The sequence below is a fragment of the Vicia villosa genome, unplaced genomic scaffold (assembly GCF_029867415.1).
Source record: "Vicia villosa cultivar HV-30 ecotype Madison, WI unplaced genomic scaffold, Vvil1.0 ctg.004672F_1_1, whole genome shotgun sequence".
Classification (NCBI taxonomy): Eukaryota; Viridiplantae; Streptophyta; class Magnoliopsida; order Fabales; family Fabaceae; genus Vicia; species Vicia villosa.
Genome location: NW_026706488.1, coordinates 3,810 through 75,898, shown reverse-complemented (window position 1 = coordinate 75,898; position 72,089 = coordinate 3,810). Strand labels below are relative to the sequence as shown.

Sequence of the window (72,089 nt, the reverse complement as noted above, 5' to 3'; positions counted from 1 at the left end):
TTGAGCAGTTAAAGTTTCTAGCTAGTTCTCTTGTAATACAAAGGGACTGAACTACTCTTGATTTATGGAAGCAACCAGGATAACTGTGTGCGTCACCCTTTACTTCTGCCTTGCTTCTGAACCTTTAAGTTCCACTGCTAACATCTTTAAGATCAGATTCAGAACTTATTAAGATTCTGAATTTAGTTTTCACAAAAGTTAAAATAATTAGCTATACATAATTCACCCCTTCAGGTAGTGAACTATGTCAGTATCACTGGGAGCATTACTAACAATCATTCTACCACCAACATAAGCAAATTGCTACTCAGAAACAGAAAAGCCGATAATGAAACCAACGAGCATATCATAAAACAGAAATTAGTAGCACTAAAAATAAGGACATCGCAGAGCAAAATTAATCCAAGATCTCATGGTGAGAATTTTCTAACAGCTGGTGACTGATGAAACATTTGCATTGAAAAAATCGCTCTCAGCTAGGAATACACCTAACCTTAGCTCCAAGCAATTTCACAGTAGATTAATTAAGTATAAAAATCAAACGAAAGAAACGTATGAAAACAAACTGTATAAACTAAAACAAGTATTAAATAAGAAAATCACTGCTTCATTTTGATTTCAACTTTAAATTTAGGGTTTACTGAATACACATCAATTTCATTCAGCATTACAAGAGTTCTACATAAACCTAATCATTGTCATAAACAAAACGAAAATCACATTTTTTTCAAATTACACAGTACAAAAGAAGAAGGTAAAGAACACTTCTTCTTCTTCTTGTTTAACCTCCGAAACCATATAAAGTTCTTCCCTGTCTCTTGAGAGCGTAAACAACATCCATAGCAGTCACCGTCTTCCTCCTTGCGTGTTCTGTATATGTAACAGCGTCACGAATCACATTCTCCAAAAAGATCTTCAATACTCCTCTCGTTTCTTCATAGATTAAACCGCTGATTCTCTTCACACCTCCTCTTCTCGCCAATCTCCGAATCGCCGGCTTTGTGATACCTTGGATGTTATCTCTCAACACCTTCCTGTGCCTCTTTGCACCTCCCTTTCCAAGTCCCTTGCCACCCTTACCACGACCTGACATTTTCGATTGAAAATTTGTGATTGACTATTATTTAGGGTTTGATTTGAATTTGAGATGATAATTTGGAATGTGATTGCGCTATTTATCTATCTGTTGCAGATGGAGGAGGAAGAGGCTTATGAGATTCAATTTGATCTCTGTCGTTGAATTCGGGGTAATCGACGGCTTATATTGGTGATCCGTGTATAGCTGGGTAAGAAGTTAAGGACCGTAGATAGAATAATATTAACGGTGAGATTTGGATTTTTAGTGCTTTTGCGGATCAGCGCTTGGTTTGACACTTTGATTGAACTTTGAGATTGTTTTTTTAATAGAGTTAAAGTAATATCCAAATCTTTATAGTATTTTTATAATGTTTTTTATTCGGTTAAACTTTGCTCATATTATTCTTTTGATAATATTATGTAACAAATTTAAGATATACAGTATATAGTTAAATTAGTGGAATATAGCCAACAAATCAAAGAATCCATTGTTGTTGGAAAGACCACCACCACCATCATTCATTGTAACATTTATAAAGGGCGGGAAGGTAAGAAGTTTGTAAGTTTGTGGAAATACTTAAGCAAATGCATAATAACTCATAACTTATTGAAGTCATTCAACAAGTATCAAACTATTCAAAGTTTATGAAAGTTATCATGACTAAAAGGAGAATGTTAAGAGAATTTTAAATGCGACATTGGCTCAAAATTATAGTTAGATGGTGCAGGGGAGGATACCTCCTAGATTGAAAATCACGATACCAATCATGGTACTTGGACAGTGGTTGCTCGCGACACGTGACGGGCGAAAGGCGTATGTTCCAAGATTTGGAACTCAAATCTGGAGGAGTAGTTGGTTTCAGAGGCAATCAGAAAGGAAAAATCATTGGCTCTGGAACCGTAGGTAATGGTGAGCTCCCTTTTATTAATAATGTTCTTTTAGTCGAGGGTATGATGCATAACCTGTTGTTAATTAGCCAACTTAGTGACAATAGTTATGACGTCATTTTCAATCAAACATATTGTAAAGTTGTTAGCCAGAATGATGGCTCAGTCTTGTTCAATGGTAAAAGGAAGAACAACATTTACAAAATAAGGTTATCTTATTTGAAAAATCATAATGTAAAAGGTCTTTTGTCCGTTAACGAATAGTAGTGGGTCTGACATAGACGTCTGGGTCATGTTAGTATGAAAAAGATATTTCAACTAAATAAACTTGGATTAGTTAGAGACTTGCCCATCTTGAAGTTTTCTTCAGACGCTCTTTGTGAAGCATGTCAGAAAGGCAAGTTTACAAAAATCTCCTTTAAAGCTAAAAAGATTGTTTATACCTCTAGGCCATTAGAACTTCTTCACATTGATCTGTTTGGACCGGTGAAAACTGCTTCTATCAATGGAAAGAAATATGGACTAGTCATCGTGGATGATTACAGTAGATGGACATGGGTAAAATTCTTAAAACACAAGGACGAGCCGCATTCTGTATTTGCCACCTTCTGTTCTCAAGTGCAAAACGAAAAGAGTTGCAAAATAGTTAGAGTCAGAAGTGATCATGGTGGAGAATTTGAGAATAAAGACTTTGAGAGTCTGTTTGATGCGAATGGGATATCACATGATTTCTCTTGCCCCAGAACTCCACAACATAATGGTGTTGTAGAGAGGAAGAATATAACATTGCAAGAGATGGCTCGCACCATGATCCAAGAGACTGACGTGGCTAAGCACTTTTGGGAAGAAGTAGTGAATACATCGTGTTATGTTCATAATAGGACTTCTATAAGACCTATTATGGGTAAGACTCCATATGAATTATGGACAAATAAAAAAAAAATCAACATTTCTTATTTGCATCCATTTGGATGTATATGTTTTATGTTGAATACTAAAGAGAATCTGAGTAAATTCGATTCCAAATCACATAAATGTTTGTTGTTAGGATACACTGAACGCTCAAAAGACTACAGAATCTATAACACAGAAACACGAATTGTGGAAGAATCAATTCATATCAGATTTGATGATAAGCTTGACTCTAAAAAGTCAAAGCTAGTTGAAAAGTTTGCAGATTTTGAGATAACTCTTTCAAAACCAGGGGAGAAGGAACCATAAGTTCAAGAATCAGAAGCTCCAGTTGTTGAAGCTGCTATAGTTCCTTCTGATCCCCCACAACAGAAGAAAAGAAAAATTAAAGCTTCTCATCCTGAAGAATTGATTTTGAGAAACAAAGATGCCTCTATTAAAACCATATCAGCGTTCAAACCTACCGAAGAACTCTTGTGGGTCTAGTGTCTCTGATTGAGCCTACATCCATTGAAGAAGCTCTTTTAGACAAGGACTAGATTCTAGAAATGGAAGAAGAACTGAACCAATTCTCAAAGAATGATGTATGGGATCTTGTTCAGAAACCTACTAAAGGAGTCCACGTCATTGGAACCAGATGGGTGTTCAGAAACAAGCTCAATGAGAAAGGTGAGGTCGTTAGAAACAAGGCATGACTGGTAGCACACGGTTATAGTCAACAAGAAGGAATATACTATACATAAACCTTTACTCCAATCGCCAGGTTAGAAGCAATTCGTTTACTAATTTCTTTTTTTGTCAATCATAACATCATCCTTTATCAGATGGGTGTTAAGAGTGCATTTCTGAATGGTTATATATCTGAAGAAGTGTATGTCAAACAACCTCCTGGATTTGAAAGCTCTTGAAATCATATGTTGTTTATAAACTCAAGAAATCTCTCTATGGTCTAAAGCAAGCTCCCAGAGCTTGGTATGATAGACTGAGTAGTTTTCTTTTAGAAAACAAATTCACCAGAGGAAAGGTTGACACTACTCTTTTCTATAAAACATTCAAAAATGATATTCTGATTGTTCAATTCTACGTTGATGATATTATTTTTGGTTATGCTAATCCCTTTCTTTGTGGGGAATTTTCTAAGATGATGCAGGCTGAGTTTGAAATAAGTATGATGGGAGAGCTGAAGTTCTTTCTGGGAATTCAGATTGATCAAAAACCAGGAGCTACTTACATTTATCTTAGTAAGTACACCAAATAACTTCTGAAGAAATTCAACATGTTGGATAGTAAGTTATCAAAGAATCTGATGCATCCAACATGCATTTTAGAGAAAGAAAATGTAAGTGCAAAGGTATGTTAGAAGCTATATTGTGGTATGATAGGCTATCTTCTATATCTAACTGCTTATAGACTTGATATTTTATTTAGTGTTCATATGTGTGCTAGATTCCAATCTGATCCTAGAGAATCTCATTTAATTGTTGTTAAGAGAATTCTTAGGTATCTGAAAGGAATTACTAATCTTGGCTTAATGTATGAGAAAACATTAGAGTATACTCTTTCTGGTTTCTGTGATGCATATTACGCTGGAGATAGACTAGAAAGAAAGAGTACCTCTGAAAACCGTCAGTTTCTTAGAAAGAATCTGATTTCATGGTCAAGCAATAGGCAATCTACAACTGCGCTTTCAACAGCAGAAGCTGAACACATCCCAGCATCTCTATGCAGTACTCAGATGCTCTGAATGAAGAATCAGCTGGAAGATTATCAGATATATGAGAGTAACATTCCTATTTTTTGTGATAACACTGCTTCTATTTGTTTAAGTAAAAATCCTATTTTACATTATAGGGCTAGACATATTGAAATAAAACATCATTTCATCTGAGACTGTGTTCAGAAAGGGGTTTTTTCTTTAGAATTTGTAGATACAGACCATCAACGGGCTGGTATGTTTACTAAACCCTTAGCTGAAGATAAATTTCTATTTGTTCTGAAGCATCTGAAAATGGATTATTGTCCGGAGTAAGGTTTCATCAGAATAAGATGTGTTTAGTTATAGTATGAAGAAATGAGATTCTAATTTAAACAAAAAGCATATTATTTCTTTTTATTCAAAATCTCAGTCATCAAAAGATGTTTCAGTCAGAAACATATCTGATTAGATGGAAAATGTTTGCTTTTCTAGATTCTGAGAACATCAAAATGTGTCACTTAGGCATGATTAATACGTGTAACCTTTGGTTATGCTCAATCATTAACTCTACTTAGTGTCACTCAAGAAGTTTGTTTATTTATTCGAGTTGACTTAAATCAAATTTATTACTTATCATTTATTCCCCCTAATGATTATGTTTGTTCTCTCTCTCTCTCTCTCTCTCTCTCTCTCTCTCTCTCTCTCTCTCTCTCTTTTCTAAAAACACGTTATACACTACATACACGACCTCACTTTTCACTACCCACGTTTTTGTTAGAAACCCTAAACCCCTTTTCTCTCAACTGTTCTTGGTGTTCTTCATTCTCCTCAACATCTTCATCAACGTTCTTCATCTTATACAACAACAAGAAGCAGTCAAGTTTTCTAAAGTGTTTGAGCGTAGTTTGGCTTCTTCTGGGTTTGCAACTGCACCTGTTCCTCCTTCTTCATCTACTATTCAACCTAGTTCTTCAACTTCTCCAACCATTGATGAAAATCATGTTACAAGGAGACCTCCACAGGTTCACTATATCACTCAACCATCATAATTGAAAGTTCTATGTGAGAATCTTGTTGATTTCGTCAATCTTGCTGATAATGAATATGACTTAAGTGGAGAGATAAATGCTCAAGGATGGAAGAATTACTTTGAAAGACTTTATGGCCCAATCTATGAAGCCTTTGTTAAAGATTTCTGGAAACAAGCGGATTGTGATGTTCTTCACGTTGTTTCACACGTTTTGGGATACAAGATTATTATCACTGAAAAGTCCATCTCAGATCTTCTAAGAATGGAACTTATGCAAGGGAAGCGAGTTTATGGAACAACAACAAGAACAACAACAAAAACAATAATAATGAAGAACAATGACAACTATAACAACAATAATGGAGAATAACAAGAACAACAATAATGAAGAACAACAAGAACAATAAGAATAACAAAAACAATACTAACATCGATGACACGATTCCATTAGGAACCAAACAACCTACAATGTAAACATCATTACATCAAATTATGAATATGAAGGAATGGAAGGAATATCGAATAAGGGAGAAAGAAAGTTGAAAAGACAATGAGATGTAATCATTCAGTAGCTCAAGGCAGCTAGTCAACCATAAGATCTTTCCAACTTCCAAGAGAAGAAAATATGGAGATTTTAAAAAAGCAATAATTAGAAGGAAACTTGACATGCATGAAATCTTTTGGCTTTTAGACTTCCAAAGATCAGAGAAGAGGAAGAATCAGAAGAACCAATATAAAAGCGGAAAACCTCTTTGAACCAAGACATAAAAAGAACTTCATCCAAAGAAAACAGAGAATAGGAAGAGTCAAAATGAGTACTTATGTTGAAACTTCATCCAAAGAAATTAGTGAAAATGATGAACCAAAATGCAAAATGAGTACTTCATCCAATACTGAGAGAATAGAAGGTGTTGTGGCTGTAGAGGTTCAAGCTGTTAAAAGAGACCCTGCTACCAAACCTTTAAGACCTATGAGAGCTCTCAGAAAGAAGAAATCAAGAAGAATAAGGGTGAAAAGGCCAGTAATCATCAATTCTGATGATGATGAAGCAAATTGTACTTGGTCAAACTTTCTTTCAGCCAAAGGATTTAGATATGATTAATAAAAAATTACCTTTTTGAAAGTTTATTTAATGAAAGTTTTATTCTATGGTTCTTATCTGTCCGCTTAAGGTTACAACTAATTTAGGGCTTTTATTATATGGTTTTAAGGAATTCAAGAACTCATTTCTCATACACATTAATCTATCAGCTTTCATCATATGGTTATATGCTACTAAATCGGAATAAAACTAAATCACATTTGTAACAAAACAAAAATAAAGGAAATGTGAATGACACACTAATGCTTCATACGCAAAAGCTAAAACATAGAAACTATAACTTACAATAAATTATCTCATTGTATTTCGTAAATTCTTGATGCATAGTCTTTAAGGCAGTTTGTACGTTGTTCTGGACTGGCCCAATTATCCTAATTGGTCCAATCCCACCTCTAGCCCAATAAGCATTGGCCCAAACGCATAAAAAGCATCCTTGGCCTGATCTGGGCACGTTCAAGATGTAACCGAGCATGCTGAGACACCGTGCCCGGCAACGGTTAGTTCTCCCACTTTCTGGGCCGATATCCATGCTTAGGCCCATAAAAAAGGAGATCCACTCCAAGGAGCGCCCCTATAAATAGCCCTCTAGTCCTAGAGGGCAAGGTAATTCATTTCTCTCACCCCAAATCTTATACTTTCGATTGTACCTCCTTGTTCATTCACTTACTTTGGCATCAGAGTGCCTTACAGGTACAACCCCCTTTTTTTCTATCAACCATCGCCGAAGATTAAGCCTACCGTTGTTGGCCACCTGTTCGACCGGAAAGAACATACGTTAACCAAGATTTCTTCTTATAAAAAGAGGTGTTTGCATAGCCATCCAAAACACCAAACCCAAAACCTAAAACAACCCAAAGTTATTGTCACAAAATTTAAATAAGAAATGAGCATAACGAAGAGGCCCAACTACGATCCCTAAAATAAAGCTTCTCAACAACAACAAGAACAACAATAATGAAGAACAACAACAAGAACAACAAGAACAATAGTAATTGAGAACAACAATAAGAACAACAGTAATGGAGAACAACAACAATAACAGCAGTAATGAAGAACAACAACAACAGCAGTAATGAAGAACAACAACAACAAGAACAATAATAATGAACAATAACAACAATAAGAACAACAAGAACGAAAGTAATGGAGAACAACAACAAAAACAACAAGAATAATAATAACATACCACTGAGAAGAGTTTTTAGATTAATGGTGAGAGAATTCTTTCGTTAGCTAGAGAAGTAGTGTTCTTTCGTTAGCTGGAGAAGTAGTGTTCTTTCGTCAGGGCTCAGAAATTGAATTAGGTAGACACTGGGGGAATAAAAAATATATAGAGAATTTATCGCGATTAATCTAAAACACTGAGGTAACATAGCCAAAATAAAATCTATAAAAAACAAAGGCTCCTTTTTAGTTGCAAAAAGAATAAAAAATTAGTGAGTTTTTATCTCGGTTTTACAAAAAACCGAGGTAACATACCCGTCGTAAAATCTAAAAAAAAAAAAGGTGCCTTTTGGTTCCATATAAAACATTAAGAAAATTTCTTTGCCAACCTCCCAACTCTCTAGCCCACCTCTGGTGAAAAACCCAAACTACCCCTGACTTCGGAAGTTCATTTCCGAAATGCAAGAAAAAGGTGTTATCGGAGATGCATCTCCGAAAGCGCCTTTTTTTTTGAAAAAATTGTCTTATTTCGGAAGTTCATTTCCGAAAACACCATTTCGGAAATGAACTTCCGAAATAATGCGCGTTCTGCAGATTTAACAAAACACTCCCCCTCCCCCATTCATTTACCCTAACTCAAATCAAAACACAACCCCTCTTCAAATTTTCTGCCAAAATCAAGTGTAAGATCAAAGAGCATTCCCAAGTCTTCTTCCAAACTCATCATCAAACACTAATTGGTAAGTTCTACATTGTTTTTTCAAGTTTTAGATCTATTTGAATAAACTCTAATAGGGTGTTTAGAAACTGAAAAAATCACATTAAGATAGGTTAGTACTGATATTAGGATGTTTAGTAGGCATAAAAGTAGTTTTGGTTTAGGTTTTTTGGGTCTGCCATTGAAGGTTGCAGAAAAGCTCTGCGCAGGGGTGTTTTGGAAGTTCATTTCCGAAAACACCTCCATCCCAGTTTCGGAAATGAACTTCCGAACTGTATCAGAAGTGCATTTTTTTTTTTGTTTTTCATTTGTCTCGCATATTAATCGATTTCGATTGTTTACAGGAACATGTCAGGCAACCAGCCAGCACGCATCAGACAGGGCAGGGAGTCCCAGACTGCGTCGGCTAGACGCGAGCGGGCGGCGGCGCAGCTGGCGTCGACCCAGGGACGGGGCCGGGGACGCCGTGTGCGCGTTCCACAGGACTTGGTGGAGAGTTCATCTGCTTCAGGCTCTAGGAGTAGGCTGGCTCGGGTATCTTCTTCCCGCCAACGAGAGGAGGAGGATGAGGATGAGGAGGAGGTGATACCGGATGTTGACCCTCCAGTCGGGGAGGAGGAGGAGCAGGAGGTGGATAGCTATCCGGGAGGGCCTTTTGACACTTCCCTGCTGATTCACTACCAGGATCACGTCGCTCGGCGGATCTGGGAGGGAGAGGTATTTTTTTTAACTTAGCCGTTTATTTGTCACCATTTTTTATAATTTTACCGTTTATTTCTCGCTTATTTGTTTTTTTTTTGTAACAGGAGAGAGAGCCATTGAAAATGGTGAACCACTCCAGGAAGATTTTCGGTCTGTTTAAACCATCAGCTCAGTGGTTTAACGACCATGTGCGAGGTTCAGGGCTTAGCGGGCTCTGCATGACCGGGTACACCACCATCAGCACCGGCATGCAGGGGGCATTTGTGGAGCGCTGGCACAAGGAGACGTCTTCTTTCCACTTGCCGGTGGGGGAGTTGACGATCACCTTGCATGACGTCCAGTGTCTTCTCCACCTGCTCATCAGGGGGTGGCTGTTGGACCACTCCAGGATCTAGAGGGTCGAGGCCATTAATGGATGATGCACTATTTGGGCATGCCGCACGAGGTTGCTCACCTGGAGTGCGTCTCGACTTCTGGGTGTCATGTCCGGTTCAACACACTGAGCCTCTATTTTGAGTTCCACCTGGACGCGGCGGCCGAGGCCGAGCAGGAGGGTAACGACCTATTCAGGGAGTACCACCGCGGCTGCGCTCTCCGGTGCTGGTACATGCATGTGGTAGGCGCTGCATGCTTTGTGGACAAGAGTGTCAGGTACGTCGACATGGCCTACCTCCGCTATTTCATGGACCTGGATACCGTTCACCAGTGGAACTGGGGGTCAGCTACTCTGGCATATCTCTACCAGAAGCTGAATGAGGCCTCCAACTAGAGGACGAGGCAGTTGGTCGGATCCTGCACACTGCTTACGGTACGTTTTATTTTAATACATTATCGTATTTATTTATTTATATATGTTTCGTATTTAATTTTAATACATTATCTTGTTTCTGTTTCAGAGCTGGATCATCTCCTACTTCTCCCGCATCCACGGCTACCACCTCGATCCTGCGTACGTGGACGCCTTGCCCAGGGCCGCCAGATACGATCTCTAGAGGGGGAACGATGCGGTGGGACCATACCGTGGATACCTGGACCGCACTCTGCACGACGACGTCACCTGGAGGCCGTTCATCGACTACGCTCAGATTGTCCCCTTTGACGGCATTGCACTTTATTCTGGCTGGTTGGCTTGCGGGACTGGCATCATGGTTCGATATCTCCCTGAGCGGTGCATGCGTCAGTTCGGATTCGTGCAGCGGATACCCAGGTCACCCTTTGAGGCTGCTCCCGACAATGTGACCCGAGTGCAGCTCACTGCCATATGGGAGCATTGTGAGGATCATGTGGTACCGCTGGAGTACCGTCTCACTCGGGTCACCCAGGACTGGCACAGTGAGGAGGGATACGTCACATGGTTCTACCGGGTGTCACATCCTCTTCTGAGACCCGACATTCCCGGCGCTCCTAGGCCAGCACACGAGGAGATCCTGGAGAACCAGCAGGCCGAGGATGATCACGCCATTGATCTCATGCCGATCTGCCAGTGGATATCGATGCTTGGGCGGGACGCGTTGGATCGAGGTATCGTGGAGCGGGGCGGTCCAGAGGCAGTCGCCGTGATGGAGATGATCGTCACTGATGCGGACCGTGCGGCGACATACAGGCGGCAGAGGAGGTCTCAGGGCGAGAGGTTTAGGCACACCCAGTAGTGGTTGGGTTTATATATTTTTTGTTATCGGATTGTATCTTTAGCACACTATTTTTATTTTTTTCGGTTTGTATATATTATTTTCATCGGATTAGTATTTTTTTTTGTTTATTTATCATATTAGTATTTTCAGTTTATCTATTGCTTATTTTATTTGGCGTTTACGTTTAATTAAAATGCGAGACTGTTTTAGATAAAACATAAAAAAAAAACACAGTTTCTGCATAATTCGGAAATGAACTTCCGAAACCCCCCAAAATCTGAACAAAGGTGTTTTCGGAAGTTCATCTCCGAAGACACCTCCCATGAGGTGTTTTCGGAAGTTCATCTCCGAAGACACCCCCCATGAGGTGTTTTCGGAGATGCACTTCCGAATTAAGGAAATTTTTTTTAAAAAAAAAGCGCTTCGGAAGTTCATTTCCGAAGCAGGGGTATTTTGGGATTTTCGCTGGGGGTGACCCCCATAGAGAGGTGGGTAAAGAAAAAATCAACATTAAATAGCAGGAGCTGAGAATCGAACCTCAAACCCTGGGCATATATATATATATATATATAGAGAGAGAGAGAGAGAAGGGTTATATTTACTCCAAGAGTAAGTGTTGAACACTTACTTCAAATCTTAACCATTGATTTTCATTAATCTAACGATTTTAATTGATTATTTAATCTAATTATTTTTGGAAATATTTTTCTATATAAAACTTTAATTAAAACCGTTGGATTAATGATAATCAATGGTTATGATTTGGAGTAAGTGTTGAACAATTACTCTTGGAGTAAATATAACTCTCCTCATATATATATATATATATATATATATATATATATATATATATATATATGTCGATTTTATTTAAATCTGAGGTAACAAATTTATTATTATTATTTTTAATTAAAACAAGGCGCCCTGGTCACATGTACACGCATTTTTTTATTGTACGTGGTGAAAGCTTCGTCATAAAAAGCGTTATTTGTTGTAGTGACCTTTTCGCATCGCCTTAGCTAAACATAGTAATAGTAAAATGATGATACTTGTAAATTGGTCTTTGAGGGATAAATAATCTTTTATACTAAGCATGATATAGTCGTGCACTTGCGGGCCTATCAATAACCTTTGATCCACAATGTCACATCATCGTAGTGCTCATGAAGATTCACTCCATCGTAGTTTCTACAATCCTCCCCATTTTTTGTTCTGCAACGGAACACGTGTAAACATACAAACGAACTTTGAATGGTATGAACCTAAAAAACTTATAACAAACCCATAACCGAAGTTGCATTACCTCAGCCTCCTAAGGGTTTATGTTTTGATTGCTTTTTCTTTTAGCTTTTGGTTTTGTTTATATTGTTATTAAGTTTTTTCACATGATTGTGCACCTTAGAATTTAGTTCTTGATCCTTTTCTACGCATGTATATTATAGTCAGATCAATATGCTTATAGTCAATTTGTTGAGTTTTTGAATCAAGAACTACATTTGTGAATGGTTCAAGTCATGACAAGGTTGGAATTTCAAAAACACTTTACATTTTTCAAAAATTTAGATTCTGGAAGTGTGGTTCGAATCGCACACTTCTATGACACAAATTTGTATTACTAAATGTCTATAACTTGTTCACTTGCTGTCATGTTTCGAATCACAATATCCATAACTCGAATAACAGAGGTTTGTTTCGAATTACATATTGCATGTCTCAAATCACACACTTTCATGACTCAAATCACATGACTCGTATCTTAAAAAAGCATGACTCAAATCACAAAATTGGTTTTCTTATTTCTTGGATATTTATTTGAATAGCATGATCTCTTGACTCGACTCATACTCTCTGCTTATATCCTGAATCAAATAACACTTTTCTCTCGTTTTTGTGCTAGTTCTTTAACACATATAGATTATTTTCCCCAAAACCCATTCACAATCTTAGAAAACATACACATTCATCTTTGATTTAGAATTCACAACACATTTGTTCTCTTAACTTTAAAAAAAGTTTTGAATCTTGTTTTGAGTTTTGCAAACAAAATCTTTCAAATTCTACTTATTGCTTTGTCCATTTTCATTCATATCTAACTATCATCTTCAAGATGTGAGATATGTGAGGAGGATTGTTATTGTTATTAACGTTTCCTTTGAAGATTTCTTGAGGATTTTAGGGGTTTGCAAATTGTGTGTATGGTTGTGGTCGAGGTTGATAAATTTAGCAGAAAAAAATATTCTTCTCTCTATAATTACTTTGGCAGATATGTATGGAAGCCTACAGGCACAATGAAAGTTCTTCTCAATCTTCAGACAAATAAAGGCTTAAGATACCAGTAGGAATGAATAAAGATCATTGCAAAATGGAGACTTGAAGCAACATTCTTTGAGTTGGAATATTTAAGTCGATTTTAAGTAAAGATTTCACATGGTTTCAATGTGAAATATCGTGTACGTGTCAACGAGGATTCAGATATAAGATTTTATATTTTTTCAGTATTACTGAGATTGTGATTTTATTGAACATCTCTGTAATATTTGTCAAAATCATAGTGGAAGAACAACAAAATATCAATGGGAAACCATCGAAGAGTGGAATAAGCATATAAAGGGCGAATAACTAAATCATTATACATCCGACGTATTATCTTCCTATTTCTATATTTTAATTTTGATTAGAATTGCATGATTAGGTTTATTGCTTTCTTAGAATCACACATGGTTAGGTTTATTGACTTAATAGCAATTTCATTCTTAAATGCAAGTTTGTTAGATTGGAACTTTGAATTATTCTTGTTGTTGATTAAACCTTGAAACTGTAATTATAGAATATTATTGTATTGAAGTTGTATGTTTACACAAATCGTGTAAATGGTTTGTAATTCAGTATATAAATCGATTGTATTTGGTTATTTAATCTATCTTTCATTCAATTTTGTATACCAATTGAGTACTTTATATATTATGTCCAAAAGCATATATCGTACGCACTTTACTTCTGCAGCGCAAACCATTTTAAAACTACGATTCTTTTGAAAATAAACAGATTTTTAATAAGTCAATTTTTAAGGAGGTGTATTCACCCCCCTCTTCTAGACCGCTGCATTATCAACCCCCTCTTCTAGACCGCTGCATTATCACATTCTCGTCCAACAATAATGAGATAAACGATTAAAATGAACCAACCGAATTTTATAAAAAAAGACCAAAGTCAAAAATTAAAACAAAGGACAAAAATGAATTTACCCCCCCTCCCCAACCTTCTTAGAAACCCACGCTAAATTCTTAAAACGCCCCTATATTTCGGAAGTGCATCTTTGAATTCATCTTTTTTTCTTAAAAAAGGTGATTTCGGAGATGCACTTCCGAAAATACCTTATTTTTTTAAAAAAAAGGTGTTTTCGGAAATGCATCGCCGAAATCATCTTCTTTTATTTTAAAAAAAAGGTGTTTTTGGAAATGCATCTCCAAAATCACCTTTTTTTTTTCAGAAAAAAGGTGAATTCGGAGATGCACTTCCGAAATATTGTTTGATGCATAAGATGAAAAACAAACAAACAAGGCTTCGATTTATCATAAATAATCGAAATTACAAAGATAGATCGACATGATATTAAAGTTACATATTGTTAAACACGGGTAGTTGAGGATGGGTCAACATTCTGATAATGTCGGCTCCCGATCTTTGAAGTTTCGCATCCAACTCGACCGGATCCTTCGAAGAAAATCGATCGAAAGTTGTCCACAAAACCTCTAAATTTTCGTCGTTCTTGACTTCAAATGGGGTGAACTGAACGTCTCCCTCGTCGTCAAGCGAAGGCGAGCGATACTCAAGCTTGACGACCTTCTGATTTTCCGGGTATTGAAAGAGAGAGTTAAGCGACGATATCAATTCCATGAATGGCGTTTCACGCGAGAACCTAAATTGGAACGGTATCGGGTAACCACTGCTGAAGTATACAAAAACAAGGTGGGGGTAGGTTTGTGTCATTGTTGTTTGTGACTTGATGTTGATGAAAATGTATAGGTGCATTATTTATAGACTTCTTGGAGTAATAATGACCCAACAAACCTTATCTTGCTATCAGTGGATGTTTCGGAAATGCATTTTCGAAATAATCCCTGAAGCATTACATTTTCAGAAGTGCATTTCCGAATTAAGCAGAAACAAAACTGAAAAAATGCATTTTGTTGTGTGTAGTCTGTTTTGTCAAATTCCACAAATGGAACAAAATGACAACAACAACAACAAGTAAATGAGAATGACATAAACATTGACAACATTAAATATATGTATATTATATATGTATTGAATCAATTTGATTTTACATTCTAGACTACAATACATACAAAAAATGACACACATCTGGTCATTACAAACAAAAAAGACCCGGTCTAATCTAAAATGCCCCGAACGATCTGTTGGCGCTTAAATCTAAAACTGATAAGTTCTTCGACCTCTCTCTATTTTCCTCCCACTCTTGCTTCATCATTTGTTCGAACTCCGCCATTCTTTCAAAAAAAGGATCCGGCAAAGCGTCCGTCTCTTTTGTATGATGTGCCATCCACTGACAAGAGGTAGCCGGAATAGGACACTCTGGTTTCAAAAAAACTTGCACAAAGTGGCGCGATCTTAGATACCTGATACAAATGATGCGGCCGGACGCATCCAAAGGTGGGTGACTATGAAGAGGAAAAAATGTCTTCGAAAATCTAAATCTCATCAAATCGACACACACCCGGTCGTACGCACCCTGCTATAAGATGGTCCATCTCGGGGAATGACATCCACTTTGAAACTGGCGCGTGAGCGGTTAGTGATGGAACAAGGGAATCATGAACTTTATCAAAGTTTTCTTGTTTCTCATAAAGTCGGCCGTAGATGTTCCTATGCGAATTCGACTCTGAAATAAGTGTCCGTCGAATAAGAGTGTGATTTTCTTCTCCTCTTCCGAGCAAACCGGCAATAACTCGATTCCCACAATCACCGTTTGTGCCTACATCAACCATACCATCAATATATTTGTGCATAAATAGCGGCATCTCATCAATGTAGATCATCAGAGGTTTTTTAATCAGAGGTGTGCGAGGCGGCTTCGAAATACGTGTTCCTTTGTTAATACTACATTTGGACTTTGGTGTGGGTGAATCCGGGATCAATGCATCAACATGTTCAAAATAAGAAGGGATATCGTTTAGTTGATGTGTCATCTTGGGTAGTTTTCGGCTTTTTAGGCGCACCTTTGGTTTTAACCTGCTGAGATGGAGGTTTCAAATCAGCGGTCTTCAGAAATGCAATTTTTCGCAATTGTTCTTCTATGTGCAATTTCATGGTGTCATCCGCTTTAGAAAACTTATCCATTATCTCTTCCAACTCATTGGAGATGGTATTTTTGGATTCATCCTCTTTCGCCGATTCGAAATAAAACGAAGCTTTTTCCAATGATCAATTACTTCATCCATGCGTATCGGGGAATTCAACTTCATCTTTTTAGAAAGTATACAAGCACATGGAAGCCCGTAGGTTGTTCTAATTGTGCACCCACATTTTGAACTATCTGGATCCGTTGTCTGCGAGTATAGATTTCCCCCCCTTAAATCGCTGTTCTGCAACCGTCTTGCTCCGACCAAATGTTGTTTTAATTTCATTATGTTGATTTTGAAGCATTTGATTCACGGTGTTCCACCCCCTACACAAATCCCCCTTGCTATCACCCAACCGTTGCTTCAATGCTGCATGTGCTGATTCAACTCGGTTAGTTGCAGTGCAACCAAGATGTCTAACTCGGTCCGTCCAAGCACAAACAACTTTTTCTTTTACTTTTTCAAGGATAGTACTTTCGACATAATTACAAAAAGTGTTCAATCCGACACACAATGTCCGGAATCGTACCAATTTCTCGGTATACAATTCTTTGGAACGTGCATATAAAATCTCCCTCCATGCGGCAATTATCTTGTCCACCACAACATCGACTTTGATGATGTTTCCGTTGTCATCATTTCTTTCTTTCGTGCCAACCGCGAGTTTGAGCTTAGTTCTCACATTGCATGTTATGTGATACCGACAAAGTAATGCGGTTGATGTCGGGAAGACGGTACCGACCGCATTCAGAGCATTATCTCGGTCGATAACGATGACACTAGGCATATTCTTTTGATCAACCAACAAAGTCTTACATATTCCCAAAGGCCATGTAAAGTTATTTTCTTTCTCACTTTCCAAAAAAGCAAATCCAACCGAATATGTCTTGTCCGTGGAGGTCACACCAACAATTTCTAGAAGCGGAAGCCTATACTTGTTGGTCTGGTACGTCGAATCAATTATAAGAACGGTTGGAAATGTGTTGAACAAGTTGATACTTTCGGGATGAGTCCAAAATATGTCACGCACCGTAACTTTGTCCTCACAAATTCTGAAGCTTGAAACGTATTGGTTATCACCCAAAAGTTTCAAAAGGTGTTGCATTTTCGACCTCGGCCCCATTTTCATGACTTTAAGATTGTACCGTTCATTGTATACTTGCTTGATATTTGAAACACTATCTGGTTTTTTCGCTTCAAATCCGCAGGTATGTTTCTCGGCGCAACTTTGATTGTCGATAATTCCAAAATAACATCCTTCTCTTCGCGAGACAACCGACACACACTTGGATGCCCGTGTAAATTAGTTTCTAATGCATGATTATGAACTCCACATATGACGCTAAAATGCCACAATCCATCAATGCTACGAGTTACGCGCAACTTAAACGAACACATACACTTTCTCGATCCCGTGTCATCGTGTTTTAACACCCGGTTTGTTCGTACATACTTCCCACCCCTCTCGCAATTCAACACAACAAAAGCTTTCCTTCTACTACTTCCATTGTCAGACCTTAATATCACAGTGTCAAATCCAATTTTACTAGCTTCATTTTAGACCTAATCTAGCAAATGTTCACGACAAGCGAAAGTCATATCATTTGTAAATTATGGTCGAACATCGACCGCAACGGTAATGGTTTTAACATTGTTAACCAGCTCATTAGGCTTAGCATCTACGTTGACCTCATCCTGGACTACTAACTCATTGGTAACAGTGTTGTCTGGATGCACCATACCTGACATATGCAAAATACATCAATGTTGTTAAAACATTTTTTTAAAATTCTGCATCAGAGCTTATTTCGGAAGTGCACTTTCGAAAATTGTAAGGTGGTATATTTTGGAAGTACATTTCCGAGCTGACGCAATTTTCTTCACCAACAAATAAACAACAATGTAGTTGAATAAGAGATGAAATGAATATTAGTTACCTCAAATTGTAGCTTTCTATGTCCTCTTTAGTATGATCAACCTCTTGAAACTTGATTTGGAGACGAAAAATGGATCGAAAATGATTGAGGTTTTGGAGAAGGTTTGAGTTTTTGTTTGGAGGAAAATGAATGAAATAATGAAGGAGGGAAAGGGTATATGAAGGGTGTTTTCGGAGATGCATCTCCGAAAAAATACGTGACAGTTTAAATTCAATGTTTAAATTGAAAAAATAAGTGCTTTCGGAGATGCACTTCCGTGAACACCAAAAAATAAGTGTTTTCGAAAATACACATCCGAACTCTGAGGAAATAGAAAAAAAATGACTTCGAAGATACATCTACGAAGTCAGGAGTATTATGGGGTTTTAAAGAGGGATTATGTGGATAAAGAAATTGTAAAAAAAAATATTTAAGCACCAAGAAAACTAATCTCACGTGTAAGAACTCTCATTTTATTTCAGGTTAAAACGTCGTCGTTTGTTGGGGCATTTTTTCTTCTTACTCTTTGCTTCCCCTCCGCTTTCATCGTCCTGCTTCAGTCCGAACCAGAATTTGGGGTTTAGGGTTTTTCTCCCTCTTCTCTGTAATCCCAATTCTTCAATTTCCTCAGTCCTCTCTCTGTCTCTACACCGTAGTTGCAATGATGTACAATGACCCTCATAACCCTCAGCACCAGCACCCGTATCAACAACAACAACAGCAACAACAGCATTTTCACCATCCGCAGCCAGGCATGGAATTCCACCGTGGACCTCCTCCGCCGATGCCTCAGCAGCCTCCACCTATGATGCGGCAACCTTCCGCTTCTTCCACTAACATCGCCCCGGAGTTTCACCATCCCGGACCTGGAGGCCCCCCTGGTCCTCCTCCTCATTACGATGGTTCGATTTTTCTTCTTGTTATTTTTTATTATTACCAAGCGAATGAAATTGAATCGAATTGAATTGAATCAGTGTCTAATTTTGTGATTTTTTTCTGATGACATTACCCTAGTTGATGACCGGAGTGAGTAGTTAAATTTATTATGGACTTGATTTGTGGACAAAGAGTTTTCAATAGAATGGTTTTCAGTTAATTGGTAGTAAGGCGGATGTAGTATATGAGATGAAAGTTCAGTAAGATTTTGATTCGTCAACATTTTAGAGCCGAGCTTTATTTTGGGTAATGGACGAAGCACGGACACCTCTAAGAGTAGGCGTGTTGTGGTATCCGACACTTGTATGACATCCGTATGACACGTGTCGGAAAAGTTTTACAAGTGTCGGAAAAGTCAAACAAAGATCCCCCTAAAAAATGTTTTAAAAAATTGTTTTTTTCTTCAACACACCTTATACATTTTTTGGACAAATATCTTACACATCTAAAAGATTAAACATGTATTGTAGCAATGTTATCAATGCAGAATTAAAGACATCAATTTTGATTATAATATTTTTAACTTTTTAAACAATAGATGGATAAATGAATGTAAATTACTATCATATACCCTATGTTTTTAACATAATCGGTGTCGGAGTGTCTGTGTTGTGTCTTGGTGTTTGTGTCGGAGTCTGTGCTTCGTAATGGTGTCCCGCAAAGGTTTTAGGTACGATGATGAAGGGAGTGTTGTTGTGCTTATGTTATATTAAAATTGGGTGATTGTACTAGAGAGATCCTTTAGGTGTAGTTTGTGATATTAATGATAACAAGTTGCTTATCAAAACACATGTAAATTATACTGGACAAAATATATGACCGTTGATGCTCTTTGGTGGGAGTTAACTGGTTGAGAGTGGATTAGTGACAAGAGCAAAAGACTAATATCTCTGACGAGAATGCTGAACTGGAACATTATAGGAAAAGATAAGATAAGAAACAAAATGGTGTTGGGGGATAAACCGGAGTAGCACATGCTGAGAAAGAGATAGTTTAAATGGCCTATAGATGGTTTAATTGCGGTTGAAGATGACCACTAAGAGTGAGAAGTTTTAACTTTTGAAGCCCATTCTGCTAATGACACAGTTTGTTTGTTTGCCATAATTATTGTATGTGTTTTCGTAGGAGTCATGCTTATCAACCTTATTTGTTTTTGGATAAAATAGTAATATGTTTTTGTATAGTCTTTTTCATATATGGTTATGAAGATTTTTTCCCAAGGCATTGAGTTGAATGGACACTACAGGCTAATTTGTTGAACTTTTGCTTTTAAAGTCGTATTTTTTTCCTCTCTTTGAGAGGATACCACAATTTGATTTTGCAACTCTTTCCCTTTCATTTATTCTTTTAATTCACAACAAAACTATCCTCTACTGCATGCATGAGATGAATCTTGAGATGTAGGAAAAACGTCTCTACCCTCAGATTTAGTTCAAGGCATCGATATTTAAATATCTTCTTCATTGTCTATAAGCTTAGCTAAATTTGTTGAATCTTTGGTTTTGGGGTATTACAACTATCATAGTTGTAATTAAATAGAAAACGTTTTTATTTACAGTTCATAATGATATCCATGGGGCAAAAAGAATGAGAAAGCTCACTCAGAGGAAAGCAGTTGATTATACAAGTACAGTTGTGCGCTATATGCAAGTAATGATTACTGCTTTAATCATAAATCACAGTTAAGTTGGAAATCTGTGTGTATTCCTTCTTTAAATTCACGGGCAATCTAAATCTTCTTTCAGATACGTATGTCGCAGCGTGATTCAAGAGATAGGACAGTCCTGCAGTCTACGCCGGCCGCAGCACTTGATGTAAGTGATCTTATTTTTTATGTTGTTTTTTCTATTTAGTAAGCGTCATGAACCAACTGCCCAAAACCTAAAGCTTCAAAATGAGTACTCATGAATGATTTTTATATTATATCTTTAACACTCCCTCTCATGCAAGTGTCCCTTGAGGGGTGGATAAATCAATGACCTGCCTATGTTTCACTGAAATTTACCTTTTCTAAAGAACGGGGGTGGCAAAGGTCGAGCAGGATACTGTTAAGTCAATGAGACTCCGATACTATGTTAAGAATCAACTGTTCCAAAAGTTCAAGCACTTTGGTAGCTGATACATGAATGATTTTTTAACATTGTATCTTTAAGTTTAAATTTGAAAATGTAATATTCCTTTATTTCACAAACACAACTTGGTAATTTTTTGATAAATTTTTGTTGTAATGATCAGCCTTTTCTTTAATTTATAATCTTGTGCTATTTTTCATGCAGATGTTGCCAGCAGCGGGCTATTCAGACAATCCATCCACAAGCTTTGCTGCTAAATTTGTTCATACATCTCTAAATAAAAATCGTTGTCCTATCAATCGTGTTCTTGTAAGTTATAGTGTTATATCAAAGGTTGTGAACATGTGATTGACTTATATTTTGGGATAATTAGTTACATATTCTTCTTGATTTGTTCAAACACTTCTAAGAAGATGGTGTTCCGTATTTGATTTGATCTTATTATGCTTGGATAGAACATTATGATAGAACTTGATCATGTAGCCGACCCCACTTATTTTGTTGTGTATACCAAAAATCTGATGCCGATTGTTTAGCACGTAAAAGAAATAGATATTCATTTGACTTGTTTCATTATTTCCTAACTTAGATTTATTGAAACAACATGATTTCCATTAATGCATTTGTTATGACAATTTACTTCAATTTTGCATTTTCTTGTCAGTCACATTGAACTTCTCATTTTGAGTCTTTATAGATTTGAGTTATTTCACGTAGTTCTATTAGTTTTAGAGAATGACACGTTTGGTCAATCAGTTTACATTGCCCCTTGAAAACTAAACGTACTAGTCTATAATTCCATGCTGTGAAAACTGGTGTGCATGCAATTTTTGTGTGTAAAATGCACACCCTTCTACTACATCATGAGAAAGAATTTGTCTTTGGAGATTGGTTCATGTGGATGTTCTTAAGAAGTTTGCTGACTTTGTGATGCTATCCCACTATTTATATTTCAAAAAAGTGGACTCCTACAGGTCGGCGTCTCATTACTGGCTCACAGACCGGAGAATTTACTCTTTGGAATGGACAGTCTTTTAATTTTGAAATGATACTTCAGGTACATCACTTTAATTATTGTCTTGATGTTACTACCATAGTCTTCAGCAACTAAAGAGTGTAAGAAGCCAACGTTTGAATTCGAAACATGTGCAGGCTCATGATCAAGCAATCAGATCCATGGTCTGGAGTCACAATGACAACTGGATGGTCTCTGGTGATGACGGGGGGGCAATAAAGTAGATATTATACCATGTGATTTCTTTTAAGTTTCATATTGCGTATATTGAATTAGATTTTGTGTTTAAAGGCACAAATCTAATTATAAGTATTTATATATGGGTCAACTTTCTAGGTATTGGCAGAACAACATGAACAACGTTAAAGCCAACAAATCTGCTCATAAAGAATCAGTCCGTGACTTGAGGTAGATTTTTTAATATTTTAAAATATTATCTATAAAAATAAATTTTATAGCATAGTGTGGAGGAAAGGTGCTGTAATTCTTTCATAAACAGTTTCTGTAGGACAGATTTGAAGTTCTGTTCGTGTTCTGATGATACCACTGTTAAAGTTTGGGATTTTGCACGCTGTCAAGAAGAGTGTTCATTAACCGGTAATGTGCTTTGAATGGACCAGATATGAGAATGGGTTTTCTGTCTCTAATCTGTACAGGGGGAAGGGTTTCCTGTCTCTTCTCTTATCTGTTCAGCTTATTGTAAATAGTTAGATTTTTATGCAAAAGTTTTGCATATTTCTATTTTCCATGATTATTCCTCTTGACTTTCATACTTTTACTTTTTATTTTAAAGCCAATCAATTTGTTATGACTATGCAAATTTCTTGTAAAATTAGTTCATAAATATAATTTTTTGAAGTCCTTGAATCTATATTCCCCATTTTTATGAACTAACCTTAGTTATTGTTGTGGCATTTGAACTCAGCCAGGCCATGGTTGGGATGTGAAGAGTGTTGACTGGCATCCAACAAAATCTCTATTAGTATCAGGTGTTTTAAATATTTGTTTATAAAATTTATTGTGTTTATGAGATTCAATAATGTGAAATAATTATCCAATGAGATTCTTACGATGTAGGTGGAAAAGACAATCTTGTGAAGCTTTGGGATGCTAAAAGTGGGAAAGAGCTTTGCTCATTGTAAGTATTAACTTAAGATCTGCTGTCTATGTGTAATATGTTGTGTTTATATATTCATATTCTTATCTTATCTTGCAGTCATGGCCATAAAAACACCGTGCTTTGTGCTAAATGGAATCAAAATGGAAACTGGGTGTTAACGGCTTCTAAAGATCAAATAATAAAGGTTGGTAACTTAACTGGTCATCTTTTCATACTGCCACCTTCAGTTTTTTGCTCATCATTCCCATTCTCTGCCCTGTTCTTTGACATTTGTGTCTGGCTTATTTTAGTTTATTTTGGATGATTATCTAACCTTGTAGAAATTAAGTTAGTTTTACTACCAATTAATCTCACCTTGTCAGTTTTTTGTACTTCTGTCCTTTGATTTTATTACCGTGCTGTTTATTTCAATGTTTTTTTGCCAATATCCCCTTCCTTTTTGTTCTCTAACCGAATCCTGTTTGTTATGCATTCCTCTCCCAGAGTTACTAACTGTCATATGTACTATATGGATTTGCAGCTTTATGACATAAGGGCAATGAAAGAGCTTGAATCATTCCGTGGACACCGGAAGGATGTTACTAGTAAGTGACATGTTTTTTTTTCTTTGAATAAGAACAGAACAGTTTCTTTATATAAGATGTATAAGCTCATCAAGTAATTCAGTAACCCTGGTTATGTCTTTTTTAAACCTGGGTGAGAAAAAAATTAATTGTAACAGGAATGATATTCTTGAATTTTAATAAATGTCTGATGTTATTTTAGCTGAGACTAGGTTTGAGAATTTGGACTTATGCTATAATACTTGGTGACAGAGTGCTACTAGTAGTAAAACTGAAATTTAGTCTGAATGATGTTTAACATACAATTTGCCTGAAGCTAGGTTAAGTTTTGATTTGAAGGAGTTGATTAGTTTTATTGCTTTTAGTTGCTGGAGACTTCAATTCAACCTGCATTATTATGAATTGGTGTTCCTATTGATATTTGGGAAGAGTGATTTCAATTCAACGCTAGCTTCATCTTAATTGTATTATGTTTTTTTTTTCTGATTAATTTTCTAGCAAGTTATGGCTTTCATCAATTTACCATGTATTTGGTACTACGCTGGGTAAAAATGTACCGTGCCATCCAGTTGAAGCATCAGTACATAGCTTCAAAGCTACTTTACAATGACACTGGATTCTGTGAAATTCAAACACATTTTTTTTGGTCTAGTAGTCTAATGACCAAAATTTCACCCCTTAAAGGTGAATAATTGGGATGTCTCGGGTTTGAACATACAATTTCAAAATCATTAATTGACAACGACCCTACAATTTCAGGGATTAAATTGGTGATTCACTTCAATATGTTTTGTTGGGCTATTAGGTAGTGTAACATTGCTAGTACTGTGGGGAAAAATTGCCATTTTCTATAATCCTTCTGCAAGTATGAATGGAATGTGAATTTTATGACTGACTCTTGAATCTTTTGTTAGCTTTGGCTTGGCATCCATTCCATGAAGAGTACTTTGTTAGTGGGAGTTATGATGGTTCCATCTTCCATTGGCTTGTTGGGTAAATTCGTTTCCTCACTTACATTGCTGTCTTTCTTTTTCTCTTCGTAGTTCTTATTCCTACTATCTTTAGCACAAGTGAGTTGAATTTTTCTTAATACTCTTTCCAAAATATTTGAGTATTATTAATTTTGAGTGTTTTTTTGCCTGTACATATATATGTTAAGAGAATGCTTCCATAGTGTAGGTTTACAAGTAAATCGTTCTTCCCTTTTTCAGTCAGTATCATCGCCAAGATATTAAAGTAGACATATATTCTTAGTTTCCTCATTGAATTTGTTTAAGCTATATTTATAAATTTGATTACTTGTATTTATACTTTGTAGTTACTTGCTTAAATGATTTTTTCTCACATTTAGTTAACTTATTTGGTACGGGTTGCTTTTTGTGATCATTAAATTTTTATGTAATTTGCAGGCATGATACTCCACAAATTGAAATTTGCAATGCTCATGATAACAGTGTGTGGGATCTTGCTTGGCATCCTATTGGATACCTTCTTTGCAGGTGAACAAAATTTTGCTGCTTAGTCCATAGTCCTATGCTTGTTTCTTTCCACTTTCCATATGTTTTTAGCTTTGTTATGCTTCTTACCGATGGCTATTGAAGAAACTGACCGTGAATAAATTTTTTTGAAAAGAAATGGAAGGAATATGTTAAAGAGTTCCACATCGGACAATGTATTGTCCGACGTGGGACTCTTTAACACTACTAAATCACTATTCAATTATTCATTCATTTGTTTTCATTATTCTGAAATTTCATGCAAACAAATAACTGACAATCCATGATTAATTGAATTTTTCTATACATTATTGCAAACATATTAGCAAATAATTTAACGGTGCGAATGATAAACTTCATTTCCTACATGAAGTTATTTGTTGGTGTAAGTCTCCATGTTTGATACTGGCGTCATTTGATCCTGTCTCGAATAAAAAACACATAAATAAGCAGAAAATTTATAAATATCTAGAACAAGTTGCAAACCATTGAATAGAGATTATAAAATTGAACACACTATAACATGCTAAAAGGCGTCCATTCCCACTAAAAATGTGAACCACCTGTGTTAGACCAACTATTTTTATTGAACACCCAAATTGGGTGTCTTGCACTGCGTTGTCTGATTCAAGACACTTAAAACCAGCTGTGTCCATGTTTCACAGTCAATTGCTCTCAGTTATGAAATGACGCATGACTTGTGATTTTGTTTTCTGAGACTTGTGATTAATTTGTCAATTCCTATTCATATTTTATACATTGAACACTACATATTTTATATGGCACATTTCAATGTAATTTTCAATTTGTCCTTGGATCTTCCAATTTGATGATTTGCAATTAAAAGTTAGCTTGCAATTCATGATTTGACACCTTAGTAACCTAGTTAATTAATCTAAAGATATGTGAAAAAAGTAATAACCAACTTCAAGTTGTATGTCATGACATTAGTATTTTCTCATGCAGCGGTAGCAGCGATCATACAACAAAGTTTTGGTGCAGAAACAGGCCAGGAGACAGTACTCGTGATAGATATAGCAATGGCATACAAGGTATGTTTTATTCCAATCAAGGCAAATTATGCGGTGTGCTCCTTCCTATCTTCAGTTTGAAATCTAAATATTCTACTGTCAAGGAAAAGGATGCAGTATGCTACCTCCGGTCTTTAGTTTAAAATCCAAATTTTCTACTGTTAATTATTTTAACCTAACTATTGGACTTTATAGTTAGTGGGCTTAGGTTGCTTCCCTTGTTCAACATTTCCAGATTATTAGCCTTATATGGTAGAAAGAGAATGTGTATGTGCGTGTGTGTGAGAGAGATTGATTGAACGGAGTCTTAAGCCTTAAGGCATGATTATCAAAATTTTAGAATACAACACATAATATATATAGGCGAGTCCCAAGTCAACAGAACCTGCTGGTCTGATACATTTAGTTACAACTTCCTAAAAGTTAAGATGACTACCAGCTGTACATTCACTTCACATTATGTAGCAGTTAAGCTAACTCCCAACCGTTCGTTCTGTTTGTAAAAGTATGTAGCAGTATGTATCTGTGCTACTCGAAGCTATACTCCAATATGGATAATGCATATCCATACAAGTGCATTCTTTCAATATTAAATTATTCTTTAAATTTGAACTAGAGTTTGTAATATTTGAAGGTTCCTTTGCTGTAGGCTGAACAGAGTTTAGATGGTAATTCTTTGATTAGAAACATTGCCTATAACAAAAGCAATTAATAAATCATCTGACATTAGTTTGAATATGTTCATCTGTCAGGATATTCTGAGCAAAATCCTGTTGCTGGTCGCGTGGGTGGTAATTTTGCAATACCTGAAGGCCCAACAACTCCAGGGCCATTTGCCCCTGGGCTGACTCGAAATGAAGGTACCATTCCCGGTGTTGGAGTTGCAATGCCCCTGTCTATTCCTTCTCTTGATGGGCCTCAAGGGGAGCAAAAACAGCCCCATCCTGGTTCAATGGGTGCTCCTCCTCTTCCCCCGGGTCCACATCCCTCTCTTCTTAACCCCAACCAGCAACAACCATTCCAACAGAATCCACAGCAGATTCCACAACATCAGCACCAGGCACTCTCACAACAGATGGGTCCTTTGCCTATGCCTCCAAATATGCCACAGCTACAGCACCCTTCCCATTCTCCCATGGTTCCCCACCAACATTTGCCCCGCCCTCCCCCTCAAATGCCACATGGAATGCCAGGATCTTTACCAGTGCCTTCATCTCATCCAATGTCAATCCCAGGACCTATGGTATGCGTCCAAAGTTCTTTTCTTTTGTTCTGATTTAATATTTATTAACATACTAAAGTTATCTGGAAGTAGTTCCTATCTCAAGTGTTAGATTGTTTAAGTATTGTAATTTGTATAGGTGGAGAGCTATGGGGGTCTAGATATTGGGTGTTTCGTTTGATCTTTTTTTGCAGGATTAGTGTGATATACTGCATATATGGACAGTATTATCTGATAGACGTAACTGGAAATCTTTTGGAAGGAAGTTAGAGAACATCTATGTGCTAGGCCACTGCTAATGATTAAGATGCTTTAATTTCTCCTTATTTTTGCATCTGTTAATGTTTTTCGGCCTCTCTTAGGCTTTAAGCCAACTAAGTTGAGCTTGTGGCTTTCTTTTAAATATAACTGGAATGACTTATCTTACATATTGAACAGATGCGTGCTCTTTACACAATTGAAAAATGCCATCACTTTCTGTAATTAGTGTCTCATGTTTTATAATTACGCTGCAAGTAATTCACACCTTTATGATTGAATTTAATAAGTTTTTTGCCTAAGAGGGTTGCTGTATAATGCATGTCCGTCAAATAACTATGATATAGTTAAGATAATAACTCTTATTTGGCAGTCCAGTACACATACAATCTAAACCTGTATTTCAACTGATTTTCTTGAAGCATTTGTGTGTTCTGCATAGGCACGGGGATTTATTTTATGTCAACATACTGGCTATTACATATATATTTTTTATATAAACTAAATCATATCAATGTACTGGCTGTTACATTTTTTTGAACTTCTTGCTGTGGCGCTTAACTTCAATTTTCTAGTTGGTATCATGCACAATCTGAAATATTTAATTTTACAAATAACTGTGATGTAGGTTTTTCGTAATCAGAGAGTAGGCCGTGAATTGCATAGGTTATTTTTTCCCAAAATGCATAGGCTCTTTTGAATTCACTATAACTTTAACTAAATACAGAAACATAATTGATTGAAACAAAATCTGAACTCCTTATTTTTAAAAGTTAAGTTACAAATGACAAATAGAAGTCATGAGTGATACATTTCTTTCTTAATCGTAAAGAGAAAAACTCGACACCTGCAACACGTGTCATTTTTTGAGGGATAATACAATAAAAAGGGAAACCACTCAAGTAAATGTGCCCTAACTTAACAGATAGTGGATGATGAGGTATCATTAATTTACAAATGTACACATTTAATAGAATCAAATAAATTTTTTTGTCCTTCAGGGGATGCAAGGTGGAATGAATCAGATGGGTCCTCCAATACCACAAGGTCATTATGTGGGCATGAATCAAATGCAAAGTGGAGGGCCACCTCTTGGTGGTTTCCCAAACAATATGCAAGGGCCATCAAATACGAGTTATCCTCAAGGTGCTCCTTTTAACAGACCACAAGGTGGACAAATGCCCATGATGCAAGGGTATAACCCTTACCAGGTAAGATAATATGTTGGTTCATAAACTGCTTATTTTCACATTATGCTTCTAACTTGCAAGTGCAAGTCAAAACTTATTTTTGTTTTGATCCTCTTCTTTCTCCTTAAACTGTGTTTTGGTTTCTCAACAGAAATTAAACATCAACTTTTACAGTCTAAGACAAACTTATTTTAACTTAAAAAAAAAAAATTTCACAAGAGATATAACTTGGGACAGCTGTGCAGATAGGAGTGTGCATTTATATTTGATTCCATATTTTCATAAAGCTTATTCATGACTTATCCCTTTCATTTTGTTTATGTTTTGCCCCTGGAATGAATATTTGTATGTTATCAAATAGTCAAAAAGCACCAAGAAATGGATATTATACTTTATGATCTCAGGCAGTATATATTTTACTGAAAGTTAGATAGTTGATGGCTGTCGATCTTGCGCGTTAACTTGGAGAATTGGATGAGTTTTACCATTCCTTGTAAGTAAATCTAGTTAATTTGCTTGAAAACGTACCGTGTAATAAACTCGGGTAGACTCTACAAACTTAGCCAGCCTAGTGAGTCTTGGACAAACCCAATGATTTGAATCATAACATGCTCAAAACATCCACAATTTATATTTTACGGCCTACACTCAAGTTTTTCAGGAAGAGACCATTTCATACTCGTATTAAGATTTAAGAGTCCCACATAAGTGGCGGCATTCATCACATTACAAACCGGTTCTATAAGGTTGAGTTAGATCCAATCCAAATTCTAAGTTGGTATCCAAGTTTATCTAAAATCTGTTTGGCCACCTGCCATAATACTAGGTTACCACGGTCACGTTCTGGATGTCCAATGAATCAATGTCTAGGATTGAATAGGTTCCATCTCTACTTTGGAGTAGCTCTGTATAGCATGAAGCTCCAATTTCATCTATGTATTTTTTACCTGTCATTTGTAACTCTGTTATCATTGGATCAATAGTGTTTTGTTTTCACCATTTTAGAAGTTTGGAATAAGCCCAACTTACACTAGGTGTTTTATTTCATTGTTCACCATGTTGTTCATGCATGTTAAGAGTCTCACATCGGACAATATATGGCATGAACATGTTCTTATAAGCGGGGGCAATTCTTACCGTACAAGCCGGTTTTGTAGAGTTGAGTTAAGTCCAAACCACACTTTTTTAACATGGTATTAGAGTCGGGTTAAGGATTACAATGTGGCCATTTGACCCAGGTCCACGCTAGGCGTTGAAGTTTTGTTGGAGTTTGAAATCTCATATTATTTAGGTTCCCGGTCTGTTGATTGTATAAATAAGTGAGGGCAACCTCACTTTTTGAGTTAGCTTTTGAGGTTGAGATCCAAACATATTTAACACTGCATATCACATTTGTTAATGTTATAGAGAGTTGGGGTAGCACTTATAGTAGAAAAAATGATAGAAATTAGACTTAGGTGGTTTGGACATGTAGAGAGAAGACTTGCAAATTCTTTAGTAATAAGAGTAGATTAAATGAAAGATAGTCAAATTGTTAGAGGCAGAGGAAGATTTAGAAAATCTATAAGTGAAAGCAATAAAGCCATCATCATGCTCTTTGACAGTTATAAAGACAATCAAGACCACAATCCCTTGAATCATTTGTTGGCCCATCTTTGTCCTAACGATGTCAAAGGGAAAGTTGCAACTGGATAATATCAAGTTTCATACATTCACATTACTGTTAAGAAACGTCTGAAGACATTTTGTAACTTGGAAAAGTCTCTCCCACATTAAAAAGATTGTAGTACTATTCCAGCTTTAAGGAATTATTCTGAAATGGACATAGCTTGTTGATGTTATAGTTTACTTTCAAATGATTTTCCAAAGGTATGATTACGAGTTGGTTTTTAGAGGATATTGGAGGGAATATTTTTGTAGAGCAACATTTATATTTTGATATAAAAGTTTGATATTTAAAACTCTTTTTTTTGAAAAAATATGATATTATATGCTCACTTATCATGTGTTTTAAAATATCAAATAGTATATATCAAAATATTGATATAACCTTCCAAACTATTGAAAACTAACTCTCAAACTCTGTTATCACGATGGTATCCTAATTGGTAATGTGCTGCTGATTATTCTATTACATGATCACATTTTTGGTTTCATGATTGATTGATTTGTTGTTGGAAATTAAACGGCACTTACTCTTTGTTTTACTCATTACTGCAGTCTGGAAATCAAACAGGGATGCCACCAAATGCACAACCAGGAGGGCCACACTCTCAAATGCCTCAATAAATCAAGGAAATTGCTTTCTTTGTAGTTGCCATTTAAGCTCGTGTAGTTTCCCTGTTTTTAAAACTTCTTAATTTGCTTTGGAAATTTTGGTCACAAGAAATTTTCTTCTTGTGATGCCAATTATTTATAATGTTCCCTTTGGATGTAATTTATACTTAGTCCAGGTTCATAGTGATCTAGACTTAATTTATACTTTCCATTGTTTAAGTTTTATCGGTTAATTCTATATCTGCATTTGTAAAAAAGAAAGTTGAAATTACTTCATAGGTCCTTTAACTTGATCTCCATATTCAACCTTGATTTGTTTTTTCAATTGGTCGAACACCTGATTAAACCTTGTTTTTTAAATTGCTTCGTGCGTGTGTGTCATATTTATCGTGAGTCAAACATTTGTACATATGCACTTGCTATTATATGATGGGATCTAGATCCTAATTCGATGTTTTATGAGTGAGTTTATGTTTAAATTGTTTTCTTTTTTAGTTGACTGTATTTCAAGGTTGTTAACATCTCGATTTAAAATCTAAATTCTATAGATTTCACGTTTCTAGGTCAGCATTTTGTTAGATCATAAGTAATTTTTTTAATGTAAAATCGTATTCCGGAATGATTTTAAGTGATTTAAATTTTTCTGAAATCGGTGAAATCATGTAAAATTGTTGGATTTTACTCTTGGACCTGATTTTGCTTTTTTTTGGGTCAAAATTTATAAATCACATTTTATATTTTGCCCCATAAAATTTTCTCTATGGATTTTTAATTTTATTTACATTCATATCTTGGTTATAATATTAAAGAATTTTTAACATTTGGAGATGAATTTAATCAAGTCGAATATGAATGTTGGAATGAAGATGATGTTGTAGAAAGATTGAACTTTTGATTAAGTTGAAGATGAAAATGAAAAGATTTATTTTTTTAAATTTGAAAAACTTATAAAACTATTGTTTTTTTAATAATCTTTTGGATGTTACATTTTATAATTTGTTGGACAATTTATGTAGATTGATACAAGTACGTGAATATTACACTTTATTATGATAATATAGTATAATTTTGTTTTATAATTAAGTTAAAATTTTAAATAATTAATGCATTTAGATTTTACGTTTCGATTTTATGTTTTGATTTTATCTAGATAAAATGAGTCAAGGTAAAATTCGATTATGACAACCTTGCTGTATTTGAGTCTTTGTTTCTAGGTTGATTGCTATGTAATTTTTTCTTTAGATTTCGACCATCTTTTATTTTAAAAAGTAAAAAATTGATCATTTAAGTTTTAAAACTTTAATTACAACACAAATAAAAAATGATTAAAAGTCAACTGCATTCATATTTTAATACATGAACAATAAACTCAAAAAAATATTGGTAGTCCACAATTTGTATTCATTTTCATTCTTTGGATTCTCCTTTACTCTCGAAGTATTTTTTTCCTCGAGTATCATAACATTTTCTTTAATCCTCCATAGAAAATTTTACCTCATGCCCCATCAATTATCCCCATATTTCAACATTAAAATGTTTTGGACCAAAACGTCTTCATATAAATAGTTAATATTAAAAATAGAACATTTTTCCATCCCGCATTTCAGAAGTATTTCGATTCGCACAAAAACTCGTTCAAACCGTAACACTTTTGACAAATCTTCTAGTTAACTCACTGAAACAGATCAGGTGAGTATTTTGATTTTATGCTTTAAATCAGAACACTTTTTCTCAGTCTTTCGGTTTTGTGTTTTGTTTTGGATCACTTCGGAAAACTCTTCCAGTTTGTGAAGTTTACATACTGAAACACTTTCACAAAGTATTTCATATTTTTTTTTTTTGGATTTTTACATTTCAGAACCCTTTCCAAATGTGTTTCGATTTATGATTTTTAAAATTCTTTTGATGTATTTTTTATTATTTTGACAATGGCGCGAACACGAGACGGGAACAACTGGATTCTAGATTGTAGTTTAGCACAGGGGGTTACATCGATGTTAGAAGGATTCTAGATCATAGTTTAACACGAGTGGTTACACCAATGTTGGCAGGAGAGGAAAAGCATATTGGTGGTTATGCATTCGTTCTAGAGCCAATTGGCTTTTCAAGAGGGTCAATCGAAATGTGAAAAAAGAAATAAAAAAATACAAACCGAATGTCAAGAAAAGTGTTTTGGTGAACAACAAAACACAAATCGGATGACACAAAGTCATTTTCAAAGTCTTCCGATTCAGATGCGTGGGGGTGCAATTCTCAGAACTCTTTTGTGAATAGTAAAAAGTGAAATGATAAATTAGTTAAAGACATGCAAGGATAAAATTGGCATTTTTAAAAAAATTGTTGGGGCATAAGTATAGGTGTAGGGGTAAAAGGCACAATTTTCTCCTCCATAAACCAATTATACTTATCCCTTCTCTTAGAGAACCAAAATATGTTCTCTAAAATTCTACCAACAAACCATTTTTTTCATCTGCTTTTGATTATGCAGTTGTTGCCATTGTTAACTTTGTTTTTAACCTCCATCATCTCACCAATCAATAGCCTTAAATATTTTTCGACATAATTTATTTTCACAAGAATTGATAGTGTGGATTTTAAGAAGAAATATGAAGATATTTGATTGAAAATAATAGAAATATATTCTGGTGTGAGAAAACCTGATACTACTGTAATGATAGCCATCACGAAAAGGTTTTCGACAAGGTGGTAGGCATCTCTGGTGAGCGAGGAGTTTTCTGAAAGGATATCACTCCAACACTCAAGACCACTAAGTGAGATAAATGGAACTTGCAAGTGAATGAATGAATCATATCTTTGTGTGATGCAAATTCACACTTATATAAGAACAACAATTAGAATCGTCACAAGTGGATACAATCAAGACGTGGGGCACTGTTGGATGAATATCAATGAAGGTGGTGTCCTGCTCCAGTGCGATACTTCAATATGATCCTCCATCAGTTTCTAATTGAGTGGACACTTATAATTGGATAAAGCATTCCACGTGGATCCTTACACTCGCACTTGGGAGGCGACACCCTTAGGGTACTCGAGTGCACTTGAGTGTCATTATAGAATCAAGGTCTTATGCGGACCTTCAATCACGACCTTTGATGCTCTCCCGATTCTTGATCATTGATCTCGAGGCCCCTGGACACCTATAAATTGAGTGAGCGAAGTCAATTTTTTCCCGCCTCCCTTGCCTCAGAGTGCCACAATTTTCTTTGTTTTCTTGTGATTTTGAAACACTTTCTATTTTCCGACGTTCTTCAATCTTTGCTCTCATTGCAATATATTTTATGGGTTTATGTAAATTTTGCTTCTCCAACCTTACAGATCTGCAAAACATTCAAAGTACCTATTTGTCACCTTTCTTTTTAAGTTGTTTGCATTTGCTTTCTAGTCATGGCTAACGTAGGAAACCCAAACATCCTATTCTCACCTAACATAACTAACACAAGTATATAAAGTATCCTATGCGAAGAAAAAAAATGATTCAAATTTATTCTCACTCATACATTACTCCTTATTCTCTCATTGACTTGGTTGTTAAAAAGTGTAAAAAAAGATAAGCTCCCGTCATCTTTGCTTGGAGAAGATACACCATAGGCCAAGAAAAGGAAACTTCGTTTGGATGAAAGCTAAGTTAATGTTCCAGAAATAAATAATTGTTTCTTTCATACAAAAATGAAAATGAAAATCAAATCTATAGTGCAAGAATTACCGAAACTTTAGAAACTAGCATCAAGTAATGGCTGAATTTAATGAAATTGGAAATTCCCCAACTTCCAACAACTCACGACTTTTCATTCCATTTTGACTAACAACTTTACAATCTCTTGTTTGGAAGATTCAACAAATATTGAATGGATATCATCAACTTTACCGTTGAGAATATTGTCATTGGTGTTGACAAATTCATGTGAAAATAAGGAGCTTATTCTCTCCAAATTACCTTGGTAGTGACTGTGTGGAAGACTACGGAAAAGGTGGAATTCTCATCAAATCTTTAGCCAGTTCATCACTCACTAAATAATTAGGATCAATGGGGTGATTTCCATACACAAAGACTGTGAGCAGATTGGTGAAGCTGAAAGGTTCAAATGCATGAACAAAGTAAAGATTACACAGACTGCTCTAAGGATTAGGAAACCATTGTAGACTAGAATAGGAAAAGCAAAGACAAACCCCGAACCACTATACATCCTAGTGTACTATCTCTCTCTGCAATGCCTAAGTCTGCTTTCAGGATTACCAACTAGCCGGTTAAACCAACACAAGTCTTTTCAGCATGTTTTGTCCTCACTCACACACATTCTAGGAATCTTCCCAGAAGGTCCCAAATACTACTCCAAGTCAAGCACTCTTAAATATGGAGTTCTTAACTATTAGGCTACCGAAAAGAAGATGTATCTTGTTGGTATAGGTAGTACCAATCAATCCTTATAAGCATTCCTTGAACAATGCAGTACTATACATACACAACCTTATGATCCCTCCCATTCTGATGTGAATTCGACGACCACTCCTCTCCCTCGTCATCCTCGGGAGTATCTCATTTTAATGTCACATGCACCAAAAACAACTTTCCGCCCTCGTCGGCCTCGGGTGTTACATGTCCATCAGCTTCCGCTTGGTTCGTTCCCGACCCATGCCGTACTGGGAGAGGTCTGCTTTGATACCATTTTCTACACCCCAAACTTCTTTTAGGATTAGCGACTAACCCTAAAACCAACACATATCTTTTCAGCATGCTTTGTCCTCACTCACACGCTTTCCAAGAAACTTTCCAGAAGTTCACCCATCCAAATACTACTCCAAGTCAAGCACACTTAACTATGAAATTATTACCTGTTAGGCTTGCGAAAACAAGATTCATCTTCTCAAGGTGAATTTCTTCTCAAATCTTTATACAATTCATTGCTAAAGAAATAAGTGGGATCAAGAGGTGATTACCACTAACAAAGACTGTGAGCAGATTGGTGAAACTGGAAGATTTAAGAAGCGTGAATCGAGTAAAGATTACGCAGAAAAGTTTGACATTACTGTATACAAGTCAATATCTAGATAAAATATTTTTTCTCAACATTATTGTGGATTAGTGATTGTATGAACTCTTGCATTATTTGTCATAATAAATAGGAACAAAGCAAGTTCCAATGGAAAACCATTGAAGAATGGAGTAGGCAAAGCGTGAACGAACATCGAACCACTATATATCCTGGTGTACTCTCTCTCTCTCTCTCTCTCTCTCTCTCTCTCTCTCTCTCTCTCTCTCTCTCTCTCTCTCTCTCTCTCTCTCTCTCTCTCTCTCTCTCTCTCTCTCTCTCTCTCTCTCTCTCTCACACACACACACACACACACACACATTTAATTTTTTGTAGCATATTGAATGCTTAGGTTTTCAATTCTTAGCGAAGTTTATTGTTTATTCATATTGAATCCACATTTTTGAAAAACCTCCGATAATTCATGTTGGAGAATCGGTCAAACTTTACAATAAATATTTTTTAAAGGGTCTATTCACCCATCTAGATCGTTTCATTATTCCATGTTCTCACCCACACATTACTTCTTATTCTCTCATTAACTTGATTGTTGAAAAGTTTTAGAAAAGATAAGCTCATGTCTTCTTTGCTTGAGAAGATACACCATAGGCCAAAGTAAAGGAAACTTCGTTTGGTTGAAAGCTATGTCAATATTCCACAAATAAATAATTTTTTATTTAATATAAAAATCAAAATCAAAATGAAAATGAAAATGAAAATCAAATCTAAGCAAGAATAACTGAAACTTTAGAAAGTAGCATCAAGTAATGGCTGAATTTAATGCAACTGGAAATTCCCCAACTCCCAATAACTCATGACTTTTCATACCATTTTGACTAACGACTTTACACTCTTGTTTGGAAGATTCAACACATATTGGCTGGCTATCATCAACATTACCATTGATGCAAACTCATCATTCATAAAATTGCTGTTGTAACTTAATTTTCATCAACATTGAACTTCATATTTGATCATGGCAGTTGAATTCGTCGGTAGTGCTCTTCTTTCAGCTTCCCTTCAGGTTGCATTTGACAGACTCGCTTCTGCCGAAGTTGTTGAATACTTTCAAGGAACAAGATTCAATGATAAGCTACTGAAAAAACTCAACATCACGCTACTATCCATCAACGCTGTGCTTGACGATGCTGAACAAAAGCAGATCAGAAATCAACACGTGAAAGCATGGCTTGTTGCTGTCAAAGAGGCTGTGTTTGAAGGAGAAGATTTGTTAGATGATATTGAAATTCAAGTTTCCCGATGCAAACGCGAAGCTACCAAGGTGTGGAACTTCTTCTATGCTTCTACAAATTCATTTGACAAAGAAATTGAATCCAAGATGCAACAAGTACTTGACAGGCTAGAATATCTTGCAAGCAAAAAGGATATACTTGGTTTAAAAGTGGCTAGTATTGGTTATGGTGTTGGATCGAGGTCGAAAAAACTACCAACAACTTGTTTGCTTGGTGAGACTGTTTTATATGGTAGAGTTCTTGACAGAGAAATTCTATTTCACTGGTTGATATCTCATACTGACAATAAAAATCAGTTTTCTGTGGTTTCTATTGTTGGTATGGGTGGGATGGGTAAGACCTTGCTCGCGCAACACCTGTACAATGAATCAAAGATGGTGGATGAATTTGATGTTAAAGCTTGGGTCTGTATTTCGGACGAATTTGATGTTTTCAAGATAACAAGATCTATTCTTGAGGGTATCGTTGGATCGACCGATGATAGTAGAGAGTTAAATATGGTTCAAGAAAGGTTGAAGGAAAAACTGACAGGAAAAAGATTTCTTCTTGTTTTGGATGATGTATGGAACGAAAACCGTGATCAATGGGAAGCTTTGCAAACTCCTTTTAATTATGGAGCTCAAGGAAGCAAAATTTTAGTCACTACGCGTAGTATGGAAGTTGCTTATTCTTCCATGCGATCGGCTAAAATACATCAACTAGAGAAATTAGAAGAAGAGCATTGCTGGAAGTTGTTTTCCAAACATGCATTCCTAGATGAAAATCCTCAATTGAATCCTGAGATGTTAGAGATTGCTAAAAAGATAGTTGGAAAATGCAAAGGGTTGCCTTTAGCCTTGAAAACAATTGGAAGTCTCTTGTACACAAAATCGTCTTTGGTGGAATGGAAAACGATATTGGCAAGCGAGATATGGGACTTACCTGAAGAGGTTAGCAATATCCTCCCCGCTTTAAGACTAAGCTATCACCATCTTCCTTCTCATTTGAAGAGATGCTTTTCTTATTGTTCATTATTCCCGAAAGATTATGTGTTTGAAAAGGAGTATTTGATTTTATTATGGATGGCTGAAGATTTTCTACCATATCCTCAACTTCAACAGGGTAAGAGTATGGAAGAAGTTGGAGAACAATACTTCGATGATCTGTTGTCAAGATCTTTTTTTCAACAATCAAGCAAAGACAAAATGTGTTTTGTCATGCATGACCTTCTCAATGATCTAGCAACATATGTGTCTGGTGATTTTTGCTTCAGGCTGGAAGTTGAAGAATCACAAAATATATCGAAAGTTACTCGCCATTTTTCGTTTTTGAGAAATAGATATGAATCGTCTAAAAGGTTTGAGGCCTTATGTAAAGCTGAAAATTTGCGTACATTTCTACCATTTAGTAGAAACTACACAGTACCATCGCCTTTTCCTTTTGAATTCTGGATGTCTGGCCTTTTGGTGCATGACTTGCTTCCCAAGTTTAAGGTCTTACGCGTGTTATCTTTGTCGGGATACTGCAATGTGACTGATGTTCCTGACACAATAGGAAATCTTAAACATCTTCGTTATCTTGACCTTTCTGAAACCAACATAAAGAAGTTACCTGATTCAATATGTTTTCTCTATAACTTGCGAATACTAAAGTTGAAGAATTGCCGATTTTTGAAGGAGCTGCCTTTGAATTTTCATCAACTGACTAACTTACGTTTTCTTGATTTTAGTGGAACTAAGGTGAGGAGTATGCCAATGCATTTTGGAAAATTGAAGAATCTTCAAGTGCTGAATTCATTCTATGTAGGAAAAGCTAGTGAGTTCGAGTCTAATATTCAACAGTTAGGCGAACTCGATCTTCGAGGAGCACTATCAATTTCAGAGTTGCAGAATATTGTCAATCCCTTTGATGCATTAGCAACAAATTTGAAAAACAAAGTACACCTTGTGAACCTACATTTAGAATGGAATACAGAGAATGAAAACTCACAACAAGAAAGGGAAGTGCTTGAGAAGCTACAACCATCAGAACACTTGAAGGAGTTGTCAATCCGGAGCTATGGTGGAACAAGATTTCCAGATTGGTTTGGAGATAATTCACTATCTACTTTAGTATCCTTGAAGTTGAGTAACTGTGAAAAATGTATCTCGTTGCCTCCACTTGGAATTTTACTATCTCTCAAGAAACTATGCATTTTTGGGCTCTCTGGCGTGGTGGTTATTGGCACCGAGTTTTATGGGAGTAGCTTTTCAACTGTTCCATTTCCATCTTTGGAAACCTTAGAATTTGAGGACATGGAGGAATGGGAAAAATGGGAATGCATAACTGCGACAAATGCTTTTCCACATCTTCAAAAGCTTTCTATAAAAAACTGTTCAAATCTAAGGGAGTGTTTGCCTGAGAAACTTCCTTGTTTAACGGTGCTAGAAATTTCTCATTGTGAACAGCTTGTGGCTTCTGTTCCTAGGACTCCATTCATTCATGCATTATTTCTAAACAATTGTGGAGAGCTTCAATTTGATTATCATCCATCTACTTTGAAAATTCTGAAGATCGATGGATACTGCATGGATGGATCACTTCACAGGGTTGAGTCTATCATATCCAATGTCTCTCTTGAAAGAATGAAGATTAACCGTTGCCCTGAAATGAACATTCCAAAACAGTGTTGCTACAACTTCCTTGTAACATTATACATCTGGAGTAGTTGTGACTCTCTAACTACATTTCCTCTTGATTTGTTTCCAAAACTCAAGGAGCTTACATTCAGAGACTGTGCTAATCTTGAGACGATTTCACAAGAGAGTGCTCACAGTCACAATCTCCAAATGTTGCAAATTTCTAACTGTCCTAAATTTGTGTCATTTCCAAGAGGAGGATTCAATGCACCCGGGTTATTGGTCTGTCAATTACATAAATTAGAGAACTTGAAATCATTGACTGAATGCATGCACAGTCTCCTTCCATCAATGTCTTTTCTAGTTGTACTAGATTGTCCACAACTCGAGCTGTTATCTAATGGAAGTTTGCCATCAAACTTGAAATCATTGTATCTCCGAAATTGTTCCAAGCTTTTGGAAACACTGAAACGCGCTTTGGCAACTACCACCTCTCTCTTTTCTTTGTATATCGGAGAAGGTTTCATGGAGTCTTTTCCTGAGCAAGGGCTGCTTCCGCATTCTCTTAGTTCTCTATCCATCACTTGGTGTCCAAATCTTAAAAAACTCAATTACTCGGGTCTCTGCCATCTTTCCTCTCTTACAAGATTGTATATATCTAGCTGCCCCGTACTCCGATGCTTACCTGATGAGGGTCTTCCCAAATCCATTTCTACTCTACAGATTTGGGGCAACTGTCCGTCGCTCAAACGCCGTTTTCAGAAACCAAATGGTGAAGATTGGGAGAAGATTCGTCACATTCAAAGCATAATAATTGACGACGACATAATAACATAAATTGGAACTAATGCTTGGCAATTGGGAGTGATGATGTAGCTAGTTTTGATTTCCATAAGAATGATGGTTTTAGTTGTAAAAAAAGTTTGATGTCAAGAAATACAAATGTATAATAGTACACAACAAATACTGATACTCTAAAAATGCAGAATGCGGTTATTTCATTAACTTGGATCTAACTTAGATGAGTTATTATAATTGTGCATAATTATTCATATAGTTTTAACTACTTCAACATGCAATGCAACTATATCTCCTTAATGAGAATATGAAGAATTCACATTTCATGCAACCTATTTCACTTGGAAAGAATGTGTCTGGATTTGAATTATACTCCTTTAGTTCACAAGTAAACTTCACCAAAACCATGACAAATCCTGTACATAACCATTTGATCTATGGGCCTTTTATCATGACTTGTAGAATCACGCGCTATAGTCCTCTCAGAACATCAAAGCTAACTGTTCATTAAACTCGGACCATGTCTGTTTCAGCTTTAAAAAAATAGATTTTTTTTTTGTATTTTTTAAAATAGATTTTTTAAAACAATTTTTTAAAATATTACATGTTTTTTTATATTTGTTTTTTCTAAAATGAAACACTAATTTTGACATCCTATAATATAAATATACATTATTGAAGACCAAAATTTAATCAAAATCGCTATTTTTTTCAAAAATTTGTATTTCAAAAATGATTTTTATGAAAATCTATTTGGCATAGCTTCAAAATTAAGTCATTTTTTGAAATTTTGATATCCAACATTTTTTCCAAAAAATAGATGAAATATATAAACAAAATTTTCATTTGAAACTTTTATAAAAATTTTTTTTGTAAAATTTTTTTTCACAAAATTCTATAACACTATAAAAATCATTTTTAAAAAAAGTCAAAACAAACGGACCCTCTAACACTTCAACAAAACTCTAAATTATCTTTCTAAACAAGCTAACTTCTCCCTACAAACTTTGTCACCATAATACACCTCTACAGAAGTTGTTTGATTTGTAGTTGGTACATGTACAATTTAAGTCCCATCGAAATTTCAACACCAAAAAATAGCGTTTATATAAAACTTTCACACTTGTTGTAATATCGGGTAATGTACTACTCTTTTAAAGAATTTGGACCATATGTCCAAATACTTATTTTAAAATTTGTAATAATTGATTTTTAACTAAATATTTCTATAAAAATAATTAAATTTATTAAAAACATTTAATTATTAAAGAAAGTTTTAAGAAAATAAAATAATAAATTTTTAAATTTTAAATATTTTTAATGACATGACAACAGTAAAAACTATCACCTCATAAAATTCAAATGCCACGTATACAAATAAGACTGTTTTGTCAAGGGAACAAAAAAAAACATGAAATCTGATACTAAGAGATCATAAAGTTATTTGTTTTCTTTCTAAATGGAGACTAAAAGTTATCAAGATGAATATAGGAGGACTAAAACTGCATTTAAGCGTATCTATAAATATTAGAGCGAAGACTCATTTTGGTCTCTCACAAAAATTGCAGAACCCCATTTAATCCAAAAAAAAAAGACTCAATTTAATACCTTATAAAATTTAACCGGGTCATATTAGTCAATTTATTAATATTTTATTCAAACCGGTTTACTGAACCACCAAGGATCTTATTTTTTATTTTTCATTTTTAAAAATACTTAATTGATTTTATGTTTAATTTTGATTTTAATTTTAAAATAATTCATATTTGAAAATACCCAAAAAGACAAACTATGACCTTTAAGCCATGTCCTACACCTTTATCACTAAGCCAATGTATATTAATGACAAATAATTCTCAAGATTTATACTAATGATAAATAATTCTGAATTTAAAACAAAAAAATATAAAACATGTAACCGTGGGGTAACAATTCACAAACCCAAGTCCCTTCAAATTAAATGATAGTTACTTTACTGTAAATATGAAATCTAAGAGGAGGGTGAATTAATTAGATTAACCAATATTAGTGAATTTTTCTTGATTATGAATGTAACCAATATTGTTCATATTTTTCCGTAACTGTTATGAATGTTAAAGCACTGAAAATAAATCCAGAAAAATAATTCAAATGAATATAAGTTAGATTGCTTAGAAACTTTTCTAGAATATGATGTGAAAGTTATGCAGAAAAAATTTCACTTAAATTTTTTAATGATGAATACTTAACTTAATAATTTAGAATATACAATTTTACTAAAACTAACGATGTATTTGTTTTTTGTTACTTGTTAAACATGACAAATCATTGTATATAAATCTAATATTGAACTTTGTAGATAAAACCGTAAGTTAAAAGGTCCTAGGTTTAATATAACTACAAATCATAAGCATTTTCATTCACTAATGTTCATTGGCCTAGTGGCAAAGACATGCAATCTGTCTTAAAGGTCTTGGGTTCAATTTTTTTCTAAAAACCAATTTTAGTTTTTTTTTTTTTATGTTTTTAAATCTGAATTGTTTTAAAATAAATCTAGTATTTAAAAAAAAAAAATCCAAGTAGTTGAGCCACGGTTTAAAAGTACGATAAAAATTCGGTTTGAAAAAAGTATTAATAGAGAACTAATATGACCCAGTTAAATTTTATAAGAGATTAAATCTGATTTTTTTTTGTGAGGAATTAATTTGGAATTTGTAATTTTTGTGAGAGACCAAAGTGGGTCTTCACTCTAAACATTAAACAACATAAACACGATGGCATATAGATTCTTGTCTTTTCATATTAAACGAGAATGTTTCAAATTCAGTTTAGTTTAGTTACATGTCTATTGAATTAAGGAGATTAATGATATGCATGTTTAGACGGATTGAGATCCTCTCAATTTCTATAAAAGAGATATCCATTACTAGTGTTTTGGATGAAATTAATGATATAAATATATATATTTTGAAAATTGTTATATTAATTAGACATTTATAAATAAAAAAATCATAGTAATGGAGATGTCAATATCTCCTAGGAAATGGAGAATCTCTACTCCGTTTGGCCATAAATGTAGGTTAATAGACGTTGTTCTATGTTATCAAAACATATAAGATGCAATATAATCATGCGTTGGGAAAGAATCCGCTGTGTTAATCGACGTTGTTCTATGTTATCAAAACATATAAGATGCAATATAATCATGGTTTGGAAAGAATCCGCTGTGTTAATCACCAAGGCTGGTGTCGACACAAACAAATCATTATGATAGGACAAATATTAAGAGTGGGAACAAAAAAGCAGATTTAAAAAGAAGTTACCATACAAATTCAATGAGTTTATCTGTTAGAAAATTAATTTGAAACAAATGAGTCGAGGATAGAATCGTGAACGGTGTCACTTTTCATATAAGTATTTTAAGCACTCTCAAATATGTCTTAGAGTTGAAATGTAGGAATAACCATAATAATTCAGTCTTTTATGGAGTTTGCGCAAGACCGACGAAAACTCGAATGTAGCGAAGAGTATATGAAATTAATGGTGAGGAGTATCTGATTTTTTGATGTACTTTTCTGAATCCAAAATACTCAATTTATAGGACAAACTGGTGTTATTTCATAAGGTTGCGACCCTTGATGAAACACACACTTTCAACATCACTTTTGCTAAGTTTTGCATTGTTTCGCCTACAACAACACTTTTCAAATGTTGCACTATTTCTCCTACAACAACAATTTTCAAAAGTTGTACGGTTTTGCATTCTGCAACACTTCACGAAGTGTTGCCTATTTTTAAATTCAAAATACAAACTTCATATGAACAAATTTTTTGTCGTTTTGGAACACTCATGGTAATTAATTATTATTAATTATTAATAATTTCCAACAATCCTCCATTTGTTCTATTAATGACAAGATTAATTCCAGAAAAAAGCGAAACAAAAAATGTTAATATAGTTAAGTATCTTTCAATTTTAAACTTAATCTTAGAAAGGACAACACAAAGTCTAATCAGAATGTTAGGTAGCAATGCTCTTAAACTATTAATCTATGTGATTAGATCAGCGTTACCTTACACACATTCTTTAACGATTCTTCATCTACATTTCTCGTCTAGCACTTACTTACGACCACATGCTTTCTTATTTCATAAATTTTTCGTGAGAGAAACTCCAACTCTCACTTTGAGACGACACCATCTCGAAATTAACATAGGTGAAGTTTACATTGTATCCTTTTCCATGAGATACTTATCCTCGGTGTTGAACTTCATTAAGAGTTTGAAAAACTCAACCCTCAATTTAATATAATCACCATTATCACCAAATGTCCGACAAACATCCAAATCAACGACTTGTTGTTACCCATTGAATCTTGAGGTTAATGTTCTGTTAACTTAATATTGGGTTGCCGCTGCTGTTGGAACTCTTATTCAAGGAGTTTCAACCCCATATCTCTCGAGGCTGTCTTTAGTAAAAATCTGGCCAATGGTTTAGTAAATGGATCATCCAAATTATAGATCAACCGTATATATGTGAGTGAAGTGATTACATCTTTAATCAATTTTATCATGAAAAAATGTCTAATGCCTCGGTGCCTAGACTTTCCATTATACACTTTATTGAATGCACTATCTAAATTTGTTTGAATATCACAATGTATCAACATTTTTGAAACATTGTCTTTTGCCAATGGAACTTCCAATAAAAGGTCCCTCAACCATTCATCTTCTTGACTAACAAAAACGAGGGCCACCAACTCTGATTCCACGGTCGAAAGATTAATACATGTTTGTTTCTTGCTCATCCAAGAAATCACATTTCCAGCTAGTGTAAATATTCACTCAATTATAAATTTATGATCTCCAACACTCAATATCCAACTCACATTGGTATATCATTCTAATATGGCAAGAAACCTAGCATAATGAAGGTCAAGAGTTTGGTTTTTAAAAGATAATAGAAAAATCATTTTGATGACCTTCCAATGCTCACCATTTGGATTGTTAATAAATCTACTCATTTACTAATTGTAAATGCTATGTCGGGTCTATTACATTGCATCAAAATATTGGACAACCAATTTGCACTTGCATATTTCAATTGAACCACGACTCTTCCATCATTCTTTTGAATTTTGACACTAGGATCAAATGAAATACTTACTTCCTTGAAACATAAGTGTTTGAACTTATCTAGTGCTTTTTTAACATAGTATGTTTGACTAAGTTCATAACCCCCACTGTTTCACTTTACTCTGATCCCTAAAAAAGTGTCAATTTGTCCAAGATTTTTCATCTTGAACGTGGAGGTTTTTTTTAACATAGTGTGTCTGCCTATGTTTTTAACCCCCATTATTTTGCTTTACTTTGATCCAAAAGAGTGTCCATTATTTCAATATCTTTCATGTTGAATGTGGAAGCAACAAACCTCTTTGTTTCTAAGATTGAATTTATCTTGTTGCTAATGATTAACATGTAATCAACATAGATACAAATAAATATCACAATATTTTCACACAACTTTGTGTACAAACACTTGTCACACGAATTAGATGAAGAAAGATTTCAGTCGATTGTGTATGATAATGCAAGAAGGTTTTAGATGAAGAGATGGAATTTTGAGTACTTTAAAGTAATATAGTATGAATTGCAATGAGTATCTTAGTTATGTTAATTTTTCTCAAATTTTCACTTGAATTATATGTTCAACCTTTTTTATCAACTTCATCATTGATATGTAAGTCATTTTTGATCCTTTCTTCTTTGATTATATTTGTCTTCATCAAAACTAGATATAAGATGTATTATTCACAATCTCCCCCCCTTTTTGATGATGACAAACTCTTTGAATTCGCGTTTTGATAAAATTGATAAGTCTCCCCATAAGTTGTGTGTCTCCCCTTTAATTTGTGAATCTTTTAATCATCATCAAGAAGCACATAACTTTCTAGTTGCTCCATGTAAATATCCTCATCGAGATCTCCATTTTAGAATGTTGTTTTGACATCCTTTTGATGAACAATAAGGTCATGCAAAGAAACTAATTCAAACAATATTCTAATTGTCGTTGTCCTTGCTACTAGTGCATATGTGTCGAAATAATCAACACCTTCCTTTTGTCTAAACTCTTAGCTATTAATCTACAATTGTAGGTGTTTAGTGTACCATCACTTTGATACTTCCTTCTAAATATCCATTTGCATCCATTGAGTCTGGATCCTTTAGGTAGATCGACAAATTCCCAAGTATGGTTTGACATTATTGAATCAATTTCGTCTTGGATAGCATTATCCATAAGGAAGAGTAATATGACCATCTTTCACTTGAAGAATAATAGGAATCTTACGAACAAAATTATCTTTATTTCCTTCTACTTGAAGAAATAAGTCAAGAATTGATTTTGTTTGATCCTAGGTCCTTAGTCTTTCAGACTTTCTGCTTATTCTAAGTTCGGATTGTTTTTCAACAATTAGTGATGAACTTTCGGTTTGTATTTCAACCATCTGTGGAGACCCTTCCTCACGAGGTTCTTAATTTGTGAGAATATCGAATTTCTTATCATTTAAAACATATAATCAAGTATAATTTCAAGTCTATAGTAATTCATGAAGAAAATAAATCAACAAAACAAAATTAAATATTCTATTGGTCTTTTTGGTAAAAATAACAATTGACTAATAAGCTGGCTGATAACTTATAGCTTATGACTGATGGTTGATGACTGATAGCTTATAGCGGATGGTTGAGACTGATAGCTTATAAGCTAATTGAAGTGTTTAGTAAAATTAGCGGTTCAATTAACTTATAAATGTAAAATGACATAAAATATATTTAATATATAATTATTTTATTTTAAATTAAAATAAATAATAAGGGTTAAAAATGGATATTAATTAAAATAATAAGGATAAAAAAGGAAGAAAAAATAATAAGCTATAAGACATAAGCTAAAACGCTATTTAAAATAGCGTATGGAAAATAAGTTATAAGCTATAAGCTAGTAAAATAAGCTATAAGCTTGTGATGAAAAGACTGTTACCAAACGGGTCTAAATTATCATACGAGCTTATAAGGCATAAGACATAAGCTCGAAAACATGTCTTACCAAACATAGCCTATATTGATGTAGTATCATTTACCACAATTGATTTATATAATTTCAAATTGTAAACTTTAATTGAATCCAAAATAATTATAATAGTAACAAAACATATAAGTCTGATACACGTGGTAATAATCTTGCACTTTAATTGAACCCATCATTATATAGCCATTGGATTTAAGATATCCATAATAATAATCTGCAATTTTTTTCACATTTAATTAAACCAAATAACCATGAATCCTCATACATTATGTATTACATTACTTCTTCTACACACCCATAATTACTATATGATTCGTTGTTATTATGGCGTAATAAATATTGATAACATATTAATTTATAAAACTGAGTTTCCTATCCAAAAAGAAAAGGAAATTCTTGCCATATTTGTAACATCAATTTTGTGTACAACTTCACATATAAGATTCAATATATTTTTAAATAGGTCATTCTTTGATATAAGACAATTGTATATTATACTATAATGTCAGTATGGCATTTTTCGAATAATTGTATTATCATCCATACAAAACAACCGTATAATATTAAATAATTCAAAATACTATTTATGCCAAATAATTATTATCATAATCATAACATTGATATTATATGGAAAATAATAAAAACGTATTTAAATTAATGATGACGATTATTGTTCTTCGTTCTTGATACAAAAATCTCCGTAGTCATTATGTGTAATACTTAATTATAAGATTGTTAGAAAATTAATTTGAAACAAAAATCGATCGATGCTAGAATCAGGAACAAAGTCACTTTCCTTATAAGTATTTCAAGCACTTTCAAATATGTATTAGAGTTGAAATGCAGGAATACCTAAGATAATCCAGTCTTTTATCGAGTTTGTGTAAGACCGACAAAAACTCGAATATAGCAAAGAGTGTTTGAAATTAATGGTGAGGAGTATTTGATTTTCAAATGTATTTTCTGAATCTAGAATGCTTAATTTATAGGCCAAATAGGTGTTGTTTCATAAGGTTGCAACCCTTGATGAAACACACACTTTCAGCAACATTTTTGCTAAGTGTTGCACTGTTTCGCCTAACAACACTTTTTAAATGTTGGTCTGTTTCACCTACGACAACAGTATCAACAATTGTTATGTTTCGTATTCTGCAACACTTCACAAAGGGTTTCCTATTTAAGAATTCAAGATACAAACTGCCTACTACAACACTTCACGAAGTGTTTCACGAAGTGTTGCCTATTTTCAAATTCAAAATTCAAACTTCACATGCATATTTTTCTTGTCATTTTGGAACACACCCATGGTGATTAATAATTATTAATAATTTTCAACATTATCTTAAGAAGTTAAGAACAAAGTAAAACAAACCACACATTTCTTGAAGAAAAATGTAATCCGACTCAAATGAGTTGATCCATATATCATTACAATAGAAGTACTGTATAGATACATTTGACGCATGTTGAATAACAACACTTGTAGGAAAACACAATTCAAATAAGAGGAATTGCTAGAAATACACTCTTTTAACACTTTAAGAAAGTGGGTTTTTTAGAGAGTGTTAAAAGGAGAGAGTTTCTAATATTGCCAATAAATTATACAACTTTAATGGTTAAATGTGAATTAGCAGTCAATTATACAACGTTGGTTTATTCTTCATCTTCATTTTTGTATTCTCCACAAACTATCTGTTTATCCTGTAATTTTGTAAACAAGCGTTAGTCTTCCAAAACAAAGATTTTGATTACTCACATGAACGAATAGATTGATTCTAGGACGATGAGTTTAGTTTGGTGATCTATGTTATTCGAATGTTAATATTCTCGAATGTTATGGTTATTTTGTAAGTAACTGTGATACTATGCAAAGTAAATACAGGAAAATAAAGAGACTTGAACTTAAATGTAAAAGGAATTAAAAGAACTTTTGTAAAGACAAATTGACAATTGGATAAAACTTGGTGAATCATACGTAGATTCTCAGAAACTCTTTTCTCGATAAACGTTGGTACTTCGAGTGATATTGAGTATTTGTACGGGATTTGAGCATACTAAATCATAACCCTAAGATTTTAATTTATACTTACTCGACCATAACGGTATTTTCCTAACAAAATACCACATTTGCTATTTGCATGTCCTTCGGATCCCCAAACTCCCACGCGTCCTTTTGGATAATACTAAACTTTGAATTTCAAAAACTCCTTCCTTTCGAAGCGCCAAAATCAACCAACGTGACTCTCAAAGTATTTCTCTTTGAAGCTTCAAATGTCTTAAGTTTCATCTATTCACAAAAATAAGACTGTTTGCGAATACTTGGCAAAATTAGACTACCCATGAGTCAGTTAGTCGAAATCTTCACGAAATAAACTCAATTTTTTTCGAACTAACTCTTCTTTCAACAATCATCATTTTAACTCAGCATTTCCATGTCGTCGAAATTCCCATCTAATACAGTCCTCAAATAAAAGTTATAAAACATGGAACAAGTATTTTTGTTTCTCCAATTCGTTTATTTTATGAATCAAATGCATCATAATCTTCTTAGGAGAAAAACCTTGAAAAAGTGCAGTACCTTTAGGGTTAAAACACCAAAGTATTTTTAAAGGTGTGCCCATAAGCTAAATCAACATTGAACATAAAAATCCAATTTAGAAGGAAATACTTGTTAGGTGCCAAATTGTGTTTATATTTAGTTTAATTAATGGCACCTTTCGACCGTTTTTATCGAATATTCGTACAATTCCCTGAAGTTTTAGATAATTATTTATAGTTTATAATATTAAGCTTTCATTTTATGTTAATATGTGTTTTAGTTATGATTTTGTAGGTTTTAGCCAATTTTGGGGAAGTTTGGAGCTTGTTTTGAGCTTTGCAAGAGAGTGCCTGGCAGAAGTTAGCGCGCGTCGCGCGGAGATGTGGGCGCGTCGCGCCCTGGGCAAGATATTTTGGAGCTTCAAAGCAGAGAGTTGCGCGCGTCACGCGCATGGGCGGTTTAAATTTCTTTAGTGTAATGGCGCGAAGCGCGCTGGAGGGCGCGACGCGCCCTGGACAGAAAATGGTTTTACTATATAAAGAGTAATTCTGATTTTTGGAAGAGGATTTACATTCTTAAGAGCTCAAAAACCCTAATCACTGTAGCAAACTAAGAATTGAAGATTGGAAGCTTTGATCGTCGATTAATCGCCTTTGATGCTTGTTGATCTTCATCCTTTACTTCTTGAGCAAGCTACCATTTTCATGGATAGCTAAACCCCTTTTGTATCAAGATAAGATGTAATCTTCCTAGCTTTTTGTATGTTTTTCTTGTGAATATATGTGTATGAACAAGTGATGATCAATATAGATGGTTTAGTTTGTTTATTAAAGCTTTTTCTTTGGTATAAGTGTTTGAGACATCAATATTTGTATCTAGATCTAACTTTATTATCCATCAAACTATAAATTGCAGACATGGATTTAGCGTTTGATGTTTACTTAGTATCGGTTTTAAACGTTATTTGTATTGTTTAAACGGTGGAGAAATCGTCGGTTAAACAATACGGTAAATCTAACTATATCGTTGCGGACACGGACGATATAGGCGTCGATACGTAATTATGTTGATCGTTACCATGTTCATATACGTATATTTATAAGGAGACATACAAATTTAGGTCGATGAAATTGAATCTTGATACATTTTCTTTAACTTAGAACTCTCATTAATTTACTCTTTGCTACTAAAAGTGTTGAATGATCTTTTGCAAACCCAAATTTAAAGTAACATTAACTCAAGACAAAATAGGCTATAGAACGGCGGTGATATCGCAATAATCCCTGTGGATACGATAATAATGAAAAGTACACCACAATACTCTTTCAACAAAATGGCGCCGTTGCCGGGGATTGTTGTTTAGATATTGCAAGCATTGCAATAGTTTGTTTTGAATTGAGTCTTATAATTAATATCTTGTTTCTAAATTTATTTTCCTTGTGTTTGTTAATTTGCTTGGTTAGTTTTTCAGATAACAGTTTATGTGAGGACGTGTACCTGCAGATCAACTCCTTTTTGATCCTGAGATTGAGAGGACTGCTCGTAGAGAGAATAGCAAAACTCGTAGGAGGAGACAACTAGCTAGGGAAAGAAGACAACAACAAGAGGCATCTTCTTCTTCAACTCCGGTTGAAAACTTAGTTGAGGGAGAAATGGCAGGAGAGATTCCTAATGTTCCAGTTCGAGGGCCTTGTGTTAATAGCCCTCGACTCAATGCACAATTTGCTCGTGATCAGGCCAATGGAAGAAACTCCGAGATGAAGACGGGGCTACTTCAATTATTATACCAAAATCCGTTCACAGGGGCAGATCACGAGGATCCATTTACTCATCTAACAAAGTTCTACGAGATCGCCGGAACAATTGGTGCTCCGGAAGACCAAGAAGAACAGGTGTTCAGGAGACTTTTTCCTCATTCCTTAATTGGAAAAGCTAAGAAATGGTACCTTGATCAACCAAATAATGTCATGACAAATTGGAACGAGTTAGAAGAGAAGTTCTTGGATCGGTTCTTTCCTCACAATAGGTTCATGGAAGCAAAAACTTCTATTGCGGTGTTCTCTCAAGGTTCGAATGAATCTCTCAATGAAGCATGGGAGAGGTTCAAGTCCATGGTTAGAAAGTGCAAAGGTCATGGGTTTGATGAATTGTCTCAAATCCATATCTTTAGGAATGGACTCCAACCTCAACCAAAAACTCTTTTAGATGCTACCGCGGGTGGTTCGTTGATGTCAAAAACAGCTGCTGAAGCAATTGCTATCATTGATAGGATGGCTTTGAATGATCATCAAGGGCAACACAACCGTAGTGCATTGCAAAGAAAACCGGGAGTTCTTGAATTGAATACTAGTGATGCAATACTTGCTCAAAACAAGTTATTGACACAACAAGTAGAATTGCTCACTCAACAAATGTCAAAACTCCCTCAACAAATCAAAGAGATAAATGGGAGCCCTTCTAAAAATCAACATGTGATGTGTTGTGAGTTGTGTAGGGGTGACCATCAAACAGGTTTTTGTCCTCCACCGGGTGAAGAGGTGAATTATGTGTCTAATCCTAATCAAGTTTATGGTGGGAGACAACAACAACAACCTTACAACAATAACCAAGGTTACCAACAAAGAGGTAATCAAGGTTATCAACAAGGATGGAGGCCGGAAGCGGGCCCATCGAATCGTCAAAATCCTTATCAAGGCGGTTACAATCAACAACCTCAACAAACAAAGCTTTCAATCGAGGACACTCTTAGCCAATTCATGCAATTGCAAATTGCAAGCCAAAAGAGTACGGATGCCGCAATAAAGAACCTTGAAACTCAAGTCGGGCAATTGTCAAAGCAACTTGCCGATCAAAACAAAGGTCCTTTTCCGGCTACTACACAAGAAAATCCTCGTGAGCATTGTAAGTCAATTCTAACTCGTAGCGGTAGAAATATTGATATGGGTGTAGGAGAAATAGTTGAGGAGGAAATTGTTGAGAGTGAAAAAGATAGGGGGATTGAAGTAGAAAAAAATGTGGAGGGTGATTTAGTTGAAAATGAGAAAGAGAAAGAATTAGTGGAAAAAGAAACTCTTGAGAAAGTTGTAGAAAAAGAGAGAAAAAAATTGAGTGTGAGTGAAAAGGGAAAGAAGAAGGTGGATGATTCTATACAAGTGAAGAAATTACCTTACCCTCCAGGTCCGTCAAAGAAAGAAGATGCAAAGCACTATGCTCGGTTCTTGGATATTTTTAGCAAGTTGCAAATTAATGTTCCTTTTTCCGAAGCATTAGAGCAAATGCCGATGTATGCAAAATTCATCAAAGACATCATCACTAAGAAGAGAAGATTCTTGGATCCGGAGGTAGTAACGGTGAGCTCTTGTTGTAATGCGTTAATTCAACGCACTACTCCGATAAAATCAAATGATCCTGGGCGGGTAACCTTACCGGTGTCTATTGGGAATGTTCACATAGGCAAAGGTTTGGTAGATACCGGTTCTAGCATTAATTTGATCCCATTGTCTATGGTGAGAAGATTAGGAATCAACGATTTGAAGCCGACAAGAATGACGTTATCATTAGCAGATAAATCCACAGCTCATCCTCATGGAGTTGCGGAAGACTTGCTTGTCAAGGTTGACAAATTTTGGTATCCTGTTGATTTTATCGTCATAGACATGGAAGAAGATCCTGAGATTCCATTGATCTTAGGAAGGCCTTTTATGAACACGGCCCGAATGATGATAGATATTGATGATGGCTTAATGAAATTAAGGTACCAAGATGAAGAATTATGTCTTGATCTCTTTGAAGCCATCAAGCATCCTAATGATGAGGATGATTGTTTTAGAATCGATGCTACCGAAAGAGCTATTATGAAAGTGGAGAATCAAATGCACTTATCAAATCCTCTTGAGAAGACTTTAATGGAAGCTCTCGAAGTTCTCACCAAAGATCAAGAGAAGGAAATTGAAGATTGCTTGAGAAATTTAGAGGCTTGTGAGGAGATGAATCCTTTTGAAACTCAAATTGAAGAGTTGAAGGATGAACCTAAAGTTGAAGAGCAAAAGGTGGAGTTGAATGTGTTACCGTCTCACTTGAAATACGTGTTTCTCGGTGACAATTCTACTAAGCCGGTTATCATTAATAGTGGTTTGTCTAACAAGGAAGAGCATCGATTGAAGGAAGTGTTGACAAAGAATCAAGAAGCAATAGGATGGGTTTTATCCGACTTGAAGGGTATTAGTCCGGCCTATTGTATGCATAAGATTATGTTAGAAGATTTTCGGCCCGTGGCACAACCTCAAAGGCGATTGAATCCAACCATGAAAGAAGTTGTTAGAAAAGAGGTTGTGAAGTTATTAGAGGCGGGGATGATTTATCCCATCTCCGATAGCGAATGGGTGAGCCCGGTGCATGTGGTTCCTAAGAAGGGTGGATTGACGGTAGTGAGAAATGAGAAGAACGAGTTGATTCCTTCGAGAGCGGTGACCGAGTGGCGTATGTGTATTGATTATAGGAGGTTGAACCAAGCAACAAGAAAAGATCACTTTCCATTACCTTTTATGGATCAAATGTTAGAGAGGTTAGCCGGAAGAAATTTCTATTGTTTCTTGGATGGTTATTCGGGATACAATCAAATATCAGTGAATCCGGCGGACCACGAGAAAACTGCTTTTACTTGTCCTTTTGGCGTTTTCGCATACCGAAGAATGCCATTTGGACTATGTAATGCTCCTGCAACATTTCAAAGGTGCATGCAAGCTATCTTCTCAGATTTGATCGAGAAAAGCATTGAGGTTTTCATGGATGATTTTTCTGTGTACGGGTCGTCATTTGACTTGTGCTTAAAGAACCTTGATGTGGTAATGGAGAGATGCATTGAAACAAATTTGGTTCTCAACTGGGAGAAATGCACTTTCATGGTGACGGATGGGATTGTTCTTGGCCACAAGGTTTCTTCAAAGGGGCTTGAGGTCGATCCGGCAAAAATTGAAGTTATTGAAAAGCTTCCCCCTCTGGTGAATGTGAAAGGCATAAGGAGCTTCTTGGGACATGCTGGGTTCTATAGAAGATTCATCAAGGATTTCTCCAAGGTCGCAAAGCCTTTGAGTAATTTGCTCAACAAAGGTATGGAATTTAATTTTGATGAATCATGTCTAAAAGCTTTCCTAGAACTTAAAGCAAATTTGACCACCACACCCATAATTGTCGCTCCTAATTGGTCGCTTGAGTTTGAACTCATGTGCGATGCGAGTGACTATGCGGTTGGTGCGGTCTTAGGCCAAAGGAAGAACAAACAATTCCATGCTATACATTATGCGAGCAAAGTTTTAAATGAGGCACAGGTTAACTATGCCACTACCGAAAAAGAATTGCTCGCAATTGTATTTGCATTGGAAAAGTTTCGCTCTTACCTCATTGGTTCTAAAGTTGTGTGTTATACTGATCATGCCGCAATCAAATATCTTCTCACCAAGCCTGATTCAAAACAGAGGCTTATTCGGTGGATTCTTTTGCTTCAAGAATTTGATCTTGAAGTGAAAGATAAGAAAGGTACAGAAAATTTGATTGCGGATCATTTGTCTCGGTTAGTGAATACTGAGGTGACAAACAATGAAAAAGAGGTGAGGGAAGAATTCCCAGATGAAAAACTGTACATGGTACAAGAAGTTAGACCCTGGTTCGCAGATATGGCTAATCACAAAGCATCTGGCTGGATACCGGAGGATCTAACTTGGAATCAAAGAAAAAAGTTTTTAAACGATGCTAATTTTTATGTTTGGGATGATCCTCACTTGTTTAAGTTGAGTAGTGACAATCTTTTGAGAAGATGTGTCGCGGATGAGGAGGCAAAAAGCATTTTGTGGCATTGCCACAATTCGCCTTATGGTGGTCATTTTAATGGTTTGCGTACGGCCACAAAAGTCCTTCAATCGGGATTTTGGTGGCCTACTTTGTTCAAAGATGCTTACCATCATGTTGCCTCATGCGACAGTTGTCAACGAACTGGTGGAATAGGGAAAAGAGAGGAAATGCCCCTCCAAAATATTGTAGAAGTAGAAGTATTTGATTGTTGGGGCATTGATTTTGTTGGACCCTTCCCTTCCTCAATGTCAAATGAATACATCTTGGTAGCTGTTGATTACGTGTCTAAGTGGGTGGAAGCGATTGCTTCACCCAAAGCGGATGGTAAGACCGTGATAAAGTTTTTGAAGAAAAATATATTTTCGCGGTTTGGCTCGCCAAGAGTATTAATTAGTGATGGTGGATCTCATTTCTGTAATGCTCCGCTTGAAAAAGTGTTGGAGCAATATGGAGTAAAGCACAAGGTAGCTACTCCATATCATCCACAAACTAATGGGCAAGTTGAGAGGACCAATCGAGAGATTAAGAGAATTCTTGAGAAAACTGTGTCTAGTTCTAGGAAGGATTGGTCAATGAAGTTAGATGAAACCTTGTGGGCGTATCGGACCGCTTTCAAAGCACCGATCGGTCTTACACCTTTCCAAATGGTGTATGGTAAAAGTTGCCACCTTCCCGTAGAACTAGAACATAAGGCATATTGGGCCTTGAAGCTTTTGAATTTTGACCACAAGTTGTGTGGAGAGAGAAGAAAAATCCAACTTAATGAGTTGGAAGAGATGAGATTGCATGCCTATAAGTCCAATTCGATTTACAAGGAAAAGACCAAATTCTATCATGATAGTAAGGTTAGAATGAAGGACTTTAAGGTAGGGCAATTAGTTTTACTCTTCAATTCCCGGTTAAGACTTTTTCCGGGAAAGTTGAAGTCTAAATGGTCCGGACCGTTTTTGGTCAAAGAAGTGAGAAGCCAAGGGGCTATTGTGATAGAGGACCAAAAATCAAACCAAGAGTGGGTAGTAAATTGTCAGAGGTTGAAGGTGTATCGAGGAAGCGGTTTTAATCGTGAAACTTGCGTTTTATCGTTTGGCGATCCTTGATTGCCTTTGACCGTCGAGCTGACCGACGTTAAACAAAGCGCTCTTGGGAGGCACCCCAAGTTGTATATATTCACTTGTATTTGTGTTCTTTTTGCAGGTGGGATTTTTGAGTTGTCGTCGAGCCAGAAACGATCTACCGGTATTTTTGGGCGTGCTGAAACAATGCAGTTTTTCTGCTGTTTCTGGTGTAGCGCGCGTCGCACCCATATGCGCGCGTCGCGCGCTTTGTGAACTCAAGGACCCCTTCCAGGCAGAGATGAGGGCGCGTCGCGCCGAGTCTGCGCGCGTCGCGCGCTGTACATATTTTTGAAAAAAAAAAAAATTTTATTTGGGCCCACCCATGCTGGGCCCGACCCGGTTTCGCTGGCAGAGGTTTAGTTAGGGTTTTGGAGGTCTTTGCCTCCATTCCACCCTTCTTCCTCTTTGTTCCAAGAATAGAACAACACAACACACACTTGCTCATTTCAATTCTTGCATTCTCTCACTATTTTCGTCTCTCCATTGTCATCATCATCAAAGGTTTGTTCTTATTCCCTTCTATTTCCATTAATATAGTTTTAGAAGTTAGGTTTTTAGATTTAGAAATATTTTGAATAATTGTGAAAAACTAGGGTAGAAAACATGTTATTGATGCATATTTTGTGTGCTGGAACCTTTAGAAGGGAGGAGAAACTTGTTCTCCTTTTCTGTTTTGCAGATTTCTGAAGAAATTTTCTGGGTTTCGCAGAGCGCGCGTCGCGCCCTGTTCAGCGCGCGTCGCGCCCTGGGTTAAACTTTGAATTTTTTTTTTTATGCATTCTGTGAAGTTGTATAGGGTCTGTTTTGTGATTGATGATGAATGTGGATTGATGTAGGCTATTAAAATTGAGGTTATGCTAACTTTGTTTCAATTTGTGTGTGTTTTGTTTGATTTTAAATTTGTGCAGGAATGGCACCCTTTTTAAAGTGAAAGAAGACTGGTTCTGGTGAGGGATCTTCCTCACAAGCTGGCAGGTTTGATCGGACGAAGTTTCTAGGTCCGGAGCAAGAGGCGAGGTACCATGAGCTTGAAAGCCGCGTTGTGTGGAGTGAACGAACTGTGGTTCCTATTGACCACGACCTCTTCCAAAGGGCGTGGACTGCCTTGTCTGAAACATTCTGGGACAAGCTGTTCGCTCCACCAAAATTCTATCAGGTGGAGATTGTCAGAGAATTCTACGCAAACGCCTTGCCTCCGAGCGGTTGGTCAGGTACTGAAGCTTACCCGTTTAAAACATGGGTGAGAGGTAAGGCCATTGATTTTAGCAAAGAAGCTATTTTTGATTTTTTGGATAACCCTCTTGCTTTGGTAGAAGAATGCCAGTACCATCCCAGGTTGAATAGAGGGAACTGGGACGTGGAGAGTATTAGGGAGAGGATTTGCAGGACTGGTTTCACCTATACTCTGACTAAAGCTGGGCTGCCAAAGACTTTTACTCGTAGTCAGTTGACGGAGGAGGCTCAGTTGGTGACTTCGGTGGTCCTTTACAACATTAGGCCACGGAGTCACACTTCTTCCCTCACCATTGATACGGCAGGTTTGGTTCAGGGTATTCTGAATGGTGATAATATTGATGTGTCCAGGATTGTGGCGAATGAGCTGAAAAGAGTCGCCCTGAATGGGACTCTTCATGGAGATGGGGTGAAATGTAGGTTGATTTTTCCTGGTTTAATAATGGGTTTGTGCAGGAAGGCTGATGTCCGGTTTCCACCTGGTGGTAGGATTCCCATGGATGGTGTTATAGATGATATTTTTGCTAACAGGTACTGTTTGCCTGGAGGTCGTCCTTTTGGTGTTGCTGCTGGTGCATCTGACCTTCCCGATGCTTCTCAAGCTGTTCCGGTTGCTGCTGCACCGCCTGCTGGTCCACAGTATGGTGATGCAAGTGATTGGAACTATCAGATGCATATGGCGCATCAGAGAGCGTTTATGTTTTTGCAGGATTCTATCCGGCAGCTTTCTCTGCAGCAGCCTGTTGGTACCCGGGATGATCTATCTGCTTATGCTTCATGGCCTGAGGGCAGGCCAGATCCTGAGGAGGGGATGGCTGATGCTGATGAGGATACTTCTGATGAGGAGTAGTTTTGTTTTACTGTTTTATTTTTATTGTTTTTAAGTTTTATGTTAGAACAATTTTTAGTTACTTTGTTTTTAATGTTTATAGTTTTGTTCCATCCTTTTGGATGAGGTACTTTGAAAGGCTAAGTTTACGCCTTTGGATAGTTAACACCTGTTTGGTGTGGTTTTTATTTTATATAAGTTCAGTTTATTTTATTTTTGCATTTATTTATTTTTAAGTAGTTTATTTTAGTTTAGTGTTTATATTTTAGAAATAATGGTTTGATAAGTTGTCCTGATGATTAATTAGCTGGAACACGAATTTTTGTTGCCACGATGAATTTGGATGATGCAACACAATTTGAGTGGTGATGATATAAGTTGAAAACTGTACGCGCAAGGTACATCCTTTATCGTTTTATTTATCAAGTACCTTTGATTCTAATGCTTTTAATTGTACAAATTAGTTGTCATTAATTTCTGTGGATAAAATTAGTTCAATTGTGAATCACTTTAGCCTAGCTGTAGTTGTGAGGAGACTTTCCATTGTGTATATATATAAATTGTGCTGGATACCAGCAATGTGCGTTTTAACTCGTTTTTATTATGATTAATCTTGCATTATTATTAAATTGTGTTAAGCATGAAAGTGATCAAGGCGTTTTGTTCTGCACTATGAGAAAAACTTCCAATCCAAATGTAACCTACCCGGTGAGTGTGTGAGTTTTTGCTAACCACTTTGAGCCGTTTGCCAAGATTCTTATCGGTTAAGCTTATGTTGTATATAGATCTCTATACCGATTTTTGATAGAATCTTGATGACTTTCTTTTCTTTCTACCTTGAACTGTTGCCATTTGATATGGTAAGGATTGATTCCTTTTTGCCTTAGAATAGGGAGCATTCTTAGTGATGTCTTGGTAATATACAAGTTGGGGAGAATGAAATAAAGGTGTACATTGGTGAGGATAAATCAAAAGATAGTGCTCAAGGGGTATATATTTATGTTTATAATAAAGAAAAGACCAAGAGTAGAAAAAAAAATAAGGAAAAAGAAAAAAAAAAAAAAAGAATTCTGTGACCCTTGAGCAAGTAATGAATAATGTGGTGAACTTGGTTGTTTAGGCTGTGATAATTGAATTTGAATGCTCTCTTAGGTTTTGACACTGTCGTTTCAATGGCCGTGAGATATGACACTTCCTTGTTAACCAAGCCAAGCTACAACCCGAAAGTCCTTAGTGATTCATGCTTATACACTTTTTATATGTCTTATGCTTAGATGAGTTTATAATTAATTCGGTATGTTTGCGTCATTGTCTGGTGAGTGTTAGGATCCTCCATTTTTGTTCTCTCAGTAGAGAAATACTTAGGTGTGATTCATTCTTGAACTTCTTTTGCTTTGTGGAATTTCTGACATAGAATTTGTATATAGGATTAGCATTGTTATCATGGTACTTTGATGAAAACTGGTAAGGATTGATCTTTGTGTACTTTTGGAATTTGAACCATTCAATTGTTCTTGTTTCTACCTTGTTGTTTCATTTGTGATATTTTGTGTTCCCGGTAATTTATCATTGTTTTGTTTGAGGACAAACAAGAGTTTAAGTTGGGGAGAGTTGTTAGGTGCCAAATTGTGTTTATATTTAGTTTAATTAATGGCACCTTTCGACCGTTTTTATCGAATATTCGTACAATTCCCTGAAGTTTTAGATAATTATTTATAGTTTATAATATTAAGCTTTCATTTTATGTTAATATGTGTTTTAGTTATGATTTTGTAGGTTTTAGCCAATTTTGGGGAAGTTTGGAGCTTGTTTTGAGCTTTGCAAGAGAGTGCCTGGCAGAAGTTAGCGCGCGTCGCGCGGAGATGTGGGCGCGTCGCGCCCTGGGCAAGATATTTTGGAGCTTCAAAGCAGAGAGTTGCGCGCGTCACGCGCATGGGCGGTTTAAATTTCTTTAGTGTAATGGCGCGAAGCGCGCTGGAGGGCGCGACGCGCCCTGGACAGAAAATGGTTTTACTATATAAAGAGTAATTCTGATTTTTGGAAGAGGATTTACATTCTTAAGAGCTCAAAAACCCTAATCACTGTAGCAAACTAAGAATTGAAGATTGGAAGCTTTGATCGTCGATTAATCGCCTTTGATGCTTGTTGATCTTCATCCTTTACTTCTTGAGCAAGCTACCATTTTCATGGATAGCTAAACCCCTTTTGTATCAAGATAAGATGTAATCTTCCTAGCTTTTTGTATGTTTTTCTTGTGAATATATGTGTATGAACAAGTGATGATCAATATAGATGGTTTAGTTTGTTTATTAAAGCTTTTTCTTTGGTATAAGTGTTTGAGACATCAATATTTGTATCTAGATCTAACTTTATTATCCATCAAACTATAAATTGCAGACATGGATTTAGCGTTTGATGTTTACTTAGTATCGGTTTTAAAACGTTATTTGTATTGTTTAAACGGTGGAGAAATCGTCGGTTAAACAATACGGTAAATCTAACTATATCGTTGCGGACACGGACGATATAGGCGTCGATACGTAATTATGTTGATCGTTACCATGTTCATATACGTATATTTATAAGGAGACATACAAATTTAGGTCGATGAAATTGAATCTTGATACATTTTCTTTAACTTAGAACTCTCATTAATTTACTCTTTGCTACTAAAAGTGTTGAATGATCTTTTGCAAACCCAAATTTAAAGTAACATTAACTCAAGACAAAATAGGCTATAGAACGGCGGTGATATCGCAATAATCCCTGTGGATACGATAATAATGAAAAGTACACCACAATACTCTTTCAACAATACTATATCAAAACAACAATCGTATGAAGGATCTATAGCCTATTGGAGTTGAAAAATAAAAGAAAAATGTATTGATAATGATGGAGAGAGAGAGAGAAAGAGAATATTGAAGAATGCATTGAGAGAATTGAAGAATGCATAGAGAAGATGAAATAGAAAATTAAGAAGTTTCTATTACATTGATTTAACTTTGAATCTCAAAGAGACTACAATCAATTGTATATACAAGTTCTCTAACCAAGTAACAAACTAAAAATTGAAAACATAACGTTCTAACTAACTGTAATAGAATTTCGAAACCAGAGTTTCCCAAAATGGCATGTTAGTTGATTTCTAAAATAACAAGTAGAATGCATCTGCCAATTCTATCTAACACCCTTCCAAGCTCAAGCTTCATGCTTTCTAACACCCTTCGTTAAGCTCAAGCATGATAAATATCTATCATGCCAAGCTTGGATACGAATGAATTGAACTTTGTTAGTTGTAGTGGATTTGTAATAAAACTCGGCCAACTGCTCTTGTGAAGGAATTGCTAATAACTTTAGTATTCATTGTTGAACCTTCTCACGCGCTAAGTGACAATCTATCTCAAGATGTTATGTTCTTTCATGAAAAATCAGATTCGATGCTATGTGAAGTGCACTTTGATTATCACCATACAAAACCTGAGGTTGGGAGCATGAAACTTGCAGGTCTCTCAACACATATAAGAGCCATACCAATTCACAAGTAGCTAAGCCTAGAGCTCTATACTCAGCTTCATATGTTATTTTTAACATAATTTTTTGTTTCTTAGCTTTCCAAGATATGAGAGATGAACCTAGAAAAAAAACAATAACTTCATGTCAAGTTCCTTGTATCAATGCATCAGACCTAGTCTACATCTAAGTATCATAGGACTTGAAATTTAGATGATCTAGGGAACATTAAACCATATCCAGGATATTCTTGAAGTATCTAATAATTCTGCAGGCTGCTCGATAATGCATTTGTGTAGGTTTTTGGAGATATTGGCTCAACTGCTGTGTGGTAAGTGTTATATCTGGCCTGGTGTTATTCAAATATATCAACATTCTAATCAATCTTCTATATGCAGTTATATCTCTGAATGGTTCACTATCATCTTGGTACAACTTAAATAATGGATCCAAGGATGTTGTGGCTGGTTTTGATGCCAAGGACATGTATGATTCAACAAATCCAAGCAGCATTTTCTTTGTGAAATGGCGATATCCTCCTTGGATTGAGCTACCTCAAATCCAAGGAAGTACTTTAAAATTCCCAAGTCCTTGAACTTGAAGTTCTCGTGTAAAATGAGCTTGATACAATCAAACTTTATCAATGATGTTCTTGCTAGTATAATGCCGTCCACATATACTAGCAAAATTGTAATATGATTTCCCTTTTTGAAAGTAAAACATGCAAATCAATTCATAATGAAGACTGCATGATTGACAATAAATGACCAGAATTTCTTAGGAACATTGGCCTGAAAAAGAAGGGACCTAGCTATGTTCAATATATGTTGATGTTTCCTCTCCACTCTACCATTTTGTTGTGGAGATTCAACAAAAATTGTTTGATTAAAAAATACCATTTATTCATAAAAGTTTGTGAAGGATAGAAAAACACTTAGAAAGGGGGGGTTTGAATAAGTGTAGCTTTAAAAACTTGACAGATAAAAATAAATTGCACAGTTATTTTTATCCTGGTTCGTTGTTAACTAAACTACTCCAGTCCACCCCCGCAGAGATGATTTACCTCAACTGAGGATTTAATCCACTAATCGCACGGATTACAATGGTTTTCCACTTAGTCAGCAACTAAATCTTCCAGAGTCTTCTGATCACACACTGATCACTCCAGGAACAACTGCTTAGATACCCTCTAAGACTTTTCTAGAGTCTACTGATCCACACGATCACTCTAGTTACAACTGCTTAGTTCACTCCTAAGACTTTCCTAGAGTATTCTGATCCACACGATCACTCTAGTTCCTTACAACTTAATGTAATCAATTCTAAGAGTATTACAAATGCTTCTTGAAAGCGATAATCACAACTGTGATATTTCTCTTAATCGTTTAAGCTTAATCTCACTAATATATTACAACAGCAATGTAGTGAGCTTTGATGAAGATGAAGATTCTGAGCTTTGAATTTGAACAGAGTTTCAGCAAGTTAATTTGAATTATTTTGTTCAGGATCGTTAACCTTGCTTCTCATCAGAACTTCATATTTATAGGCGTTGGAGAAGATGACCGTTGAATGCATTTAATGCTTTGCGTGTTCCGTACAGCATCGCATTTAATGTTATACGCTTTTGTCAACTACCTCGAGCCTTGTTCACGCTGTGTCTACTGACGTAGCCTAGAATAGCTTTTAACGTTCCTTTTGTCAGTCAGCGTAGCTTGCCACTTGTACTTCCTTCTGATCTGATGTTTGTGAATACAACGTTTGAATATCATCAGAGTCAAACAGCTTGGTGCATAGCATCTTCTGATCTTCTGACCTTGAAGTGCTTCTGAGCGTGATACCATCAGAACTTCAGTGCTTCTGTTCTCTTGTTCTTCTGATGCTTCCATAGACCCATGTTCTGATTCTGCTTCGACCATCTTCTGATGTCTTGCCAGACCATGTTCTGATGTTGCATGCTGAACCCTTTGAGACAAAGCTTCTGAGCGCTGAATTATGCGTACTCTTTATATATTTCCTGAAAAGGAAATTGCAATGGATTAGAGTACCATATTATCTTAAGCAAAATTCATATTATTGTTATCATCAAAACTAAGATAATTGATCAGAACAAATCTTGTTCTAACAATCTCCCCCTTTTTGATGATGACAAAAACATATATAAATGATATGAATTTGCGATCAGAAAGAATAGACGGCAAAAGACAAATTACACAGCTATAGCATAAGCATATGAATATGTCTCCCCCTGAGATTAACAATCTCCCCCTGAGATAAATAATCTCCCCCTGAAATAAATACTCGAAGAACTTTAATAAAAGACTTCCCTGATTATTTCGGTAGAGACGATCATATAAGCTTCTGTCTTCAGAAAATTCATAGCTTCTGACTTCTGCTTCCATAGGACAGCTTCAGAACTAGAATTTCTTTAGATCCTTAGAACACTCACAGCTTCTGATTCCTGCTTCCATCTAGGACAGCTTCAGAACTTGAATTTCTTTGATCTTCTGAACATTCACAGCTTCTGACTTCTGCTTCCATCTAGGACAGCTTCAGAACTTGAATTTCTTTGATCTTCTGAACATTCACAGCTTCTGATTTCTGCTTCCATTTAGGACAGCTTCAGAACTTGAGTTTTCTGGATCTTTAGAACATTCGCAGCTACTGATTTCTGCTTCCCTCGGATAACTTCAGAGCTTTGAATTTCTACCAACATCACTTCATGCTAGATTTGTATCAGAACATTGTTGAATGTACCAGAGCATCATCTGAGCATCTCTACATCCTGAAATGTTACAGAACAAAAACTACACGACAAAAGTCAGCATGAACGAGTTAGAACATAAAATGTATATTCGAACACATTATATGTATCAGAGCCATATAGGCTAAAATAATGTATCAGAGCAAATAGAATTTTGTCAGAATAAAATAGACAAATATGGATCAAATTCTATTATCAATGCTTCTGATTCATTCTTCTTTCTTGCTTCTGATTTCTGAAGCTTGACAGCACTAAGCTTGCTTCAGTTTCCATGGTTTTGCTTCTGTGTTTGCTTTGAAGATTCTCTTCACTTCTTTATACCTGCAAAACACTTAAACCATATAGAACTTGCCGTTCTTGTTAGTAAATGTGTGGGAGCTTTGCCCAGCAACTGATTTTAATCAAATCATTTATCATTTATCTTTCTCCCCCTTTTTGTCATAACATCAAAAAGAATATTTCAAAGGATTCAGATGAGTAAAACGACAAATAAAATCACTGGAATGTAAAAGCAAAGAAACATTTCATTGATAATCAAACGAAGGATTACAGGAGAGGAATGCAGGAAAACAGATGCAACAAGGAAAGAAAACTACAAAGACCAAAAGACTAAGATCCTAGCCTACGCAAAATCCGCGCCAGAACATCATGAATCCCGTCAGTGCTTGTAGCTTGCCTTGTCATGAAGGAGCGAAACTCAGCATTGGCTGCTTCTTGCGCGTCCAAACGAGAAGCCAGCATAGCTTGATTCTGATGAAGAGTTTCCAAGGTCTCCATCAGAGCTGAGGTTTCACCAGAAGAAGAGGCACCAGTATTTCTGCCAAAAGGGACAGCAATTTTAGTAGGGTGATCTTCTGGGAGATCTTCAGCTTGTGCATCTTCCATTTCCTCATCTGAGTCTGACTCAGAAGTAGCCTTAGCATATTCTGGTTCAGGCAGCTCAGAAGTTCCATCTTCCAACGCTTGAAGAATAGCTGCTAGGTTTGTTGGAGGAGTAGGACCAGCAACTTCAGCACGATAAACCACTACTGGAAAGACCATGTGAGGTGCTTTTTCAGAAGGGTTCATTCTGAACCAGTTGAACAGCCACTGAAAATCTCCAGTCAGCACAGGAAACCATGGTCTCCACACCACGATGTCTCTGCAGAGATTTTCTTCTTCCAACCCATCTGCTGGTATCTTCCCTTCAAGAACACTTCTGTTCCTGAGGAGATGGTGATGGCTGCTTTCACCAACTTCCAACCGGAGACCACGAACACCAGGAGCTTCAGACATAATCCTTCTCTGAGTGTCTGTAGCCTTATCCAGAAAATCCTGACGAAAGGTATTCCAAAGGTTGTTTGTAGCATACTCATCCAGATGGTTAAGGTGAGCAGCACCTAGAATCTCCAACCAGCCATTTACATCAGAATGTAAGAGCTCCAGATATGATTGAGTGGTAGGGGTTGGAGGGTTGACAGTGAACCTGGAGTCGGGAAGAACAACACTATAGGGATTAGGTGTTCTAGTGGGAAAAGGGTGTGAGAGAGGTAAAGAAATATCTGATGGAAGGGTTGAAGGAGAGGAGATATCAGATGGTGAAGAAGGTGGTTCCGAGAGGATGAATGAGGAGGAAGAGGTGGTGGAGGTCTTTGAAGAGGGAGGTGATTGAGGGGTACCGTCAAGGGGTTGATACACTTTGAGAGGGTCATAGGTGATCCTTACTCTTTTTGGTTTGGTCTCTGGTTCAGCAGTTGCCTTTCTCTTTTGTTTCCGATCATTATCTTGATTCCCAGAGCTTGACGATGGATTCATGATGGATTTTCAGATATTGGAAACTGCTAGGGTTTATGATATGAATGCAAAGAGAGAGAGAACGAAAAAGAAACTGTATGCAAAGTGAGAGAAATATAAGAGGAAAAAGAAACGTTTGAAGAATATAAAAAGAAAACTGAAAGGGAGTTAATGATGAAAAGCATTTAATGTTACGTGACATGAGGAGAGATAATAAAGACAAAAGACGTGATTTGCACAGTTACCTAAGTAGACGTCCCCTCAACTGCACGCACGCTTGTCCAGGAGTAGTGAACACGTGTTTACCATCTGGATAGCCAGTTACAGCTGTTTTGCTTTTAAAGAGATTCTGAATCAACTTAGACAATGAAACGTTAGTAGTAACTGAATCACAATTTCTAATTGATTTTAATCAGAACTTCTTAAAAAAAATTTCATTTCAGAAGATACCCATATATAAGAACTTCTCATCTTCTAATTCTGGGCTTGTTTCTGAAGACTCATTTTGTACCGATTATATTGAATCCATCTGGTCTAGGTACAAGATCCCAAACATCATTCCTTGTAAACTGATTCAGTTCTTCTTGCATAGCAATTATCCAGTCTGGATCTTCTAGAGCATGATCAACAGAAGTTGGCTCGATCAAAGATACAAGACCTAATTGACAATCTGCATTGTTCTTAAGGAATGCTCTTGTTCTAATTGGATCATCCTTCTTTCCAAGAATGACATCTTCTGAATGACCAGAGATGAGTCTGGATGATCTTCTGACAGATGGTTCTTCAGAAATGCTTAGATTCTCCAGAGAAGCTGATACTTGATCTTCCGATTCTTTGCTTCTGAGAGGTTCTGCTTCTGATGCGTTGCTTCTTGGCTCAACAACTTCTGATATATCAATATCACAATCTGCAAAATTATCAAACTGCTTTGGTTTTTCAGAACCAAGCTTATCATCAAACCTGATATTGATTGATTCTTCTACAGTCAATGTTTCAGTATTGTATACCCTGTAGCCTTTTGAGCGTTCAGAATATCCAAGAAGGAAACACTTTTGAGCTTTGGAATCAAACTTACCAAGATGATCTTTAGTGTTCAGAATAAAGCATACACATCCAAAAGGATGGAAATATGAAATGTTAGGCTTTTTATTCTTCCACAATTCATAAGGAGTCTTATTAAGAATAGGTCTGATAGAGATTCTATTCTGAATATAGCATGTAGTGTTTATTGCTTCTGCCCAGAAATGCTTAGCCATATTGGTTTCATTGATCATGGTTCTGGCCATTTCTTGTAGAGTCCTATTCTTTCGTTCTACAACTCCATTTTGCTGTGGAGTTCTAGGACAAGAGAAATCATGGGCAATACCATTTTCTTTGAAGAATTCTTCAAAGGATCTGTTCTCAAATTCACCACCATGATCACTTCTGACCTTTATGATTTTACACTCTTTTTCAGATTGAATCTGAATGCAGAAATCAAAGAACACTGAATGAGTCTCATCCTTGTGTTTCAAGAATTTTACCCATGTCCAGCGGCTATAATCATCTACGATGACTAATCCATATTTCTTCCCTCTGACAGATGCTGTTTTGACTGGGCCAAACATATCAATGTGCAAGAGTTCTAATGGCCTTGAGGTAGAAACAACATTCTTAGACTTGAATGCAGGTTTGGAGAACTTGCCCTTCTGACATGCTTCACAAAGAGCATCTGATTTGAATTTCAGATTAGGGAGTCCTCTGACAAGATTCAGTTTGTTAATCTGAGAAATCTTTCTCAAACTAGCATGACCTAATCTTCTGTGCCAGACCCACTGCTCTTCAGAAACAGACATAAGACAAGTCACCTTCTGACTCATAAGATCTTGCAGATCTGTCTTATAAATATTGTTCTTCCTCTTGCCTGTAAATAGGATTGAGCCATCCTTCTGATTTACAGCCTTGCAAGACTCTTGATTGAAGATTATATCATAACCATTGTCACTCAATTGACTGATAGATAAGAGGTTATGTGTTAATCCTTCTACAAGAAGTACATTAGAAATGGAAGGAGAGTTACCAGACTTTATAGTTCCAGAGCCAATTATCTTGCCCTTCTGATCTCCTCCAAACTTGACTTCTCCTCCAGACTTAAGCACCAGGTCTTGGAACATAGACCTTCTTCCTGTCATGTGTCGTGAGCATCCAGAGTCCAGGTACCATGACATGTTGTGCTTTGTCCCTTTTGCAGTCAAGGATATCTGCAATAGGAATAATCTTATCCTTAGGTACCCACATCTTTTTGGGTCCTTTCTTGTTAGATTTTCTCAAGTTCTGATTGAACTTGGGTTTAACATTGTAAGCAATAGGAGGAACAACATGATAATTCTTAATGTGAGTTTCATGATATTTCCTAGGTTGTGTCACATGCTTTTTGGTGTGTGTTATGTGAAAACTTTGAGCATGTGAAGTGTGCCTAATATCATGGGAGTGGCCATACTTGAACTGATCATACAATGGCTTGTATGTTAGTTTCATTTCATCAACAGGTTCAAGTTTGTATGGGGTTTCACCCTCAAAACCAATGCCAACTCTTTTGTTTCCAGACACAGCATATATCATAGAAGCTAGCTGACTTCTGCCAATACTTCTAGATAAGAACTTCCTGAAACTTAAATCATATTCTTTCAGAATATGGTTTAGGCTAGGAGTGGATTGTTCTGAATCAGAAGGAGATCCAGCATTATTGGATAATTTTAAAAGATTTTCTTTTAATTCAGAATTCTCCAACTCAAGCTTCTTTGTTTCAAATTCAAATAGCTTTTTCAGCTTTTTGTATTTGAGACTAATCTGAGACTTGAGTTCCAGAAGTTCAGTTAGACCGGAAACTAACTCATCTCTAGTAAGTTCAGAAAATACCTCTTCAGAGTCTGATTCTGATGTAGATTCTGATCTGTCATCTTCTGTCGCCATCAGCGCACAGTTAGCCTGCTCATCTTCAGAGTCTGAATCATCTTCTGACTCATCCCAGGTTGCCATAAGACCTTTCTTCTTATGAAACTTCTTCTTGGGATTTTCCTTCTGAAGATTTGGACATTCATTCTTGTAGTGTCCAGGCTCATTGCATTCATAGCACATGACCTTCTTCTTGTCAAATCTTCTGTCATCAGACGATTCTCCACGTTCAAATTTCTTTGAACTTCTGAAGCCTCTGAACTTCCTTTGCTTGGTCTTCCAGAGTTGATTTAGCCTTCTGGAGATCAAAGACAGTTCATCTTCTTCTTGAGATTCTGATTCTTCAGGATCTTCTTCTCTAGCCTGAAAAGCGTTAGTGCATTTCTTGATATTTGATTTTAATGCAATAGACTTACCTTTCTTTTGAGGCTCATTTGCGTCCAGCTCTATTTCATGACTTCTCAAGGCACTGATAAGCTCTTCCAGAGAAACTTCATTCAGATTCTTTGCAATCTTGAATGCAGTCACCATAGGACCCCATCTTCTGGGTAAGCTTCTGATGATCTTCTTTACGTGATCAGCCTTGGTGTATCCCTTGTCAAGAACTCTCAATCCAGCAGTAAGAGTTTGAAATCTTGAAAACATCTTTTCAATGTCTTCATCATCCTCCATCTTGAAGGCTTCATACTTCTGGATTAAAGCTAGAGCTTTAGTCTCCTTGACTTGAGCATTTCCTTCATGAGTCATTTTCAAGGACTCATATATGTCATAGGCCGTTTCCCTGTTAGATATCTTCTCATACTCAGCATGAGAGATAGCATTCAGCAAAACAGTTCTGCATTTATGATGATTCCTGAAAAGCTTCTTCTGATCATCATTCATTTCTTGCCTTGACAGCTTTACGCCACTGGCATTTACTGGATATTTGTAACCATCCATCAGAAGATCCCATAGATCACCATCTAGACCAAGAAAGTAACTTTCCAGTTTATCTTTCCAGTATTCAAAGTTTTCACCATCAAATACCGGCGGTCTAGTATAACCATTGTTACCGTTGTATTGCTCAGCAGAGCCAGATGTAGATGCAGGTGTAGGTGTAGACTTTTCACTTTCATCAACCATCTTTTACTGAAGCGTTTTTCTCTTCCTGAATCTTTTCTAAACACGGTTAAGTGCTTGCACCTTAGAACCGGCGCTCTGATGCCAATTGAAGGATAGAAAAACACTTAGAAAGGGGGGGTTTGAATAAGTGTAGCTTTAAAAACTTGACAGATAAAAATAAATTGCACAGTTATTTTTATCCTGGTTCGTTGTTAACTAAACTACTCCAGTCCACCCCCGCAGAGATGATTTACCTCAACTGAGGATTTAATCCACTAATCGCACGGATTACAATGGTTT

The 72,089-nt window shown here is 35.9% G+C and overlaps 4 protein-coding genes across 4 annotated transcripts; 2 read left to right on the top strand and 2 right to left on the bottom strand.

Annotated features, from left to right (window-relative positions):
- Positions 1 to 586: 586 nt before the first annotated feature.
- On the bottom strand, positions 587 to 1,161 carry LOC131642223 (histone H4). The gene has a single exon (XM_058912494.1). It carries the CDS (start codon positions 1,091 to 1,093, stop codon positions 782 to 784), a length of 312 nt encoding a protein of 103 aa, XP_058768477.1. The 5' UTR covers positions 1,094 to 1,161; the 3' UTR covers positions 587 to 781.
- Positions 1,162 to 15,632: 14,471 nt separating this feature from the next.
- Positions 15,633 to 16,130, bottom strand: LOC131642216 (uncharacterized). The gene has a single exon (XM_058912486.1). It carries the CDS (start codon positions 16,128 to 16,130, stop codon positions 15,633 to 15,635), a length of 498 nt encoding a protein of 165 aa, XP_058768469.1.
- Positions 16,131 to 18,676: 2,546 nt separating this feature from the next.
- On the top strand, positions 18,677 to 31,581 carry LOC131642221 (flowering time control protein FY-like). Its single transcript, XM_058912492.1, has 18 exons — positions 18,677 to 19,101; positions 20,694 to 20,785; positions 20,881 to 20,949; positions 21,412 to 21,516; positions 22,169 to 22,264; positions 22,360 to 22,442; positions 22,559 to 22,630; positions 22,722 to 22,819; positions 23,152 to 23,211; positions 23,300 to 23,360; positions 23,439 to 23,526; positions 23,863 to 23,926; positions 24,820 to 24,898; positions 25,315 to 25,404; positions 26,368 to 26,453; positions 27,185 to 27,675; positions 28,914 to 29,123; positions 31,323 to 31,581. Exons 1-18 carry the CDS (start codon positions 18,861 to 18,863, stop codon positions 31,389 to 31,391), a joined length of 2,154 nt encoding a protein of 717 aa, XP_058768475.1. The 5' UTR covers positions 18,677 to 18,860; the 3' UTR covers positions 31,392 to 31,581.
- Positions 31,582 to 37,273: 5,692 nt separating this feature from the next.
- On the top strand, positions 37,274 to 41,143 carry LOC131642219 (putative disease resistance protein At3g14460). The gene has a single exon (XM_058912489.1). It carries the CDS (start codon positions 37,404 to 37,406, stop codon positions 41,112 to 41,114), a length of 3,711 nt encoding a protein of 1,236 aa, XP_058768472.1. The 5' UTR covers positions 37,274 to 37,403; the 3' UTR covers positions 41,115 to 41,143.
- Positions 41,144 to 72,089: the final 30,946 nt, after the last annotated feature.

Excerpts from the sequence above, each read along its gene's own strand:
- LOC131642219 (XM_058912489.1), top strand. The coding sequence starts at position 37,404 with ATGGCAGTTGAATTCGTCGGTAGTGCTCTTCTTTCAGCTTCCCTTCAG.
- LOC131642221 (XM_058912492.1), top strand. The coding sequence starts at position 18,861 with ATGATGTACAATGACCCTCATAACCCTCAGCACCAGCACCCGTATCAA. Across the intron at positions 23,927-24,819 it reads ACACCGGAAGGATGTTACTA|CTTTGGCTTGGCATCCATTC; the intron begins GTAAGTGACATG and ends ATCTTTTGTTAG. Across the intron at positions 24,899-25,314 it reads ATCTTCCATTGGCTTGTTGG|GCATGATACTCCACAAATTG; the intron begins GTAAATTCGTTT and ends TGTAATTTGCAG.
- LOC131642216 (XM_058912486.1), bottom strand. The coding sequence starts at position 16,130 with ATGACACATCAACTAAACGATATCCCTTCTTATTTTGAACATGTTGAT.
- LOC131642223 (XM_058912494.1), bottom strand. The coding sequence starts at position 1,093 with ATGTCAGGTCGTGGTAAGGGTGGCAAGGGACTTGGAAAGGGAGGTGCA.